General features: G+C 41.4%; 1 protein-coding gene and 2 long non-coding RNA genes across 3 annotated transcripts; 1 reads left to right on the top strand and 2 right to left on the bottom strand.

Moving 5' to 3' along the window:
* Nucleotides 1-333: 333 nt before the first annotated feature.
* LOC124255467 lies at nucleotides 334-3,053 on the bottom strand. Its single transcript, XM_046689387.1, has 4 exons — nucleotides 2,975-3,053; nucleotides 1,471-1,665; nucleotides 1,266-1,358; nucleotides 334-402 (listed from the first exon to the last, which is right to left on the bottom strand). The coding sequence occupies exons 1-4, from the start codon at nucleotides 3,038-3,040 to the stop codon at nucleotides 334-336; spliced, it is 423 nt and encodes a 140-aa protein (XP_046545343.1). The 5' UTR covers nucleotides 3,041-3,053.
* Nucleotides 3,054-4,820: 1,767 nt separating this feature from the next.
* On the bottom strand, nucleotides 4,821-40,264 carry LOC124255413. Its single transcript, XR_006892682.1, has 3 exons — nucleotides 40,139-40,264; nucleotides 6,254-6,329; nucleotides 4,821-4,921 (listed from the first exon to the last, which is right to left on the bottom strand). It is a non-coding gene; the product is annotated as an uncharacterized LOC124255413 (long non-coding RNA).
* On the top strand, nucleotides 18,711-19,528 carry LOC124255419. The gene is made up of 2 exons (XR_006892686.1): nucleotides 18,711-18,963; nucleotides 19,420-19,528. It is a non-coding gene; the product is annotated as an uncharacterized LOC124255419 (long non-coding RNA).
* Nucleotides 40,265-60,948: the final 20,684 nt, after the last annotated feature.

The following is a 60,948-nucleotide window of genomic DNA, read 5'->3' as shown; positions in this document are numbered from 1 at the left end:
AAAACAATGCCCCTGACATAAACAAGAAGAAAATCATTAAACACGATCTGACATTATTCATACACGTACGCATTTAAGTAGTAGTGGAAGTTAATATTATAGGCAAACCGGATTCAGATGATTTACAAATTTAGTAAAATGATGACCTTGAGTGCCTAGTTATAACGCTTGAATTTCAGTGTCTGGTATTTCGAAGTGAATTAATTCACTGAAATTATCTCCAGATCCACATGTCATCCCATTCACATTTGAAGCATCTGCTTAAACTTCAGCTGTATTATGTGATCATGACATGCGACTAGGACGATGACCAGCTTGACCTCGTAGACCAGTTTACACCGGAACTGCTCGTGGATCTCCGATGTATCGGATGAGGCATATGGCGAAGATTATACCAACGAGCTGGAATGTAACAAAATGACGCATATGTAAAACAGTCTACTCTTAACCCTTTTCACGCCTCAATCCTCAAGCATTGTCAGAGAACTGAACACCATTTCCACTGTCTCGAAATGTTCCTTGTCCAGTTTATGCATCGTACGCTATGCCATACGTTAATGTCATATACCCATGCCAATATTGGTTGTCACCCCCCTCCCCCCCCCAACCCCACACACCCTCTCCAATAAAAGAAATTGAAGGGGGTGATAACCATTATTGGCATGAGTTTACTTCCACAAACGGATCTGTTTTTATGAATGTCTCCGAAAGATTCCCCAGATACCAGGAGTAGGTACAACCAGTAGGGCAAACTATACAATTGTGTAATACATGACATACCCTGCCAGTAGGTGTGAAAATATGTATCCTTGACCGCTAACTATTGTGTTTACAACGTAAGAGAAGTTCATGACGATCAGTAATGAACACAATCAGTCAGTTTGAAGGACTATCTTATATCAGTTTCAAAATATATAAGTATATATACTAAATGTGACGGGGAAGGGGTTTTTTTTATATGTGACAGTGGCAGGACAGGGAAAGTTCTGTGTCACAGTGACAGGACAGGGAAAGTTCTGTGTCACAGTGACAGGACGGGGAAAGTTTTGTGTCACAGTGACAGGACAGGGAAAGTTCTGTGTCGCAGTGACAGGACGGGGAAAGTTCTGTGTCACAGTGACAGGACATGGAAAGCTCTACGTGACAGGAGAGGGAAAGTTCTATGTCACAGTGACAGGATAGGGAAAGCTCTATGTGACAGTGACAGGGCAGAGAAAGTTCTAGGGAACAATGATGGGAGTAGGGATATGATAAGTGAAATTTACCTCGACTGCTATCAGTCCAAACACAACTCCCATGATTCCATAGAAGAATACCCGAAGTAAGCCGGTAAATGGACCACCTTGCTCATTACAAGCCTGCAAAAGAAAACGAAAATATGTCCACGATACAAACCAGCAGTAGATATTGATATCGTTATAATTTCATAATGGCACTGAACAGCACAAGTCAGTAAAGGTGAATACGCACTTTGCCTATGTACGAATTCATCCGTGTTGGTCGAGTGGGACACGTGCGTTCAACCAGGTTGCTTTCGATTATTCTTTCACTAGGGTCGTTAAGTTTGCAGCAAGACAAGGGGACTTCGTAGCCTTTATTTTTCCTTTCCCACTCGGTGGCATGTTCTTTGAAATCAGTCCAATGATCACCACCACAACATTCATTCTGCAACATAAAGTACGTTGTTTTATGAATACCATTCATCGCAAAGTAACAACTGTTAATGTCATTGGTGCTTCTACCAGGTCCCTATATACATGTTGCCCCACCAATGTTGCTATTGAAATGATACGATACTCTGCTCTAACAGATCTGATTCTAAATTAGTGCAATCGGGTATCTCAGCTACCGTGGATGCTATTGGAAACGGCGACTTGTACGACTAAAGCTATCTGGCTGACACGAGTGCAGTAATATGTTTCTCAAACACTCTAGAATGACATCGTTGTAGCATCGAAACGACATATATTTGTCACTTCTCATGAGTGAGTGGGTGAGTTTAGTTTTACGCCGCTTTTAGCAATATTCCAACAATATCCGGAGAGGGACAGCAGAAATGGGCTCACTTCTCATAAAAACAATGGAGCGTAAATACAAAATCTACAGAACGGTTATTAGCGACAGCATCCGGTTCACTAGTGATAGTTAGTGAGACCCTTCTACATAACTGATATCCGTCATATCTGTGGATTATCAAAGTGAAGATGACGATGAAACCTAGATAGGATCCCAAAACATTGTAAAACGACACAAACGTAAGTTAGTTACCCATACTAGACGAAGTTATAAATTAATCAGGAATGTGGTTAGTCATAGTTAGAACTTTATCATGACTATGGAGGAACCAATCACGGATCTGGAATTCGATCTAAGCCACTTGTTTGCTATCAGTTATATCACATGGTTTTCTCAGCCACAGGTGTGTTGGAAATAGTATCTCTGATCGCTACAGGTTTGTTTGTCTGTTCAACTCGGCAGTATTCAAGCCATCTGACCGTGGTGTCTAAAACATCGAGCTTGGAGCCTGGAGCCTGGAGCCTGGAGCCTGGAGCCAGTAGTCTGGTGACTTACAGCATGAGTATCGATCTACGCAATTTAGATCAACGAATTGTGAGTGAGTGAGTATCAGTTTTACGCCGCCTTCAGCAATATTCCCGCAATACCATGACGGGGAACACCAGAAATGGGCTTCACACATTGTACCCATGTGGCAAATCGAACCCGGGTCTTCCGCGTGACGAGCGGACGTTTCAACCACTAGGCTATCCCACCATCCCATCGAATTGTGCCAGACTGACCATTCAATCTCGTTAGTCGCCTCTCAGGACACGCATTCTTTCCTCGATATTCATGGGGGTCGCTACATGTGGTACTCTAAATATGTATTTGATTTGATTATTATTTAGCTGATAGATATAAATTACGACAACCAGAAAGTGTAATGGTTCAAAAGTTGAATATCTTTATGCCTTACCGTTTGCAGCATATTGTCCAAGATGTCGTCATTGTCGCTGTCACTGCCGTACTTTCGGACACTCATACGGGTTGCATTTTTACCAGCGTCCAAAAGAGTGTCCAGCTATAAGAAACAGATATGAAGGGACTGTCCATTTGACCATTTGAGAAAATGATAACATGTAGAAAAAATACTGCAAATACATTATTATGCCTGAGGTGGTACAAAATAACATGAACGCTGGAAATGTTCAGAAATGTTGTGAAGGCATCATCCCCAACTAAAATATCAAATGTATAATCACATGTGACAATTTTCACAGAAATGTTTTCATTTATTTTGTTTCATTTTATTTTGTAAAGTCATCAATGGCGTTTGTGTTTCATCCAATTCGTAAATGTTTAACAAGTACAGAAATTGCGGATTTCCTTCCCCATTAAACTGAAAAGCCGTAAAATACATACAAAATGCAGTTCTGAAGAGGAATACCATGCTTACTCTATCACCCACTCATTCAACTTACCGATCCTTTGAACATGAATATCCTGATGGCAACGACCAACTCAGCAATGATGACAATGCCGATGAGAACCGCATACTGGAACATAGTAACGGTGGTAGTGTAAATATACTCTTAAAAAAGTAGGGTAGTTCAGTTTTAATTTACAATGGAAACAGTTGGGAGATATAGCGGAGTCAATCAATGTTGATATGTTAGTAATAAATGTTTAGCCTCACCACTTCCGTATGACCATAGTTGTTTGTACAGTAATCGCTCTTTAAAGATGATTAGTGTATGACGTGTAATTTGCAAGTGTAGGATTTTCATTTTCAAACCAATAAAAAAAAAAAATGGAGAGAAAAAAACACTAACTTCTGTATGATGCAAGATGAATGGTCTACAGTGATTTGTCGACCTTCTTGAAAACCGTCAAAATCAAGAATGACACCCCATGCACGTGCAGAAGGTTACTGCGTTGTGCACGTGCATCCCATGCGTTGTGTTTAGGGGTGGTGATAACGAGAAATGGTTCATAAGATGTCTGTTTTTGAAAGGTTTGTTAACGCTTATACTTCCCATCCAAATTGAAGTTCCCCTACTATTTTGAAGAGTATAGAAGAGGCAAAACCATTTTATGATCATACGAAATCCGATTCCATTGGACGATTGCGATTATAGTATCACCACATGAATCAATTAACGATGACACCAGTGTTTGGAGGTGGTTGCGTATCCTCCACACTGGTAACAACCGTCTCAAACACATGGATAAGTAAGTTCTTTAAGTGGCATTTAGAAGCTGGCATGAAGGAAAGATTCACCTGTTATAGATAAACAACTTCTTTATTGCACCAAATGCGACGTTTCGTTACCCCACCGCCCCTATCGTCCTTCGGTCTCGAAGGCTGGTTTTCAAAGGAATTCTCTCGAAAATACCTCGGATTAGGGAACTTTCCGTTCTTAGTTGTGAAAGTAGTCCTATTTCGGTTAGCGGGGCTTAAATTTCTAGATTCACCGTGAAATGAATCCAATGACTCTTTGCAAATTAGAAAGCAAGTATTACAATGTACACAACAATAATTTAATGTCCCAGTTCAATGTTCAGTGAATTTCACAATCATACTTATTTGTAGCCTTAATATATTGTAACAGAAAAAGTATTTCTCGCCGCGAATAGCTGCAAAATTGCTGATGCGGTGTAATACATTTTTCACTCACTCACTCATTAATGTCTCAGTTTCACTTACCGTTCCCAGCATGCATTTGATTTCTTTAATAGCCCCACAGCAGCCGAAGAAGCAGATGACCACGAGGAGGAGACCTGCGACGATGAACACAATCGATGCCAGTTTGATCAGTTGTCGGGCCGTTTCTGACAAATCGTTCTGGTCCAGGCTTGCTGCCAAGGCATCAGCTGTGAACATCAAGTACCCGCCGACAGCCGCAAGCACCACCCCTGCCAACTGCAAGGAACATTACACTTTATCCACAGTGACAATCAGCAGGTGTACAGACTTATGGTTGATGTCCTTAAGTGGCATTTTAGACGATGTAATCCTCGTGATCCTCAAGATCTTCAGGATCAATCTGGCATCTTCAACGAATACTCACACATGAGGGGACATGGTTATAGAACTAAGAACCCGTGAATATACGGGTTAGAAGTGGTCTTCAGCAACCCATGCTTGTCATAAGAAGCGATTAACGGGATCGGGTGGTCAGGCTCGCTGACTTGGCTGACACATGTCATCGTATCCAAATTGTGTAGATCGATGCTCACGCTGGGGATCACTGGATTGTCTGGTCCAGACCACCGCCATATAGCTGGAATATTGCGGCGTAAATCTATGCAAGTGGTGACAAGTCATGACAAGGGATGTCTATTGGCACGATGTATGTAACAACCATGTGGATCTAGTAGTGTTTTCTTATGTAATGACCAAATCCTCGGCCCTGTCGCACTAACAGTCCTCTTGACGTGATATTAGAAATATCCTCATGCCAATAATGGTTGTCACCCCCCTCCCCACCCCAACCCCCACAAACCTCACACCCCACCCCCCTCGTATTAAAAAAAATGAAGGGGGTGACAACCATTATTGGCTTGAGTATATGTGCATAGTATTCATGATTTACCACAACAAAACCATAACCGCTGTCTTTTGCTTCTTTCCTTTTAAGCAGTAACGAACAGTTACAGAGGTGGATGTAAGCTTCTAAGCTTATGGAAGGCACACTAGAGTCTGGAGACGGGACACCAATTGGCAAGATGGTCCAACAATTGTGCCAGACCAAAAAAAGTAAAAGCAGAACGTTTACTCCAGTGCATTTGATATGCTGGACCGAAAGATCGGCTTACTGGTACCAAGCAGCTGGAAGACTTGAGCAACAAGATGGTGCCAGTTTCGCCCGTGCAAGAGGGAAAAGAGGTCAATACTACACAAGGACGCCCATAAAATACTTGTATTACACTTCGCATTCTTGACCTCTGGTCAGGCAGAAAAAAAATGTCCTCCGCACTCGTGGGATTCACCTTCCACGACCTGCAATCACCCTGTGCTTGCATCTATTCTGTGATTAAAATTTGGTTCAATCAAATTAACACACACCTTAGGGTTCTTCTGGAGTAATGGTATCTTCTTCAGAAGAATGTTACTCGTCGAAGGATGTAATTGAATATCATTGTCCCTTGCTGAACATGTAGAAACAGTGCATCCATCCCCGCGTTTAACTGTTTCCCATAATAAAATAATGCATTACTGTTGTCACTCGTATCTATACTGCTTCATACTTACGAAGAAGAGGATGTTGAAGATGAAGAGCGTATACTTCATGCAGTTGGCACCGCATCCTGCCACCATCTTGAGTTATCTGCAAATGAAAAGGAAGTGCTTGAATGAAAGTCCCACTGAAGCCATTTAAACTCGTCCAATGAAAACAAACATATCCAGGGCTACAGATAAGGGGCGTACAGGCGTAATGTACGCCTCAAAATCAATTGAGTACGACATAATATAAGATTTCAAGCGTATCGTGTACGCACATAAATACCTTTGTACGTCTAACATTTAATTTCCATGCGTATCGTGCAAATGGAAATCTATTTCGGATAAATACTTGTCAATATTCTTTTGCGAAACACGATTTGACACATTAGGAAACCCCGACAGTAGGAATCCCTTGCGTTGCCATGCAACGATATGCGTCACTATTTTTCGATTGGCTAAAACCTACACTGTTCCTATTTATATTCAGTCGGACCTGACATTTCGCGCATCACACGGTCGCTCAGTTATTTCTCACGCGTCTTCAAATACAAATACATGATTGGAAATAGTGATCGATGAATCGTCCAGACAAACCACATCACCAACTCGCTCACACAAAAAACATGTCAGTACTCCTTCAAAATTCTCAGTACACCTCCACTTGCAATATGGTGTGTAAGTACACTCGCACCCCCAAAAGTTATCTGGAGCCCTGATATCGACATCCTGTTGAACAGATAGGATGGCAGAATATTTTAATCGATTGAAACGTCCATAAAAGGTTGATACGTTCTTTAAAGCATTATGGAAAATATCATTCCTTGATACCCAGAAACATTCTAATCGTAGAAATTATACAACAACCACATAACATATATTTAATCATCTTTGTTGTCCAAATGACGTCATAACTATTCCACACTTGAATTAGTTTAAAAACAACAAGTACAGCATATTTTGTGAATGCTGCATCAGGAACTAAACGATTTATTGTACATTGTCAAATTTCGTGATCCACAAAGGCAAAGTATCAAGCTTATCTTAAATTTTAAACAGAGACGAAATCATATTAAAAGGTCCAACTTGCAGTATGAATGCTTCTCACACCGGCATAGATAGGTTGATGTAACTTCTAGCATGCGATCTAGCATATTTTCGTAATTTTGAATATTTTATTTAAATTTTGATTTATCATTATCTTCATCCAGGTCGCAACGAGTATTAAGAAATACATCTTACATAGTTAACCAATTGCGATGAAACCTATTAATTAAAGTTGAGAAAACAGTTAACTCCAATCTTAAACATGGCGCAACATCGGCTTCTGCATTGACAACCTTAACAGGGCCTCTACTAAAATTAAATCCGATTATGTTTGATGATAATGAGCATACAGAATCACCTCGCTGTACAGCGAGATACCAGGGCGTTATAAGGGACGTTCTGAAAAGATGCGTTAGGGCGAAGTAGTTCTCGATTAACCATGGTCACGGCTGCTGAAAGGGGTTTCAGGTTGAACATCCTGCAACGTTTCTTATTACGAGAACACGATGTTGTAGGACTGTAGTGCAACTCTCTGAGAGTCAAATAAATTATCATAATATAATATCCTATGTAAGCATATTTACTTATTTTATATTTATTTATTTAAAAACAACAACGTTAATGCACACTGCGAACACTGTCTTCGTTTAAACCTGGAAACTAATTTGCTAAAGATATCCTGATAAAGACATGTAAGCACATCCAATGCATACCGATGATAAAGTGTCAAGTGAAAGAAAGTACACATTACAATATTCAGTCTTTGATCCATCATTAATTTACTGCTTGCTTGGGCGGTGGGGTAGCCTAGTGGTTAAAGCGTTCGCTCGTCACGCCGAAAACCCCAGTTCGATTCCACATATGGTTACAATGTGTGACGCTTATTTCTGGTGTCCTTTGTCGTGATATTGCTTGAATATTGCCAAACGCGGCGTAAAACTAAACTCACTGTCTACTATTTGCTATGTAAATTGGGAAATCCCGAGTTTCTTGATGCGTCATGTGGACGTCACCCGTTGGGACATACTCACTGACATCATGCATGTACTGCCGCTTATGATAACGGTATCGTAAACCACACAAAAATGCCAGAAACATATATCTAGATGGTGAAAAATACAAAAATGAAAGAATCACATGGATTCATTAAACATTGTTGTTAACTTTCATTTGTCTGTCATGCCAAATTGTTGCTGTCTGACCGTATAGAGATTTTGTAGTGTCAATTAAATAATTTTTGACAAAATTATCTAACAATCTGAGAAGAATCTGAAATGCATATAGTATCTTCTGTACGAAGTGTGATTATTAGAGGATAGTGCATATTTTCTGTATTCTTCGTGTGTGGAAGTGTGACATTCTGTGTGTGTAAATGTGCGACATTTTCACCTATAGATCAATATACACCATAAAACTACGTGTCAAACAAGTGTTATTTTAATGACCTGAATGGCATATAGCCGAGCCGAGTCATTCGGCGTACAGTCCGATATCAGATTAAACCGTTGCTAGGATACAAGACTCCTGCGATTATTGCAGTGTAAGCTTAAATGATTGCAGTTGCCCATTGTGCATGCCGTGTGCATAGGTACACTGCTACAACAACAAATTAAACAAACGGGAAGCTAACACGCATATAGTAGATCGGTTGAGGCTCACGACGCCGACCTTTCGACCCAACTTTACGGTTGGGTGCAATCTGAAGGTCGACGTCCTGAGACTAGTTTCACTTTGCCACTTAATAATGGATTACGAGGACAATGCAGGATCAAAGTGTTGTTAGAGGAGGATAATCCGGATTATGCGGATGAGAGCGCACCTAATGAGAAGATGACAACAGATGACAGATTTTTATTAGTTGACAGATTTTAGCATTTTTAATAAATACATCGTAAATTCATACAGCATACATTTTTTCAAAGATTTTAACCTAAATGCAATAGGTGGGATGCTGAATCAGCAAACTGCCTCACAGACAGTGTTCCTTGTTCAAGCTGGTGACAGATGTTATCCAGTCGTCGCTCCAAATCCCTTTATTTCCTCTTCTTGGAGGGACGCTTCTGGCCAGCAGCATACTGGACTAGCTTGTTTTCGGTGTTTGTCTGTTCTCGTGACAAGAAGGACACAATCTCGAAAATGTTTGGATGAGCCTTTCTTCAGGCGGGAATGCCATCCTTCTCATTCCAACTTCCATCTCTCATGTCGATAAGGCCTTCTTCGTAGAGGGGCTGGAGGGTCGAAGCTGCCTTCACCTTCAGCTTTTCTAGCGTCTCCTTCGCCTACAAAAAGCAAAGAATTATTAACCATTTGATGAACATAGAGATTTTTCTGGGTTACATCTTCTTTGTATTCTCGAGTACAGCGTTTCAGGGCTTGTTCTGGCCCCATCATCAGGTAAACTGAACAGTAACTGTTAACTCTGGCCGTGACGTCACAATGCTTATGACGTCACAATGCTATGACGACGCAATACATGTGGTGGTCAATAGATACAGATGACATGGCTAATAGAATACATGTTATTATGAATATATAAGATGTCATTTACTGCAAAATTAATGGATCAATTTAGAACTGTGCAGATACTTATACAAAATTGTTGATTGAATTAGAAATGTACAGAGACGTATTTATAAATGTATAGAATGTAAAGTAATAGCAGTGTATACATAGAAATTATGCTTTATACATGGGAACAGTGACGAGGTAGGGTATTGTCTTATTGGTTTATGTACCATGCATTTGGGAGGTAGACACCCTGGTCCCTGTTTATTGCTGGTTTTGTGCGTTTGATGAAGATAGCCTCAATCAACTTGCGTTTACGCCAGTCACTGATGTTTTTGAGGGACTTCAGTTTCCCAGTCAATTTCATGATCGGGATTAATCATAATGTGTTCAGAAACTGCAGATTTCAGATCTGATTTGTCCACTGAAGTTTTGTGTTCTTTCACACGTGTAGCTACTGGTCTGCCTGTCTCACCAATGTAGATGTCACCACAGTCACATTTCAGTTTATACACACAGCCTTTAGGGTTGGATATAGCGTGATTGCACCCCTTACCATTTGCACGTAGCAAAGTTTTAAGGGTTTTGCCAGACGAGAAAGTGGTGTCAATGCTGGCCACTTAATTCTAGTTCTTAAGTTCACGATGGAAACAGAACAGCATAACAACCTCCCTTTCTTGGACATCGCCATTGACAACTCAAACAACCAGCTCATCACGTCGGTCTATCGGAAACCTACCCACACAGACCAATATATTCACTATCACTCAAACCACCATCCCCAAATTAAGAGAGCAATTGTTGCCACACTTGCGACCACCTGATGACAACATTCATCACATACAATGGTTATCCAAAGAACCTTGTTGAAACCACCATATAGAAAACACTACAAGATCAAGTTCAGCCTCCTCCGAAACCTGAACCATCTCCCATCCGCATCAACATCCCGTATGTTGGGCCCATCAGCCACCAAGTCAGCAGACTCCTAAAGAAAATGGCCAGCATTGACACCACTTTCTCGTCTGGCAAAACCCTTAAAACTTTGCTACGTGCAAATGGTAAGGGGTGCAATCACGCTATATCCAACCCTAAAGGCTGTGTGTATAAACTGAAATGTGGTGACATCTGTGGTGTGGTGACAAATCAGATCTGAAATCTGCAGTTTCTGAACACATTATGATTAATCCCGATCATGAAATTGACTGGGAAACTGAAGTCCTCTCAAAAAACATCAGTGACTGGCGTAAACGCAAGTTGATTGAGGCTATCTTCATCAAACGCACAAAACCAGCAATAAACAGGGACCAGGGTGTCTACCTCCCAAATGCATGGTACATAAACCAATAAGACAATACCCTACCTCGTCACTGTTCCCATGTATAAAGCATAATTTCTATGTATACACTGCTATTACTTTACATTCTATACATTTATAAATACGTCTCTGTACATTTCTAATTCAATCAACAATTTTGTATAAGTATCTGCACAGTTCTAAATTGATCCATTAATTTTGCAGTAAATGACATCTTATATATTCATAATAACATGTATTCTATTAGCCATGTCATCTGTATCTATTGACCACCACATGTATTGCGTCGTCATAGCATTGTGACGTCATAAGCATTGTGACGTCACGGCCAGAGTTAACAGTTACTGTTCAGTTTACCTGATGATGGGGCCAGAACAAGCCCTCAAAACGTTGTACTCGAGAATACAAAGAAGATGTAACCCAGAAAAATATCTATGTTCATCAAATATCATCTTCTAAAATGCCAATCAAGCATCTATTAACCATTTGGTTCCATTTATTAAGCATCTGTTATAAAATTCCAAACTTTTCCATTTATTAAGCATCTGTTATAAAAATCTGTGGCAATAACAAAATTTATACATATATATGAATTTAAACTCTTACCTTAATATCACGCGTGACAGTTTGATGATTGTGTTCATCGTTCACCATGGTGACGATGTCATTCGTTGTTGATGCTGTGGATTTGCAGCCTTTTGCAGTACATATCCAAGATATCCAGTCTCGTTTTCTCTTGCTGACTCTGTAAATGAACCCGCCAACAACCAAGTAACGACCGCCGCGGGCTGTAGGGATGAATCTCTGATCTAGCTGTGCATTTGCCATTTCGAAATCGAATGTGAATCCTTTGGCCATTCCATAGATATTTATACCAAAGATATGAACAGTGTTCAATATTGGCACTCTGCTAAGTGTTATTGTAAACTTTTCAAGTGACATGAGTTCACCCTCAAGTGACCCGTGCATGTGCGACGAGTTCACCTTATCAAAACATCTAGAGTAGATTACCCTAAGCCAAATCAGAACCTAAACTTCAAAGAAAACCGCAGGTCGGCGTCCTGAGACTAGTGGAAAATCGAAAGGTCGGCGTCGTGAGACGACACCAGTGGATCAACACAACTAAGCTGTCACTCGACTGCCTCAATCATGTGGTAGAAAATGTGTTATATTACTCGACAGATTTGGGCATGAACTCTTTGAGCACAGCTATCACTGTATACGACAAACCCACACAATAAGAAGACTGACTTTGTTTACTGGCGATTAGGTGCCTTACTCTGACGGTGTGGGTTCGCATCCTGGATTGGACCCAACAATAGTACTAGAATCTGTACTTTACAAAGAAAGTGCAATCCCAAATATGAAATATGTTACATTTAACCATTTTCACCAGGCACAGACTATTATGTGATTGTCGCCCTCACTATACTTCTTCGAGATGTCCATTTTGTTGAAATTATAGATATAATATGAGTTATTGCTACACTTCTCGACAGAAAATTTATTTTAATTTAATTTAATTTCAGAAGGATCACATGGGGGTTTAGACTAACAACTAGTCTCTGAAATGAACATATTTTACTGAAAAATGTTCATAGTAAAGAACAATATAATATAATGAAAAGGAGCCCTGAGACTTTCTTCATTTTCAGAAGCCTGAAGCTGTGGAAATCTAGACTTGCCACATTTTCTAGACTTGCGTGGGCTTTCTTGGATATATTTGCTTCAGGGTCTGTACGAGAGACTAATGGGGGTTATGCATAGGAAGGAGTTTGAGTAGCTCCATCCGACGAAAATATCCAAAATACACGCCGAAAAACGCTTATATTTTTACCTTGGGACGTCCTATATTGTAATATTCTGTTCTCCAAAAATGTGTCATGTAACGATCTACCTAGTCTGCTTCACAGTCCCTTGCTTAGTCTGCCTCACAGTCCCTGCTTAGTCTGCCTCACAGTCCCTGCTTTGTCTGCCTCACAGTCCCTGCTTATTCCGCCACACAGTCCCTGCTTAGTCTGCCACACAGTCCCTGCTTTGTCTGCCTCACAATCCCTGCTTAGTCTGCCACACAGTCCCTGCTTAGTCTGCCTCACAGTCCCTGCTTACTCTGCCTCACAGGCCCTGCTTTGTCTGCCTCACAGTCCCTGCTTATTCCGCCACACAGTCCCTGCTTAGTCTGCCACACAGTCCCTGCTGGGTCTGCCTCCCAGTCCCTGCTTAGTGTGCCTCCCCGTCCCTGCTTATTCCGCCTCACAGTCCCTGCTTGGTCTGCCACACAGTCCCTGCTTAGTCAGCCTCACATTCAATGCTTAGTCTGTCTCACAGTCCCTGCTTAGTCTGTCTCACAGTCCCTGCCTAGTCTGCCTAACAGTCCCTGCTTAGGCTGCCTCACAGTCAAAGCTTAGTCTGCCTCACAGTCAATGGCTAGTCTACCTCACAGTCCCTGCTTATTCCGCCACACAGTCCCTGCTTAATCTGTCTCACAGTCCCTGCCTAGTCTGCCTCCCAGTCCCTGCTTAGTCTGCCTCCCAGTCCCTGCTTAGTCTGCCATACAGCCCCTGCTTAGTCAGCCTGACAGTCAATGTTTAGTCTGTATCACAGTCCCTGCTTAGTCTACCGCACAGTCCCTGAGCATATTTGTTTTCCCTCGGCCCGGCACTGCCTATACTACAAACGATCTATATAGATCAAGTCTAGATGTTCTTCTGGTATGATCTCCCATCTTAGTGTGGTTCATTTTCAATTCAAATGGAGTTAAAATGTTTCTCTCAGAGTTGTATATTTTCAGAGACCCTCGTTAGTCTTTGATACACTATACGCAACCCCTACCTTATGCAACTTTGAAAGCATTTCAGTTCGTCACCGTTTTGTGAAGGGAATCTAGAAGCGAGAAAGATCCTATACGTTCACCATGTTGATGAACAATGAAACAACGACTACGTGTATGGCCTTTACAAACAAAGATTCATAATCTTGGTTTCAGGCCTATGATCATTTAATCCCGTCACGTTTACGAGACTTATTTCAGCATAACTAATGGTTTTTCTGGCAAACCATTTACGATGTTATATAAATGTTCCCGCATCCCGGTGTACATGATAACAATCACAGTTACATTCTGCCAGGAACGCTTACGGGGAGTTTGGGGTTTTTGTTTGTTGTTCAACTAAGCACTCCATATTTCATCTATGATGGGGGTCTGGAAATAATCAAGTCCGGACAAGACAAGCCACTCATTGACATTTTGAGCATTATTTGGTTGATGACCAGTTCTGATCCGGATCTTCACGTGTCGGACAGTAATGAGTGAGTGAGTGACTTTAGTTTTACGCTGTACATACTAAGTAATATTCCAGCTATATGGCGGCGGTCTGTAAATAATCGAGTCTCGACCAGACAATTCAGTGATCAACGTCATGACCATCGATCTACGCAATTGGGATACGATGACATGTGTCAACCAAGTCAGCGAGTCTCACCTCTTTCGACAAGCATAGGTTACTGAACACCTATTCTAACCCAGATCTTCACAGGTGTAATGACCTCTTCCCGACGTAAATGGCATTCAGAATGATGAATAATATAATTAGAGGAAAAAAAAAAAAAGTTGATTATATAATTTATGTGAAATTGGTTAAGTGAATCAACCATTAAAGAACGGGAACGTGTGAACTAGGTTTTAAATTGTTCTACAAATGTTTATAGTACAAAATATTGTTTGGATACTCTTTCCGCTCTTGAAACTTGAAAGTTGGATTAATTCGTTTTGTGATTCTATTTTGGATATTAGTTGTCGAAGTAGTATGAGGCTTTGTTTCTTTTTAGAAATCTGTACATATAAAAAAAAAAATATATAAATATATATATAATTAGACGAATTGGACATAGTTTGAATATACCATTTCTGAATGCTGGAAATCATGGAGAAATAAGAACATCTTGGTAGATGTGTTTTAGACATGACCATTTAATGAGGTTCCTTAGAATGTCTAATGGTGGTGAGCTATGCATTGTTCCGAAACAATAATTGTTTACACAAATCACTGGTATTGTCATATCCACTGTATCTTTTAAAACGAAATGTCAGTTTATTTGTGGGCGGTGGGGTAAGCAAATGGTAAAAGCGTTCGCTCGTCAGGCCGAAGGTTCGATTCCCCACATGGGCACAATGTGTGAAGTCCAATTCTGGTGTCCCCCCAGCAGTGATACGGCTGGAATATTTCTAAAAGCAGCGTAAACGTAAACTCACTCACTCCCCAGCATATGTGTCCCATAACCTTATCGAAGTACAAAATCCATTTAAAAGGTAAACTGGAAACGATGAAAACCGATTGAATGTTCATTTCTTTCTTAAACAGAAGAAAATAAAGGGACATAGTCAAATCGTTGTAAAACACGGGACTCTGGGGTACGAACGTCTCAGTTTTCATTTGCATTTTGTCGATGTGTACTGTCTGCTTACGCTCGTATTGATCGGGAATGTGTAAATATCAGCCAAGTTGTATCTCCGGGACATAGAGGTTTCATACGACTGGCGATATCGATCTTCCCTCACAGAGAAGATTAAACCATGCAATCAAATTGGGTCATTCTGCTTGATCGCGGCAGCTCTTTGAACTGGACAAGTAAGTGCATGTTCCCCCCTGCCATCGATAGGATACTCAAGTGCTTCTCCACGGTATGGTGTTATTGTTAGAACTGAATTGTCAAACTGTTTGAGACTCCATACATAACATGTGAACATGTAACCAATGTCCTACATTGTTCGTAAATCATTTAAGACAACAAAGTTTTGTAATGGATACAAGCCAGTTATTAAATGCAATCCTGAAATGCTTCTCCATATATTATAGTGTGTTGTTATTGTTAGAACCGAACTGTAAAACTGTGTGAGACTCAAAACAGAGCATATATAATTTAACCATTCCTACATTATTTGGAAATCATTTAAGACAACATAGTTTCATAATGGACACAAACCAGTTATTAAGTGCGATCCTTCCCATCTTTGACAGGATCTGAGTGAGTGGGTGGGTGGGTAAGTGAGTGAGTGAATGAGTTAAAATTGAAATGTTACGTCGCATCGGCATCATTTCAGCCATACAGCGACGAGCCGAAGGTAATTGACATTCTATACATACTGTCTAATGTCAGGTGACAAATACTCTGGCAACTGCATAAAGACCCTGACGTCGTGTAACACAAAGCACACATTTGGAAACTGGATGTGACGAAAATGAAAAATGGGTCATAGAAGGCTATCAAAACGTTGCTGGGATGGAAGTTGGTGCCGAAATTTCAAACTTGAGGTACAAAACACAACCGTGATACGATCGAATATCTATTTCTTGTCGGTTTTATTTTAGCAGCCATCAAACATGGGCATAGATCGTCTTTTGCCCATCAATTCATTATCTGTGTTGTGAACTCAACCATTGGCTGATGTAAAATGTATCTAATCCAACATTGTGTCCCAGTCCCGAGCAGTATCTGAATACTCAGAATCTACTCTATTATATGATTGAAAATTATCCAGTCCTGTAATGTTTTTAGCAAATACAGTCTTTCAATAGAAATCAATATTAGACTGGCTGTTGATAAATGACCCCAGCAAGATTTAGTCCTATGAATCTCATGGGCTCGTCAACGTAATGTATTTGGCATTCGGTATATATATTCCACATGCAATATTCAGAAGTTGTAATGACACAGACGCCAAGGGAGACGTCCCAGCCCTGGCATCAACAGAGGAGCAAAGGCACGCATGTGACATATACCCATTCGTGTGCTTATACTATCGAGAATGGATTAAGTGCTGGAACTTACTTGAATGGATTGCAACAGTATTATACAATTATAACGGTATTTGCCAGTAATATGACTTTTTAGTGCCAAGAACTGAGTTGTATGGATTGAAACAGAAGTGAACCAATCTAACGGTATTTGCCAACCATATGACTCTGTGGTGCACGGGAAATGAGTGGTATGAATTGCAACAGTATCTGCACCATAATAACGGTATTTGCCAGCCGTATGACTCTTTGATGCACAGGAACTGAGTTGCATGGATTGCATCACTATTGCACCATTACAATGGTATTTGCCAGCAATATGGCTATTTAGTGCTAAGAACTGAGTTGTATGGATTGGAATAATATTATCGCTCCATTCTAACGGTGTTTGCCAGCCAAATGACTCTTTCGTGCGCTGGAACTGAGTGGTATGGATTGCGACAGTAAATGTCCCATAATAACGATATTTGCTGGACTAAAGCTTAGTTCCTGAATATAAATAATTTTAAAAGAAGCAAACAATTCCTTTTAAACTGAAAACGAGCCCGGTGAGAATCAAGAATTGCTTCAATTAGACTTTAGCATTGCAGAAAGAGCTAGGCAGAATGGAAAATAAAGTGGTTATGGGACTGTGAGACAGAATACGGTATTTGACTCTGTAGGGCATAGGATAGTCTGTCTCACAGTCCCTGAACCACATTAATTTCCCTACTGCCAAGCTCTCTCTGCAGTGCTAAAGCCCTAAATAAAGCAAGTCTAGATTTCCTCAGGTTCGAATCTCTTGTCTCCCTTGGGCTCCTTATCAATATAAATGGGCTTGTTTGTTACTATCAAAATTATATATATTCAGAGACTAAGCCTTAGTCTAGGCATAGGACTAGGTCGTATTGATTGCAGCAGTATATGCACCATTATAAGGATATTTGCCAGGATTATGACTCTTTAGCGCCAGAAGCTGACATGGATGGGTTGCTGTAACAGCAGTTGTATTATATCGGAAGATGTTGGGTATCTGCCTTTTCACGATGAACTTTTACAAAACTTACATATGTAATCAAAATATGGTTCAGGTAAGGATCCGGTCATTTTATGATATTTATTCTAATAAGGGCACATTCCACTGGATTGTTACCCTTAGCCTTTATGCTTTATGGTTTGTCTTCTAAAGCAACTATGCTCATATTTGGTTTGGATATTAGTGCACCACGCCCACCGCCGAAGCCATACTACTCACCAGATCACATCTGCTCGTTTTGATAGTTATTACCATTTAGACCAATTAGAATCTTGATGATGGCAACTATGCAGACTCAGGAGTTAATGAGACAGACTATAGCTACCAATACCGCAGACATGATACGATTGACAACCCTGTCAGAGAATAGGAAGGATGCTTGGTTCTTCATGACGAAGTTTCTGACGCATTTAGCAACAATTTGCCTCGCAGTTGGATAAACCAGCTGAGAGAGCGCTCCTAAGACACCTTGGTAATGCATCGTCGAAAACATGACTCGACGGTCTATCCAGGTACACCGCGTGCAGTATTGCTCCATCCAAGCTCCCAGGCAGATGAAGACGGTTAACTTGGGACGAAATGGACCGGATTTCCTCTATAATGAAACCCATGGTTTGGTTGATTTTGTGTATGAGATCACATCTCGCCATGTTGACAATTTGTCCTGTGGAGGTTCCAGAAGGTTTATTTTTCAAATACCAGATCGCGACTGCCAATATCTCCTAAATCACGATCTGTGGATTTGTCAGGTAATATTCAACACTTTCTATCCCTTCAATATCTTCAAAATAATAAATAATGCTGTGCTGTCACAAACGACAGTGAAACCTTTTTTATGTATTTTTCTCTTAGGACCGTAACTGGTTTGTCAAACCAGTGCCGATACCTGGTTTCGGTTTGCGCACGATCAGCACGTGCAAGTTGGTTAAAAGCGAGAGTTTCTGTCCGTCATTTTAAAACAGGGATAGCCGTGAGTCAGTCGGCCAGGCAGCATCACGCTGAAGTCAACATTGAAATGTTGCTCCTTTTCACACACAAACCCACAGTGAATCACCAAAGTGTATGTATTCTTTACTTTTTGTATTTATGGCACATTTCATGCTACAGGTATATTCTAAGCATTGTAATGCTATTACCATATATTTTTCCTATTTCATATGGATAAAACCATTACCTAATGAATTTACTTTCGTTGTGGAATTTCCTAATATTTATGGAGATTGTTGGTATTTCATTTCTGAATGTTCACCATAGTAATTTGGTCGATTTTCATGGGAATTTGATGGTATTTACTTGAAATTTCTTCATGTGTTATTCATATTAACGTGTTCATGAAAGTAGGTTTAAAGGACACTGGCTTATATAATTTTGTTCATTGGTACATTGCTTTACCATAACAGTTCAAGATACATGTATTCATGGATTGACATAAAAGTTAATGGGAGATGTTTGTAAAACATTTTGAGGACTATATTTCATTGTTTATATGGACTTATGATCCCTTTATTTGTTACAGCTTTTTACCCTATTCCACATCCTATTCACCACAAGACAAGTGGACACAAGTCCATAATGTATATATGTATGGTAGCAATGTATACAACGAATAAAGGTGATGAATTTAACTGGATTTCGGGTTCGCTATTCAGCATAGTAAAAAGACTTTGAAAGGACTAAGGCAACTGTGGAATGGATGGTGAGAAGAGGCTGAGGACAATGACTGAGAGGGGTGAGCAGATGTATGAGACAATTAGGGACAGACATTTATCTAAGATAGATGAATCCTGGAATAGTCTTGGATTACAGATTAACTGTGATGTTGATATTCTGTCTCTTCGTCGGGAAGAAAGGGATCTTATGAAGAGAACTGACTATTTTTACACGTTGTGTACTGCTTACCAAATGTTTCTTGAGAGGAACAATACTTCTATGAGTAGGAATGATCTACAGGATTTCTTACTTGACTTTGATGAGCGTCGCGACTTCATCGAAGAGGCCAGGACTACAGTAGATAATGCCATCCAAAAGCAGTTAGAGACAGTATCTGATCAGGTGAAACGGGAACAGATGAGTGTTGCAGGAAGCAAACGATCAGGAGGATCGTCCACTTCTGTACGTTTAAAGGCAGAAGCCGCTAAACTGGAGCTAGAGTTTGCAGTTAAGGAAAGCCTTGTAAAGAAGAAACAAGCTTTATTGGAAGAGGAAGAAAGAATAAGACTTGCAAGAGTTACTCGACAGAAGAAGGATCTTGAGACAGAGCTTGATGTTTTGAGACGGGAAAAGGTAGTGGTGTCAGCTATGGCTAATATGGAGGCTGATGCAGAGCTTGTTGGTTTGCCTCAACAGGATTCAATCGAGAGGACACAGCAGTACGTCGAACGATGTGCTAACCTAGAAGCTACTGACGATGCAAGAGGTCAACAGACACGTCCACCTATTGACCCGACGGCAGGGTTTAGCAAGTACATGTTGAGGAGAGACTTACAGATGTCACGTCTGCGGAGCTACGATGACAGACCAGAGACTTACAACTGCTGGAAATCAAATTTCAAGGATGTGCTGAGGGACCTTGATGTCACTGCTGCAGAGGAGATGGACCTGCTTATTAGGTGGCTCGGTCCCGAGTCAGGGAAGCAGGCACAGGGTATCAGGGTATCTTGTACTGCAGATCCAGTGCTTGGTCTGCAGAAGATTTGGGACAGACTTGATGAACGTTATGGCTCACCAGAGTTGATAGAGATTAACTTGAGAAAGAGACTTGGTAGTTTTCCTAAGTTAACTTTGAGAGACAATGATAAACTGTATGAGCTGGCAGATTTATTGTCTGAAATTGAGTGTTTAAAACTGTGTGATAAGTACAGGTCATTGCTTGCATACTTTGATTCTGCTGTTGGTGTTTTGCCCATTGTATCTAAACTACCATTTAGCTTTCAGGAGAAATGGAGATCCACAGCCTTCAAGTATAAGGAAGATCACAGGGTTCCCTTCCCACCATTCAGCTTTTTTGTGAACTTCATCAAGGAACTAAGCCGTATCCGCAACGATCCAAGTTTCTTCGTGGAACAGGCAAATCTGAAAGAAGAGAAGCCATCCTACGACCAGAACAAATCAAGACCCAGAGTAGCGTCGAAGAAAGTGGAGGTAACATCTCGGTATGACACTATGAAACCAGTTTGTCCTTTTCATAATACAAATCATCCTTTGAATCAATGTAGGGCATTCAGCACTAAAACCTACAAGGAAAGAAAAGACTTTCTCAAGAAACATGGCTATTGCTACAGATGTTGTATGAATAACAAACACTTGGCTAGAAACTGTAGAGAGGAAATTAAATGTGGAATATGTGGCACATCTAAACATCCTACATTCCTGCATTTTGAGTATTCTTCAGCACAATCTGAGGACAGAACTTTACAGGAGAACGGTGGGGAGAAACAGAAGGACCAGGTGATCTCCAAGTGTTCACAGATCTGTGGAAAGACTTTTGGGGGTAAATCTTGCTCTAAGACAGTCTTAGTGAGGGTATATCATAAGGACAAGCCAGAATTATCAGTAAAGGTTTATGCTATTCTGGATGACCAGAGTAATGTCACACTCGCTCGCCCAGAACTATTTGATCTCCTGAAGGTTGACACCGATGACATTCAGTACACAATTTCCTCATGTACAGGAACTTCAGACACCTATGGTAGAAGAGCTTCTAACTTAGTAGTTGAATCATTTGACAGATCACACACTCTTGATGTTCCACATGTCATTGAATGTCCTCAGGTACCAGATATGAGGGAAGAAATTCCAACACCAGAGATAGTTCTCAGTTATCCACATCTACAGGATGTCCAGATTCCCCAACTTGACAATGACGCACAAATATTGTTGTTAATAGGTCGAGACGTCATTGAAGCACACCATGTCTTGGACCAGAAGATTGGACCCAAAGGTTCCCCTTATGCACAGCTGCTTGCTTTAGGGTGGGTCGTGATAGGAGAGACATGCCTCGGGAAGGTTCACCGACCCAACCATGTGACAGTCAACAAGATATACATCTCAAGGACAGGACAGGATCATCGGGGATCTGTTTTTCATCCATGCCCTAATAACCTTTATGTGGAAAAGGTTAGCTCGATTTTTGAGGTCACAAAGGATGACAATAAACAGGGTAAGTCAATGGAAGACATAGATTTCTTACAGATAATGGACAATGAGATGACTATGGGTCCCGAAGGATTCTGGACAGCACCCCTGCCATTCAAGCCAGAGAGACGTCGTCTTCCAGGTAACAAATCACAGGCTTTTCATCGAGCATATTCACTGGACAGGAGTCTTCAGAAAGATCCCATAAAACGCGCCCACTTCGTAGACTTTATGAAGAAAATCTTTGACTCAAACCATGCAGAACTGGCACCACCATTAGAGGATGGTGAGGTCATTGGTATCTACCAATTTTTGGAGTGTATCACCCCAAGAAACCCGATCAGATAAGGGCAGTCTTTGACTCTTCAGCAGTGTGTGATGGTATATCATTGAATAATGTACTTTTGCAGGGCCCAGATCTCATGAACAGTCTTCTTGGTGTGTTGTTGAGGTTCAGGAAAGAGGAAGTGGCAGCAATGGCAGACATTCAAAGTATGTTTCACTGTTTTCAAGTCAAAAAGGAACATAGGAATTTCCTACGTTTTTTCTGGTATGAGGATAATGATCCTTCCAAAAGGCTCACCGAATACAGGATGAGAGTTCACGTGTTTGGCAACAAACCATCCCCATCAATAGCGACATATGGACTGAAGAAAGCAGCCACTCAAGGTCAAGACATTTATGGCCTCTATACTAAGACTTTCATTGAAAATGAATTTTATGTAGACGACGGTTTGACGTCATGTCCAACCCCAGAGGAAACAGTAGATCTCTTAAAGAGAACACAGAAATCCCTACAGGAAAATGGAAATCTCAGGCTTCACAAGGTTGTCTCTAACAGCAGTGTTGTAATGAAAGCTTTTCCTCAAGAGGATCTGGCCAAGAACTTGATGAATTTGGATTTAAGGACAGACAGCTTTCCCCTTCAAAGAAGTTTAGGAATGCTATGGAACATCAACACAGACACTTTCACTTTTCGTTCATCTAGAGAGATGAAACCATGCACTAGAAGAGGCGTGCTGTCAACAGTCCATAGTATTTTTGACCCCCTTGGATTCATCGCACCTATTGTCATTCAAGGGAAGCAAATCCTGCAGGACATAGCGAGAGACAAGTACGATTGGGATGATCAGTTGGATTTAGGTAAGGTATCAGAATTTAAAAAGTGGAGGGATTCTCTTATACTACTGGAGGACGTAAACATCTCTCGTATGTTTGTTCCTTCATCATTCAGACATTCAGTTAAGGGGATTCATATTTTTGCAGATGCCTCTGAGAAAAGCATAGCTGCTTCAGCGTACCTTCGTACTGTAGATAAACATGGCGTATCCCACAATGGGTTCATTTTGGGAAAGGCTAAGGTAGTCCCAAGTCATGCTCATACTATACCCAGGTTAGAGCTCTGCGCTGCTGTATTAGCGGCAGATGTTGCTGACTGTGTGTCCAGGCACCTGAATTTACCACTAGACTCTGTACACTACTATACGGATAGTAAGATTGTGTTGGGTTATATCCGGAACACATCCAAGAGGTTTACCATTTATGTATCCAATCGGATTCAGAAGATCAGGAGAATATCTATGCCAGATCAGTGGATCTATATACCATCTGACATGAACCCTGCAGATGTTGCTACCAGACCTGTGTCGATGACAAACTTTGGAGAAAATAAATGGCTTAAAGGTGTACCACACTTTCTTGACAGAACAGGGAATATGCAGCTTCAAGAGGACCAATCAGAGTTTGAAGAGGTTGTTACAGCTGTAGCAACAAAAGTTCATGTAGGTCAATCTTTAAGATCGGAAAGATTTGAGAGGTTCTCAGATTGGAAATCTCTGGTAAGGGCTATTTCATTCCTGAAGATGTTCATTGCTACCAGGAAACCGGATTCATTTAAATTAACCCCTACAGATGTATTCAGAAATGCAGAGATTTTCATCATACAGGAGGTACAGATGGAACATTTCAGGACGGAAATAGACTGTGTAAGGTCCGGGTCAAGAATTCCATCTAACAGTACAATTCTGTCGCTAAACCCATATCTAAATGAAGACGGACTCTTGTGTGTCGGAGGTCGTTTGCGTTATTCACAGATTGATGTAAAGCAGAAAACACCAGTCATCATTCCTAAAGGACATGTTGCAGTACTGCTAGTCAGACATTACCACGCAGAGGTACGGCATCAGGGACGTCACTTTACAGAGGGAGCAGTCAGAGCAGCTGGATACTGGGTACTAGGGGGCAAGAGACTCATCTCTTCAACCATACACAAGTGTGTCAAGTGTAGGAAGATGAGGAAAAGGCCAGCCACGCAGCTTATGGCTGATCTTCCAAGTGACCGTCTCACACCTTCTCCTCCTTTCACATTTACTGGCGTTGACACATTCGGACCTTGGACTGTGGCATCATGAAGAACCAGAGGTGGTCTAGCACACAGTAAAAGGTGGGCAATCTTGTTTACTTGTTTAGTTTGCAGAGCAATCCACATTGAGTTAATAGAGGAAATGTCGTCATCGTCATTTATTAATGCATTGCGGCGTTTTATTGCTATCAGAGGCAAGGTAAAGGAATTTCGATCTGATAGAGGCACGAACTTTGTTGGGTCAGCAGATATTTTGGGAATGGACTGTCTCAGAGTCTAAGATGGAAAAATTGGGAAATATCTATCGGACAACCGAACTACATGGATTTTCAATCCATCCCATTCATCACATATGGGAGGAGCCTGGGAGAGGATGATAGGTATTGTCAGACGTATCCTCAACAGCATGTTGACAGAGGTTCCCTCCAGGAAATTTACACACGAGGTTTTGAGTACACTAATGCTCGAGGTATGTGCAATTGTCAATAATAGGCCAATTGTACCAGTATCCACTGACCCAGATAACCCGTTCATATTGACCCCTTCTGTCCTACTGACCCAGAAAATGGACACTGGAACAAATTCATTCACAGATTTGGATGATATCACAACTTTGTACACAGTTCAATGGAAACAAGTACAGGCTCTTGCAAACACATTTTGGAAGAGATGGCGCAATGAGTATTTGCATACATTACAGCGAAGAAGAAAATGGCATCATCCTGAGACTAATATAAAAGATGGTGATGTAGTTTTGCTCTGTGACAAGAATGTTCACAGGAACGTGTGGCCAGTCGGAATAGTGGATAAAGCTTTGCCAAGTAGTGATGATAAAGTGCGCAAAGCTGTGGTCAGAGTAACCAGAGATGGAAATTCAACTCTTCTTACCCGCCCACTCTCTGACATTGTTCTCTTAGTTTCAGAAAATTAATTGACATTTTTCATTTCACAGGTTCCATATATTATGTATGAAAAAGTGCATCAAGACTCTGAATTATTTCTTTTCCAGAAAGGATTTGTTGATGTTTAGCAATATGTTTTGTTTTAGCAGCAATGACCTGGTTCCCAGTTTTATTGCGGATTGTGTTATTTCAGTTTGTATTTTGAATTTATAAATAATATCTTTTCCCCAAGATATTAGGTGGGGAGTGTGCTGTCACAAACGACAGTGAAACCTTTTTTATGTATTTTTCTCTTAGGACCGTAACTGGTTTGTCAAACCAGTGCCGATACCTGGTTTCGGTTTGCGCACGATCAGCACGTGCAAGTTGGTTAAAAGCGAGAGTTTCTGTCCGTCATTTTAAAACAGGGATAGCCGGCCAGTCGGCCAGGCAGCATCACGCTGAAGTCAACATTGAAATGTTGCTCCTTTTCACACACAAACCCACAGTGAATCACCAAAGTGTATGTATTCTTTACTTTTTGTATTTATGGCACATTTCATGCTACAGGTATATTCTAAGCATTGTAATGCTATTACCATATATTTTTCCTATTTCATATGGATAAAACCATTACCTAATGAATTTACTTTCGTTGTGGAATTTCCTAATATTTATGGAGATTGTTGGTATTTCATTTCTGAATGTTCACCATAGTAATTTGGTCGATTTTCATGGGAATTTGATGGTATTTACTTGAAATTTCTTCATGTGTTATTCATATTAACGTGTTCATGAAAGTAGGTTTAAAGGACACTGGCTTATATAATTTTGTTCATTGGTACATTGCTTTACCATAACAGTTCAAGATACATGTATTCATGGATTGACATAAAAGTTAATGGGAGATGTTTGTAAAACATTTTGAGGACTATATTTCATTGTTTATATGGACTTATGATCCCTTTATTTGTTACAGCTTTTTACCCTATTCCACATCCTATTCACCACAAGACAAGTGGACACAAGTCCATAATGTATATATGTATGGTAGCAATGTATACAACGAATAAAGGTGATGAATTTAACTGGATTTCGGGTTCGCTATTCAGCATAAATGCACTGGGACAAAATATTCACGGATCACTCAGTAAAATCTCATCTGGACATCGGTCACTAAGCACAGACAGCTTAATTTGATGTCTTCATTGGTATACACTTGAAAGAATCGATTCACAAACATTGTACACACATGATCACAACTGTGATTAGCTGCCACTGTTCCTCTTTAAGGGTGATACGGAACCTATCGACCTTTGCTGATGCATTCAACGATTAAAAGTTCGTGTAGTTCTGCTAAGCATTACAGTGCGCCGCGCTCCTCTTTAACGCGATATGCATACACGGACGCCCGTCCTGTAATACGAGCTTAGCTTGTAATTGCACATGGCTGCCATTCGACCGTACTGCTGAAGTTATCCTGTTTAGTGCGCACCGAGCCCGTCTCGGGATGACCTCCTCTAAAATCCTTTTCAGTTATCATCACCAGAATCACAGGGGCGTGTCGCGCTTAAAAACAGCGTTAAAAAGACATTTAAAGTATATAGACCCTACCCTAGTACAATATAAGAGACCAGAATGATAGTCCAAACTTATTGCATTAGTTTTTTCCGGCGATTATGGTTTGTTGTTCACTGACCTTCGACAACTAAACATAAAGCAGACTGGTGTTTATTTTCCAGATGTTACAACCTGTACGTTGCGAAGGCCTTATTTCCCGACGGAATGACGTCCCGCTCGGAAACACATGACTGACCGGTAGTTCCTATCAATTTGTGGACAGGGAAATTGCACATCTAGAATCGCTACATGCCTTACAGCAAAAATATTATCAGCAGGGACCATATACCAGAATATGGTTTCAGTTATCAGCTGGTAATTTGGATATAGCCTGGGCGTGCACGCTTTGCGTGAAATACGACCTGCTGGGTATAAACTGCGACGTGCGTGAGCTATACATAGGCACCAGAGGAGTTCTGTGACTGCGCTAAGCGAAGCAGGTTATTTACGAGGATACAAGAAGCGGCTTGTTGAGTCCGTTATCGGGAAATTTTGAAGGACGTGAGACAGTACGCTTGGACAGCAAAGGGGTTACCGATGTTACCGATGTGAAACATAACCATGACTTGATGTACAGTGATATTGATGCCCTTGCAGAGAAAGTTGACCATGTGTTTTCTCGGTTTCTAAGTATTGATGATGAACTGGACAAGTTAGAGTCGTTCAGCAGACGTGATAATATTATCCTATACGGCGTGCCGGAATCCGATGATGAGAAATCCATGGCGTGCAAGGAGAAAGTGATTACGATATTTAATGACAATTTGAAATTTAAAACTTGGCAGCCAGGTGACATTCACCTTGCACATCGCCTTGGAATGAAACGTCAAAACGCCGACAAACCTCGCCCTGTCATAGTCAAACTGATGGTATCAGATGACAAAGTCAGAGCCCTTAAGGCTAGACCAGCACTTAAGGAAAGGGGTTTTGGAATATCCAGTGACTTAACGACACGTCAACGACAAAAACTTCAAACGCTAAAGGGTACCAACCAGTTTGGCTTCTTTAAAAATGGCAAGCTGATAACGAAACCTCGTTTAGCTACAGAATCCACGACGTCGACATCACAGAAAACCAGTCAAAAGAGACGGCGCATTGTAACATCAAGTACAGATACCGAACCAACGTCTCCCATCGTGTCGAAATAGGAAGTCGGCCGAAGCCCGGATCATATTTCACACGGTCCCTGTGGCCGTGACACCGGTGTAGATAAACATTGTGGACCCTCTGACGATTCTGAATATCGGTGTTGTGATGGAACTATTAAGTTTCTTTTTTGGAATGTGAATGGTTTAAATTCCAAAATCAATGAAAATGACTTTTTGAATTATTTACGTCTTTTCAAAATTGTATGTCTTGCAGAAACATTTGTTGACAATATTTCCGATGTTGATTGGTTGCATGACTATGATATCTTTTATAGCCCAGCAATCAAACTGTCCGAGTATGGTCGACTCTCTGGTGGTGTCTGCGTAGGTGTTCATCGATCTGTCAGCAAATCGTGTAAGTTGTTGAAATCTGATTTTGACAATTTTATATGTATAAAATTCAGTAAGTCGATATTTGCAACTGATAAAGATATTAGCTTGATATGTACATATATCCCACCAGTGGGTTCATCCTACTATAAGACTCACACAAAATGTGGTCTTGATAATGTTGATCAATTTTTACTTTCTAATTTGTCTGAGTTTAGAGATTCCCATATTGTACTTTGTGGCGACATGAACGCGCGAACAGGAGAGAGTAACAACCCCCAAGTGACATGTGTCGATGATAGAAACGTCACCAACATATTTGATGACGAGGAGGATATCCCTGTTGGGGATCGTAAATCACATGATAAGGTCATAAATAGATTCGGACAAATTTTGATAGACATGTGTTATGCATTTCATTTATTTATTGTCAATGGTAGAGTGTTTGGAGATGAACAAGGTGAATATACTTTTGTCGGAGAGCATGGCTGTAGTGTTAATGATTATTTCATCTGTTCTCCTGATCTCTTTGAATATATAAGTATGTTGAATATAGGTGATCGATTAGATTCCGATCATCTGCCTTTAGAACTCAAATGCCGATTTCCTAAAATGAACATGATTAAAGGTAAATCAACAGCGGATATCTCCTCTAATGAAAAAATTGTGTGGAATGAGTCTTTATGTAAGACTTTTTTAGGAAATCTTCAAGAGAGAACTGCAGCTGGTTTCCAGTCGGTGTTTAATAAACTTGATAGTAATATAGAAGATGCTATTGATGATTTTGTAAGTATGATTTTAGATTCTGCAAGCTGTATGAAGAAACGTGTATCGAGCGCACCGCCGCGAAACAATCCACCCTTGAATGCTGAGTGTAAGGCTGCACGGAGGGTTGCACGAAAATCTCTAAAGACATTTAGACGTAAACGTAACGATATCAATAGAAAATTATATTGTAAAGAACGAAATATATACAGAAACTGCTGTAGAAGATTTAAATCGGACCTGAGTAAACGAAATGTCGACAACTTAACAAAGGCAACAAAAAGCCCGACCTCATTTTGGAAACAAATCAGATATTTAAAAAGTCGACCAACACGAAAAAATGTAGTTCCGAAAGCGGAATGGTTAAATCATTTTAAAAATGTATTTCGTAATGATTTTGTTTTTAATGATTCTTTTGATGATTGTCCTTTGCAGGATGATGCAACACCAGATATTTTAACTGCAGATATGTCAGACGTCGATTCACTTGTATTAGACTCACCCATAACAGATAATGAAATATCAGAAGCGTTATTGCATTTGAAAAATGGAAAATCAGCTGGTCTTGACCTCGTCGTGGCGGAAATGCTTAAAAGTTCAGAGTTTGTTATCATGCCCTTTTTGAATAAGTGCTTTAATAAATTGTTTGAAAATGGTATTTTCCCCCGTTGTTGGGCGCGATCAATTATTGTTCCCTTACATAAGAAAGGTGATGTCACCAATCCAGATAATTATAGAGGAATCTCCCTTATGAGTATTTTAGGTAAAGTCTTTACATCTGTTCTAAATAACAGACTCACTAAATGGGCAAGTATGACAGATAAAATTCCCGAATCACAAGCAGGCTTTAGAAAGAAATATTCAACTTCTGATCATATCTTTACACTATTTGCACTAGCCCAGAAATGTCTATCTCGTCGTAAGCGTAAATTATATGTAGCTTTCGTTGATTTCCGTAAAGCATTTGATTCTGTCAATCGTTCTAAATTGTGGTACTCTTTAAGTAATGCTGGCCTGAAAGGTAGAATGTATTCAATTTTAAAAGCAATGTATACTAATGTGATAGCTTGTGTACGTTGTGGTGATGATAAGACTGATTTTTTCGACTGCCCCGTTGGCTTAAGACAAGGATGTGTTGTGAGTCCAATTCTATTTTCCCTGTTTATCAACGAATTGTACTACGATATCATTGCAAATGGTAAGCATGGCATCCAACTATTTCCAGATCTCTTAGAACTTTTTATTCTTTTATTTGCTGATGACGTAATTCTTTTATCAGAATCTGTAGTTGGACTACAGACCCAGTTAAATATTTTGGAACGGTATACTAAAACATGGGATTTATCCATTAACCTAGATAAAACTAATATTGTTATATTTAGAAAAGGTGGCCGGATATTTTCTAAAGAAAGGTGGTCCTTTAATGACCAACCTGTAATTGTCTCTGATCATTACACTTATCTTGGTATTAAGTTTACATCTGCTATGAACTGGAAAAAATCTGTTACTGAATTATCATTGAAAGCTAAGAAAGCATTGATAAGTCTTTTATCTGCCTTGTGTAAAATTGGTGTGTTGACGCCCAGTATTTAATTTTAACCTATTTGATTGTCAAATTCAGCCTATTCTTTTGTATGGATCCGAGATTTGGGGATTCCAGAGATATGAATGCATAGAAAAAATACATCTGATGGCCTGTAAGAAATTTTTAAATGTAGGACCCTCTACACCGAATTGTATGGTGTACGGTGAATGTGGGAGGTATCCCCTGTATATAAATGCTCATATTCGATGTATAAAATTCTGGTTTAAGATATTGTGTATGCAAGAACATAGATTACCCAAAAAGGCTTATAACATGCTTGTTCATTTGGACAACATTGGTAAAGTGACGTGGGCATCTTATGTAAGAAATCTTCTGTTTTCACATGGTTATGGTTTTGTATGGTTAAGTCAGTCAGTTGGTGATGCAAGTTTGTTTTAACTCAGTTTCGAGTTTCGAGAAAGAAGTCTTAATATGTTTAATCAAGAATGGCATTCAGTAATACATAATAGTTCACGGTACGACTCTTACAGAATATACAAATCACTACTCCAGCCGGAGAAATATCTGTCGTTTTTAACATCAAAGAAATTAAGATATCAATCTATACGTTTTAGGTTAGGTTTGATCAACATAATGGTAAACGAAGGAAGACGTTTTTATATTGAACGATGCAAGAGAATGTGCCCATTGTGTAATATAGATGTGGAAAATGAAATCCATTTTTTGCTTGTATGTCCTTTGTATAAAGATTTACGTACGAAATATATAGCTGAATATTATCTACGTAAGCCACCTACATTAGCATTTAAACTACTTCTTTCATCAACTGACCAGCATGTAATAATAAAGCTGTCGTACTATATCAAATATGCTCTTATTACACGTAACAATCTGATAAAAAGTGTTGTATGTCCATCGTATTTCACTACTTGTACATAATTTACTGCCTGTATCATGATTTGCTGTCTGGATCACTAATTACTACTTATTGCACCATTTGTATAATGTATATGTATAACTCCAATGTATATGGGCCGGAGGCCTTTTGTACAATAAACATCTTTGACTTTGACTTTGACAGCAAAGGGGGCGGTGAATCGCCAGCACCACAGACCAGCACATTCAAAGACAAATACGTTGATTTAAATACCTTTTACAAGACAGGAACTTACAATTGTCTGTTGTAAATATATATCAATGTCGGCCTAATGCCGAGGGATTATTGAGTAGGCACGCAACTGTATATTGCCGACGGTCGTGAGATTTGTTGTGTTGTATGTCCCTGGTCTACCGATTAGAACTATTTTTACAAAAATCTACTCAAGGAGTAACGACCTTCCTGGATGAACAACATAGATCCTTAGATATCCATAAAGTAGAGTAGTCCCCCAGTAGGTCATGGAGGTAGCGAGGGTTGTGTAGTAGCGATAGATTCCTGCCAACATGAGTCGGACATGCACAGATATGGCAGTAGATGATGAGGTCTCAGGCAGTTGCACAGGTGGGCTGCTATTCAATGAACTTTCGAAATTCAAGTGGGTTGGCGTTTTCGGGGCCTTCATACAACGATTATGTAACATTGTTCGCTATGTCCAGTGTCCACTGCTAAGAATGTCCAACATACAGGTTTTAATTGTGTGGTGACACATTCAGTAGTATTCGGAAATGTTGCAGGATGTTTTGATGCCTGCTGTGACATATAATAGACTCTGGATCATCATGAGGAGGAAGGAAGCCCAGATATATAACTGGTGATCGGTTAAATGACACTACGTTAATACTGATGCCAATACTGTGAGGTACCAGCAACAGCTAGAGTATATCTAAATATCTCAAGAGATGATATGACAACAAGAGAGGCATCACTTGCACCAACATTGTTCTATGAAAGTTGGACAACATCACTCGTGCCCAAATGCCTCTCTTCAAAGAGAACAGCAGCCATGTTCCTACTTAACTCTCCAGAAATAGTACAAAACAAACGATTCTAACATGTCCCTCTAGAAATAGGACGGCATCCCCGGTACCAATAAATGAACAGAATGCTTGTACCTACAAGACTCTCCAGGAATTGGACCATTTATAGTACCACGCAACACACATATAAAATCTTAGGGCCATAAAAAATAACATATTCACAGTTTTCTATTCAAAGGATGCATACACCTCATTGATTAGTATTACCTGTCTTGGACACCAGGTTCTTTGTATGTCGTAAATCGTGTTGCAAACATAAGGTATTCCTCTAATACCATATTATTATGTAGTTAGGCCGTTTAAGTTGCAATGTTTATCCCTTACTTTTGTCAAAAGACCTACATCAAATACACGCTTCATCCGAATAAGCGAAATAGATAGACGGTTCAAATTGATGGTAATAGTGCCATCATCCTGGCTGTTACATGGCATTGTGCTCCTTGTAACTATGGTAATTAAAGAACGGAGAGCTGATACCCAGCCAGTCTGCGGCAGTCTAGGCTGTTGTACTGACGTCCATCAACTTGCATCCAATATACTTTAACACATGCATTCTTTTTGTGAATCACCAGCTCGGCCTCCCTTCTTGCGCAATGCGAGCCACAGACATGCAACAGCGCTTATTTTGCTCCCAGCGTGATGCTGACGATGTTGTGTGCCGACAATGATGCTGATTTCACTCCGCCCACATATTTGTATTGCCGGCATAAAAATCATTTCATGAGGTCAAGGGTAACACATTGGGAAACCTTGTGGTTGATACGCTACATCGATCGTTGAACCATCCGTCTCCACCATAGTCTCAAGAAGTACGATGCGCACAGACGCCACAACACAGTCGCACCATAAAATCGATACGTCCCAATAATCGCGCCATCTCAACGACAAGGGAAATGTATGTGTATTGTTAGCGGAGGGAAAACACTTTTATCAGCTCGTGTTTGATTTAGCTTAGGCTGCACCAACTGCAGTACGTCAAATTAAACTCGACTATTTGTCTCAATAAGACATCGATCATCCTGCTATTGACATGTAACCGTGCTCTGTAAAAGAGTGAGACCAGGAAGTGAAATTAGGACGAGGTTCTGTGACCTCGCATCACAACATCTAAGCATATCAGTTTAACTTTTTCATTTTGGTTTTAATTTTTCAATTACATCTTCTATTCCCTAACCGTAGGTTTGGTGCTCAGAATAAAAAGGAAGGAAAGAAACGATCACTTCAAGTGATTTATCTGTATGCTGAATGAACCAATATGACGTGTTTGAGGAGAATCATTTGGCTTCCTCAACTGCCGGGTAAAAAACGTAAACCTAAAAACTTCAAGCTTTATCAAAACGTTACTAAATTGAAAACAGTCACCGGAAATCTCACACTTAAGGTGTAAACGCCACTAGACAGCCGTTTCAAATGAATCACCAAAGAATAACAATGTTTTGTTTGTTATAGTGTTATTCTGTTCACTCTTTTTATCCAGTAGTTCTTATTAACCAGCTTTGTCGCTTTACTTGAATTTAACGGTAAATAAGAACATTCACCTAGAACACTCATTTTTATGCAAGATTATGGAATCCATAAACTATGTTATTACAAAAATACCTCACAGCATTCGTCATCATAAGTAGCCCTCCTGAGGGCTAAAGATAGTTTGGCACTTGCGGGCCTGTTATTAAAGTCGCTATATGTGGTAAAACGTGTCTCTGATTATAGTTTTAAAATGCTCTGACATTATACCGTAAAGGCACATAGTTTGATAATTTGATTAATTCCTTACACCCATTGGGGCACAATTCACTGACTATATATTGTGGAATATTGCGCGCGTAAAACTCAACTCAGCGTCAGTTTCAGTAATTATCATGAGGAGCTGCTGAATGTGTGTGTGAACCATTATAATCCTGGAGGTCTGGGTTTCGATTCCCTATAAGTGCGCGCGCATGGGCATTATTGTCTGTGAAGTCCATATCTAGCGTCCCCAGCCGCGATATCGTTGAACAATATTGCTCAAAGCGGCACACAGCCCTACTCAGTCAGTCATTTGCGTCAGGTTGTATTTCAGATGCATTCCGGTTTTTACGTTTATTACTATCCACACGCGCAAAAACGCGTTCCTGGGAATCCTTATAAATAAATACGTCACAAAAATAACTCCACATACAAACTGCTTATTGATCAGAACACAAAAAAGCACGAAACATCGTTCAGCAAGCACCTACAATTCTGTTTTACCGCTTTCGGTATATAGGAAACAAAACTGTGAAATAAATTGCTTGGTTAGAGACTTCATTGCCTCGGAATCGCATGTAAAATATTAATGTTATGTAAACTACGTTTATAACGAACACGCTTAAAACGAACTGACGGATATTACATTGGCTGGGAGTATCTGACAATATTACAATAGGCTGAGAGTATCTGACAATATTACAATAGGCTGAGAGTATCAGTAAATATTACAATGGCCTGGAGTATCTGACAATATTACAATAGGCTGAGAGTATCTGACAATATTGCAATAGGCTGAGAGTATCAGTAAATATTACAATTGCTGGGAGTATCGGACAATATTACAATAGGCTGAGAGTATCTGACAATATTACAATAGGCTGAGAGTATCAGTAAATATTACAATGGCTTGGAGTATCGGACAATATTACAATAGGCTGAGAGTATCTGACAATATTGCAATAGGCTGAGAGTATCGATAAATATTACAATGGCTGGGAGTATCGGACAATATTACAATAGGCTGAGAGTATCTGACAATATAGACTAACAACTAGTCTCTGAAATGAACATATTTTACTGAAAAAAGTTCATAGTAAAAAAAAATATATAATGAAAAGGAGCCCTGAGACTTTCTTCATTTTCATATTCTGGCTTGTGAATTCAGCAGATTGGTACAGACCCTGAAGCTGAGGAAATCTAGACTTGCCACATTTTCTAGACTTGTGTGGGCTTTCTTGGATATATTTGCTTCAGGGTCTGTACGAGAGACTACTGACAATATTACAATAGGCTGAGAGTATCTGACAGTATTACAATAGGCTGAGAGTATCGTTAAATATCACAATGGCTTAGAGTATCTGACAATATTACAATAGGCTGAGAGTATCGGGAAATATTACAATGGCTGGGAGTATCGGACAATATTACAATAGGTTGAGAGTATCGGACAATATTACAATGGGCTTAGAGTATCGGACAGCAGGCAGAGAGTATCAGACAATATTACAATGGCTGGGAGTATCGGACAATATTACAATAGGCTGAGAGTATCAGACAATATTACAATAGGCTAAGAGTATCGGACAATATTACAATAGGTTGAGAGTATCGGACAATATTACAATAGGCTGAGAGTATCGGACAATATTACAATAGGTTGAGAGTATCGGACAATATTACAATAGGCTGGGATTATCGGACAATATTACAATGGGCTTAGAGTATCGGACAGCAGGCAGATAGTATCGGACAATATTACAATGGCTGGGAGTATCTGACAATATTACAATAGGCTGAGAGTATCAGACAATATTAAAATAGGCTGAGAGTATCTGACAATATGAGTATCTGACAATATTACAATAGGCTGAGAGTCTCTGACAACATTACAATATGACATCAGACAATATTAGAATAGGCAGATATTAAAATAATAGGCTGAGAGTATCTGACAATATGACAGCAAGCGGAGAGTCTCTGACAATATTACAATATGCTGAGAGTATCTGACAATATTAAAATAGGCTGAGAGTATCTGACAATATGACAGCAAGCGGCGAGTTTCTGACAAAATTACAATAGGCTGAGAGTATCTGACAATATGACAGCAAGCGGAGAGTATCTGGCATCATTACAATAGTCTGCATATTACAACAGGCAGAGCGTATCTGACAATATTACAGTAGGCTGAGGGTATCTGAAAATATTACAGTAGGCTGAGCGTACCGGAAATATTACAATAGGCTGGGAGTATCTGACAATATGACAGTAAGAGGAGAGTATATGACAATATTACAATAGGCTGAGAGTATCTGACAAATATTACAATGGGCTGAGAGTATCTGACAATGTTACAATAGGCTTGGAGTATCTGACAATATTTCAGTAAGCGGAGAGTATCTGACAATATTACAATTTGCTGAGAGTAGGCTGAGCGTATCCGATAATATTACAATAGGCTGAGAGTATCTGACAAATATTACAACATGCGGAGCGTATCTGACAATATTACAATAGGCTTGGAGTATCTGACAATATTTCAGTAAGCGGAGAGTATCTGACAATATTACAATTTGCTGAGAGTAGGCTGAGCGTATCCGATAATATTACAATAGGTTGAGAGTATCGGACAATATTACAATGGCTTAGAGTATCTGACAAAATTACAATAGGCTGAGAGTATCTGACAATATGACAGCAAGCGGAGAGTATCTGGCATCATTACAATAGTCTGCATATTACAACAGGCAGAGCGTATCTGACAATATTACAGTAGGCTGAGGGTATCTGAAAATATTACAGTAGGCTGAGCGTACCGGAAATATTACAATAGGCTGGGAGTATCTGACAATATTACAATGGCTGGGAGTATCTGACAATATTACAATGGCTTAGAGTATCTGACTATATTACAATAGGCTGGGAATATCTGACAATATTACAGTAGGCTGGGAGTATCTGACAATATAACAGCAAGCAAGTATCTAACAATATTACAATTATATGAGAGTAGGCGGAGAGTATCTAGCAATATCACAATACGATGAGAGTAGGCTGAGAGTATCTGACAATAATACAATGGCTGGGAGTATCTGAGCTTATTACAGTAGGCTGAGAGTATCTGACAATATTGCAGTAGGCTGAGGGTATCTGACAATATTACAGTAGGCTGGGAGCATCTGACAATATTACAACAGGCGGAGCGTATCTGACAATATTACAGTAGGCTGAGGGTATCTAACAATATTACAGTAGGCTGACAGCATCTGATAATATTACAAAAGGCTGAGAGTATCGGACAGTATTACAATAGGCTGAAAGCATCTGACAATAGTAGAATATGCTGAGAACCTGGCACTATTCCCGGAGTATTGACCACTCTGTACCGTAAAACGAGAGAATAAAGCATACGCGATGATTCATGTGTTTACTGTAATGTCCCCTCTATCGGAATATTGTGTCATTAATAAAGCAGTGTGATTGAATAGGCTGCCTTGCACGTCCCTCCAGTTGCTTGACGATGTTAGCCAGTACACTATATATATATATATATATATATATATATATATATATATCGGATCATCCCAACCGTAACCCGTTCCAATGTTACTGTTAGTAAAACGCAATGAATCCAGTGTATTCACCTATATTGAATGTTATCACCGAAGGTATATTTGCATAATTTCTTTTTTACAAAAGTGAACACCATTCACAATGCCACCCAGTGCCCAGAGATTCCCACACTCCGCTTCATCAATGCCTATCATTAGGCTTTTGTATTTCAAACAATAGTTGCAGCATTGCAAGAAAAACACCTCCACCCTTATTCCTATGCATGCCCCCGGGTACGGAAACAGCATAGTGCCCGGGACCAAGAGACGATCAATAATGCATTGTTTTATTGATTTGTTTGTCGGCAGATGCAGGTGCTTCACCAGACAAAGGTATGGATCCGCGCTAGCTGCTGGTGCTAGTCCGTTATCCTGTAACGTTCATGTGAATCCATTGTACCCTTATGAAAAAATAATCACTATCGATGACTCCACGACTTGACATTTCAGTGCCACCATAGTCTGGTCAAAAATCGATATTATTGAAAAGAAATTATAGCGCTTTGTTCATTTGCAGAGACGGTTTTGTCTGCATTTCATGCAATACAGTCGAACCTCTTTGTCTCGAGCTATTAATATCTTAAAATATGTCTTATGTGTAGTTCGTCACAAGAAGAGTGCCAATGTCATACCAAAGTGCCCACGAGGGTTCTCCAGCTGGGCCTTGCATTTTCCTGTACAATTTCCTAACTTTTCTATCCAGCAATGTATATGTTCTCCTAGTTTCAAATTGTTGTATCACTTGCTTGATAACTGTGTTAGCTAGTACCTACGCCGAAAGGTCCCACTCATTGTAATAAAGAAGTTTACTATCCATAGAAATTTGTTTCCTTCAATTTCTGAACACATTAATATCAAGCAAAAATAATAAGTATTTTCACCTCTTAACACATTGTTATACTTGGGATTACACATTCTCAGTAAAGTACAAATTCTAGTATTTGGGTGGGTTGAGTCCCATCCGGGATTCGAACCCACACGCTCAGAGTCAGTCACCTTATCGCCAGCACTCTATGTTTTACATTGTCCAGAAACGGTTGAATTACGGTTAACGCGCATTAGCCCTAAGTTTACATCCACATAAACCTCCCACACTGTCATACAACCCAAATGCTTTTGGAAGTGGCGTTAAACAAAACTCAGTCAATCGCTCAAACTCACATCACTAAACACAAGGTTCGCTAAACAGCAACACAGAAAAGATCAAGCAGAGTGTTATCAAAGCGGGAAATCAGTTTCATGAGGTCACGTGCTCATGTCGAGGATCGTGATAAATGGTACAGATTTATGTTTTTAAAAGTCCGTGTTTATTGAAAAGAACGCCAAGGGTTGTCAGAAAAGATTTACATTCGATCTGATATAGATCAGAAATAAAATCCAGTGTAACATGTGTGTTTACAGTAACGGCTTTGAGGGATGCCTACCAGTTTCTGTCCGACATGAAACAGCCTTTTGTTTTATATACAATCTGTCACAGACAATCGTAGTGACGAGGCACGCGGTATGCAGAGCCTGAAGCTAAATAAGTTCTGTCGAAATGGCATGAAAGCTTGGCAGTTGTAACATGCTGATAACAGTCTGAAGCATACGCATTTGGGATTTCAAGTAGATGTTGAAGCTGGAAACCTCCTGACTGACAATGTCATAATGTCGTGATATCCTGCGTACATGTTACGTTACACAAACAGGACATTCCCACATGTTACGTTACACAAACAGGACATTCCCAGAAGACATTTACATATCGCCGTGCCTGGATGGAAGAAGACGCTCATAAAGAATGGAGACTGAGATGAAATACCATCGCCCGTCCGAAGTTCACCCCGCACCTTATATAGAGCGTGACCTTGACACACAGCTGTGTAAACGATTGCCATGGAAATGGGGAAGTTTGTTTCTTGGAATACCCTACCGTTGTTCCGAGGCGGCAAGCCACCCCTGAAAGCGATACTTTGTTGTTGAGAGTTGTGAAGAGAGGCCCGTAGCTATAAACGCCCATGCCTCTAATGCTATATATGCATCAAGACTCCACAATATCAGTTATGCTCTTGTTCGCTATTTCCAGGAATACATCTCTTAAAAACACACCAGAAGGAATACTGGCTTTAAGTACATAAAGTGAAAGTAACTGACCTGAACTGTCCTGCTTCTCAAAAAATGCAACTGCCGCTGAATCTAACAGGTTTTCTGCGTCCTGTTGCTTCCGCCCCAGATAAAGCGAATGCTAATGAGACCTGGCACCAAAGATGCTTCTCTTTCGCATCGATTGCTGATGCGGGCGTCACGCTAATGTGACCAGGGGAGGTAACTCGTGACAAGGAGGCCCTCTTAGGGTGAGAAAAATTTAAGGGTGACATTGAAACAAGTTGCGTTTTAAATGGAAGAATTTGGCATTCCTAGAGAAACAGTATTGGCTTCCCCAGTGCCTTCTCGTAATCCAGACTACCGTCATCATAATAATACATCGCCGTAAAGTAATTATAATAACTAGTGTGATAAACTTATAACTGAACCTTTATCTTTGGGATTAGTATTTTTCAACGAATTGCAAAGGACCGGGTAATATATCATTTGGGTTTGATTGAAATTGGTATTAGGACTGTATCATAGTCTGCTGAGCACCTCGATTTTATTGAACACATTCTATGCCCACCGCCGGTGTAACAGACCATGGCCACATCCCGAAGTGCAGGGAGGCTGGCGTTGAGGTGTTAAAGATTTTACGACGCATCGACATCTAATTCTCCAACACATGAAACTGTGATTGTGAATCTTGTTTATTCCATTTCGGGATGTTCCAGAATGAATGTCAAAGACTGGAAGACACTATAAGTTGTATGCTTCTCTCGAGGGTAATACATTGATGTTCCACAAGATCTGTGTAATCACACTTACCCTGCAATCGTTGTTTAGATAGTACACTTTATACTGTTTCATTGCTCACGTTTTGTGTGGAGGAATTTAGTATTATTATCAGTAAATAGTAATATCAGCAACAAAACATTAAGTGATTGTAGATTTTACATATTTCTATTTAATGACATAGCTGCAATTTCATTACTGTGATTACATTACGAGTATGTTTCTTAAGTGAAATTATATTCTCATTCCGTTTTCAACTGAAAGAAATACGCACTGACTTTGTGTATAAAGGGACATAACTCTACAAATACTCCATGCAAACTTCAAGCGAACTCTGGTATGACATTTCCTGCATGAGAACGGCACAAGACCTTTATCGAAACGTCGCTCTCGCAAAATAAAAGCAGTTGTTATCCATAATGTTTGTTCAATATGGCAAGATATGGTTCACCTGTTTATCCCTTTAACTGCAATGTGACCAAATATGGCAAATATGTGGATCTCACATATGAAATGTCACTTCTGCATCAGAGGTATGATGGTGTCCTATTCTCCATTGTTCCCGGTTTCTTATTAGTGGTGCCCGTGTTTTCCAGAGATAGCTCAGCCCTTCTGACAATCTGGGCAATGCGTAAGGCAGCCCTCCTGGGGGAATTCCCTTGCCCTGCCTGGGGTGCGTGTTGAGTGGGCAAGGGCGTGAACTGATGATGACGTGTTGGGGCCAGACTCTGCAAGTAGCACCCTGCTGCATTATATGCATTGTTTAGTGATGATGATGATGATGATGATGATGATGATGATGATGATGATGACGAGTCTGTCCAAATATTTTCTGGTAAATGTGTTAACTGATCACCCTGCTGCATTATATCTTGTTTAGTGATGATGCTGATACTGATGCTGCTGCTGATGATGATACTGTGAAAATATTTTCTGTTAAATGTGTTTACTTATCACTGTATAGGTCCTTTTCATATGGATGGACAATGTATTAGAGACATTCACATGTATTGTAGAAAGGGCGGTTATCCTGTTTAATGATGTGGCAAAGATCTATCATTCCTCAAATACGTCAGACATACAGGTGAGAAAAAAATGCCCTCTTTCCAAACCTTATTATCGGGCCACAAAGATGAAATCTTCCTTGGACCTATGTACAGGCAGTGAAACAATAAAAGACGTATCAAGTATTCAATACGTACACGGGTGATACACTATTCAGTATGCGCCTTATCATCAACATATACATGTGTGGTAACATATTCCCGTTTCCTTCAAAAGTTACGTGTAGTATAAATGTTCACGTTTCCTTCAAAATATACACAGGTTGTAAACTCTTCACGTGTCCTTCAACATGTAAGCAGTTAGTGCATTATACGCCTTTCCTTCAACACATATACAGGCAGAACAATATTCCATATGTCCATTTCCATGAACATATACACAGGTAGTAACATATTCACAGGCAAAACACTGTTCCGGATGCACCTTTCCTTGAACATATACACAGGTAGTAAAATTTTCACGTTTCCTCCAACACATATACAGACAAAACACTATTCCGGATGCACCTTTCCTTGAACATATACACAGGTAGTAAAATATTCACGTTTCCCCAACACATATACAGACAAAACACTATTCCGGATGCACCTTTCCTTGAACATATACACAGGTAGTAAAATATTCACTTTTCCTCCAACACATATACAGACAAAACACTATTCCGGATGCACCTTTCCTTGAACATATACACAGGTAGTAAAATATTCACTTTTCCTCCAACACAAATACAGACAAAACACTATTCCGGATTCACCTTTCCTTGAACATATACACAGGTAGTAAAATATTCACTTTTCCACCAACACATATACAGGCAAAGACTATTCCGGATGCACCTTTCCTTGAACATATACACAGGTAGTAAAATATTCACGTTTCCTCCAACACATATATATATATACAGACAAAACACTATTCCGGATGCACCTTTCCTTGAACATATACACATGCACCTTTCCTTTGAACATATACACAGGTAGTAAAATATTCACCTTTCCTCCAACACATATACAGGCAAAACACTATTCCGGATGCACCTTTCCTTGAACATATACACAGGTAGTAAAATATTCACCTTTCCTCCAAACACATATACAGACAAAACACTATTCCGGATGCACCTTTCCTTGAACATATACACAGGTAGTAAAATATTCACGTTTCCTCCAACATATATATATATATATACAGTCAAAACACTATTCCGGATGCACCTTTCCTTGAACATATACACAGGTAGTAAAATATTCACTTTTCCTCCAACACATATACAGACAAAACACTATTCCGGATGCACCTTTCCTTGAACATATACACAGGTAGTAAAATATTCACTTTTCCTCCAACACATATACAGACAAAACACTATTCCGGATGCACCTTTCCTTGAACATATACACAGGTAGTAAAATATTCACTTTTCCTCCAACACATATACAGACAAAACACTATTCCGGATGCACCTTTCCTTGAACATATACACAGGTAGTAAAATATTCACTTTTCCACCAACACATATACAGGCAAAACACCATTCCGGATGCACCTTTCCTTGAACATATACACAGGTAGTAAAATATTCACCTTTCCTCCAACACATATACAGACAAAACACTATTCCGGATGCACCTTTCCTTGAACATATACACAGGTAGTAAAATATTCTCTTTTCCTCCAACACATATACAGACACAACACTATTCCGGATGCACCTTTCCTTGAACATATACACAGGTAGTAAAATATTCACTTTTCCTCCAACACATAAACAGGCAAAACACTATTCCGGATGCACCTTTCCTTGAACATATACACAGGTAGTAAAATATTCTCTTTTCCTCCAACACATATACAGACAAAACACTATTCCAGATGCACCTTTCCTTGAACATATACACAGGTAGTAAAATATTCACTTTTCCTCCAACACATAAACAGTCAAAACACTATTCCGGATGCACCTTTCCTTGACCATATACACAGGTAGTAAAATATTCACGTATCCTCCAACACATATACAGTCAAAACACTATTCCGGATGCACCTTTCCTTGAACATATACACAGGTAGTAAAATATTCACTTTTCCACCAACACATATGCAGACAAAACACTATTCCGGATGCACCTTTCCTTGACCATATACACAGGTAGGAAAAATATTCACTTTTCCTCCAACACATATACAGGCAAAACACTATTCCGGATGCACCTTTCCTTGAACATATACACAGGTAGTAAAATATTCACGTTTCCTCCAACATATGTACACGTAGTAAACTATTCAGCATTTCTCTTACCTTTAAACGATACACAAATACTGAATATACTACCATACATTTTTTTTCAACCTGCATATGGATAGTAAAGTAGCAACAGTAGTATGGTAGCAGCACATTTCCGAGGTGACGTAACGTGACGCAACCCCGAAAATATGCTGCTACACTGACGCCATACACGTATGACGTCACGACGATAGGTCTCGTGACGTCACGATCTACAAACGAAGGTAGTGACGTCACTTGATGGTGACGCAACCTGGAAAATATACTACCACACTGACGTCATACACGTATGACGTGTCACGACGATAGGTCTCGTGACGTATAGACCTACAAACGAAGGTAGTGACGTCACGTGATGGTGACGCAACCTCGAAAATATACTACCACACTGACGTCACGCCCTACAACGACGGTATTGACGTCACGTGGTCATTGAACTGTCACAAATAAGGGTAATGGTCGTTTAGTACGTGTTCGTACATGTACGTGTGTGTGTGTGTGTGTGTGTGTGCGCGCGCGCATGTGACATCTACTAATGACGTCACACAGACCAAAATGATAACCATAAGAATCCATCCGTCAAGCTAAATTCTCAATTGCTCTCAGACGCGTTTTTACCTCTTAAATGCACCATTAGCGTGCCAATAATATTTGAGTTTTTGAAGGAGGCTAGGGAATCTCGTGCTGTCTATGTAAAGCTCTCTACAATACTAGACCGCAAGAAACACCTAGACACTCTTAATCACACGACCACCCCGTCTGTGTAAAGCTCTCTACAATGCAAGATGGTAAGACGGTGATATTCTACATGAAACAAAATGTGAGGTAGAAAACGGCAAAGCAGCAAGAGTGGTACCGAGTGTTACATTCTTTACCTCGTATCGTAAACCCAAAGCGGGAATGAATAATAATTTTGAAGGAGGTCTGTAAATGTCGTACTGCCAATGTAAAGCTCTCTACAATACTAGGCAGCAAAACAAATGTAACAAGACACTCAAAAATAACACACCCTCCAGTTTATGTAAAGCTCTCTACAATACAACACGGGAAGGCGGTTATATTCTACCAAATACAACAAAGAAGATATTGGGTCGGACAGTCTATGTAAAGCTCTCTACAATACTAGACCGCGCGAACACCGTATCCCTCGTTGTTTAAACCACCCCAAAATATACCCACGAGGTAGACAACGTCAACACTTTTATATAAAACACAACAGAGACTAGTAAAAACAACATTTCACAAATTTTATTCGTAAATATGCACATCTACATTTCTACCCACAAATCAGCTCAGTTTACAAAACAGTTCTCATGTCAGTATCAAACCTCACGGGGCACGTGATTTTGAGAAATGCGCACGACGGGCTGAACCTGTTGTGTTCAAAGTCTATATCGTCTTCTGCACACCATTTCCATAGTCTTAATCCACACCATGCACACACGACCTTGTCCGCCACGCCCGTATAAAAGAATCCTCTCCGGGCTAGCTGTCTTCCCTTTTGAACCATTTGTTCTGGCCAGTCCTGGAAAGAAACCATCCTGGCGTAGCCGCTGAGCATTGCTTCGTAACAGTAATTCTGGCTTAAATCCGTCAGTAGCCTGCTAGGTTCCCCCATGTGTCTCCGCGGGTACCCGCAACAGTCTTTCACCGTTTCTCCTCCATTCTCCCTGTTGCGAAACGGTAATTTTGAATCCACATTATCATCGCTGAAACGTGGGATACCATATTTCCCGTCCACCGACAAGGTGTCTTCGTTTCCAGAGTGCGATGATGGCGATACTTCTCCCCTTCTTATTGAAGAAAAGTTTACATCTTTCTCCATCGCTCTGGTCATTATACGAATCGGGAACGTAGCAGCAGGACATCGTTGTACGGAGCACTCAAAATATACAACCTCGCTCTCGGGCAGACGGCTTCCAACTAGCTACTGCGTGCTGGGGCGCGTGATACTCTCGACACCATCAGCGGTTACGTGCGAAGAGAATAGGGGGGCGTGACCTAAGGGCGCATCGTCCTGCCATTGGACGGTAAGGGGTCAAATACCGGTCCTGGACATAATTATACCTATTACATCAAACACGGTCGTTATCGCTGCGAGTACCTGACAGCATAAGCGCTAAAAGCCGGGCTTAACACCTCTTTGTATGGTTGTCTAGTAAGACCGGTTTTGCGACGAGATGACGGCGTGGGAAAAAAAATTGACAACATTCCTACAGCTCTATCAAAAACCTAATTTTTCCCTCGTCAAAATCCATAGCTCTTAAAGTTCTCGAGTATATTCTTCTTGGCACTATCATACCATCTGAAAACCATGGAATCGTTTGCAAACGTATTACTTTTACTGAAATGACTAACTATATCGTCTTTAGAAATACCTCGAGATCGCCAGCTACCGAAATATAAACAATGGTGACCGCAGGCTACTGACGACAGATTTTGCACACGAACTCTGTTGTAGGAATAATGCAAACGACCGTATTTTGTCACAAAATCGTGAAATTCGGGCCATATTCGCGTGTAATCTATACCGTACGAGTCGTGCATGTGTAATCTACCGGGTGCCTCTACGCTTAAAGCGAGCCAGTGACTTCCCGGTTCGCTTTTTCTGTCCGTGTTGCAAATAAACAGTATAGGATATTTCAGTCTCTTCATCCCGACTATTTTATTACCACACACCTCTTCCAAAGTATCTCTGCTACTTATACCGCCATAGTTGTTTTTAAGGAAAGGTTCATTACGGCCAAACCATTCCAAATCTCGACCGTACAACATTTTAGAAGCATATGTAACTCGTCCCTCGTCTACGTCAGTGTATAGCGGCATTTCTAAAGTGGTCAAATTCTATTACGCTGTCCAGCTCTCTATAACACACTAACGTCAGAGCTCGGGGCGTTGGCTGCGAAAATTTCAATTCTATGCCGACCTTACCAGAGCTCTTCGGATACATGTGTGACATGTCAGCACCTAAATCGTGCGTTAAATCGAACACAAACAATGTAGTGCCGTCTAAAAACTCTTTGAGAGTCACTGTGTGCGTGGAATTTCTCCCCAAACCCCCTGTATTTCTAAACAGCTCTAGGTATGTCTGATACATCCGTGTAGAGTCGGGTTCGAAATTGACGGTATGACATCTTTTGCCTACCTCCTGACCGTTTACTTTAACGGCTATTTCCGTCAATCCAAAAGGCTGGAAATTAAAAGGATTTTTGTTCGAAACCCCCGCAAAGGATTCGTTGTCAACGAGACCGAGTACTATTCTTTTAGGAATGTGACCCATTATTAAATGTTCGGAATTATATTCTCTCAGGCCTTGGGAATGTCGTGGTGTGCCGTAGTTTTCACCTGGGCTATGGGATATTTCGCGGTACTTCCACGCATCAAACCTCTAATATGGCTATCTCTAATAGCTGGTGCTACGTTTACTTGTCTGACATGAAATTCGGCTGAGAGTATATGGCAAGCATAACCGGGTATGCGAGTACCGGCCTCGTCCGTAGTGGAGTGTAACATATAGAAGTTATTTGGGCTACGTATCAATTCGATTTTTAAAGGTACCCCATCTATGAGGTATCTATGCTGCATGAACAAATCAGAGTGTAATTTTCCAACGAGTTCTAAGGGCCTACTGGGCACACATTTTTGCCGTCGTTTCGCGAATGCGGGGTTGGAATCTTCATTGCCTAGAGAAAAGTTATTAAAACACCCCGCCTTATCTTTACTGAAATTCTGTGCTACCAAATTGTTGTCTATTTGCGATTTATCGCAGCTCAGTAGTGTTTCTATGTACGCTCTGTACGGGTATGTACCCAAACTGTCTGTTAATTCTAGTTGATTAGAGCCCGCTATTACTCTCACCTCCCGAAATAGAGAATGTAGAGTATTTGTCACGGGGGCGCACACGTCTCTACGTCTAGTCACCGTCTCCCCATCAGCGCTCATCACATTGTCAGCGACTGTAGCACGACCATCCGTCGTCTTAAATTCGCATACAATTCTCAGGTAACATTCGGCCAAGTCTACGTAACTGTTTATAGGGTTATTGATATCAAACCTTATGGTGCCGTCCAACTGCCCGAGGCCTGTAACGGGGCTATATTTGGTCCAGTGTGAATCCGTCATCGTGGAAACCATACCCGGTAATGAAAATAAATCCAGTTCGCTTTTACCGCATTGCGCGTGTTCCATATCCCTCGACATCGTGATGGATGCTATGATATCTCTACTAAAATACCAAACGCCTCTTAGAATTTCTCCTACGCTTCTTTCTGCTCGGGTGGGACCCAACAGCCGGAATTCTCTCTTTTAGACAGCGTATTTTTTTACGAGGTGTCTGAGTACCCGTACTAACGAGTCTACGCTTATGGCTCGACGTCCCCGATGGAAATGATCCCAAAACACCTTTCATCGTGCTTTTAAGCCTCCCTGCTACTACGTCGTTTTATACTTTCTGACGGCTTTTGCACTACCCGTCACCACGTCGCCCACAACACCCGCAGCAGCCTTGGCTCCCTCCTCAATAGTATTTTACCCGTTGACTTTAGCAGGGGCATCGCTATTCTACCTATAGCGCCTAAAATATTCCCGAGTCCAGCACCACCTTGACCATAATGCCTGCCCACGTACACCGGTATGTGATTCCCGTACATCCCTTACAGACGTCTTACGCGTTTATCCCTCGCTTTTAAAATGGAGTATCACCACCGACCGACCGCTAGCAAATGATACGGGTCGTCCGCGATCGTCTCTTATAAGAATAGTCACAGAACGTATCTCGTCAAATTTTAAAGACAGATATTGAATAGGGTTCTTTTCACTCACGTATACTACATCTTTTAACATTTTCCTTTTGACGGGTATCAATGTCAACAGAGGCGCCATTGCGTGACCAACTATCTGGTCGTCTATAATGTCGGCATAGACGTACATATTGTGGAAAAGTTGTTCTTTGGAGAAATTGGAACACGTATCGGCTACGGGGGGTCGTTCTGGGGTCGAGCACGCATACACGGGGTGTCGCCCCTTGCCTCGGGCACTACGGTTGTGAAACCCAGCATGGAAGCCAAGTAAGGAGACACGTCGAATCTAGGACCACAATTGCCTAAAACATGTCTCACCTCTTCAGCATCGGACCCCTCGAAATCGCTTTCCACAAAGCCCGAGGCCATGTAGACTAAATCGTCCTGGGAGTACACATATTTACTAGTCTCTTTAGGCGTTATCAATTCTATATCGATTTCCACACCACCCCCTGCATCGCTATGTTTATGATATTCTTCACGCCACGCTTGCAACCGCGCGTTGATGGAACTATTCATGGTATCTAAGAGTCTCTCGATCGTATAATTCCTTTGCGGCAACATTATCTGCCCCAGAAATTTAGTTTCTAAACCGAATCTATCCTTTCTCACCATGCCCTTCTTATACACTCTCTCACGGACGGGGACAGTCATATACGCGCTGAAAGCGTTATGAGGAACGGGTAAATTGTGCCATGTCACGGGTATCTGCACAGTACTAACGCCAACCCTCCAATTATCCTTTCTGTTTACCTTCAGGGGGTATGGTAAATCTACGGTGTAAGTGTGTTGTACATTATCCGGTCGAGTTTCGGGACTGGCATCGCTTGGTAGGGTAATGTAAAAATCTGTCGCTTTCGTACCATTATTCATAATGAGCGGTGCTGTTCTCCCATACGCTGACGTTCGGTGACAGACGGGGGTTGTTGCTGTTACGACTTCTTTAAAAAGGGCCGGGAGGGGTATGAACCGAGCGCGTAGACAGCGATACTTTCAGTAATTCAAACAACGGTTCTTCAACCTTCTTTATATCCTCGGCTAGATCGGACAATGTGGTACCTTTCAGCGACAGGTAGCATACGATCAGCACGCATAGCAGGATGGTGTGTAGTGGTAGCTTCCTCATGCATGTCAGCCCCTTTTTGAGGAAATCCCTACCATGTGACTTTCTGGTAGCCATTGGTCGAATTCTTTGCTCGGGTATCCCTTCCATCGAACCAGTATTTCTCTTTTACCCGTAGTCTTATTGACCCTTCTCTTTAACACTTTTTCTACTTCGTACGCCTCTGGCTCCGACACGACTTGTAACTCATCCCGTAAAATGTTCCTTTATAGCGTTTCTATTGTAGTCGCGTATTTTATAGACAGTCGGTTTCCTATATCTAACTTTGTTGACCACGTAAAATATTTCCCTGGTCCAATTGGCCTCGTAACCTTTAACAAAATTCCCTTTACTCGTCGAAATTCTGACTGGTGTTTGCGGCAATAAGTATTTCTCACGTTTTGGGGAATCTTTTGACTGCGTTTGCTGCCTGCGCGTGTGGTTCCATACCGCTATCTCGTCGAGAATAGTTATCACGTCGCTAGGCTTACGTCCTATGGATGTGTGGTATGCGTTATTGTAGGCTTTCAATATTTTAGCCAATACCCCGACATACCGAGGTTGCGACACAGTGTTGAAGTATCTCCACATGCGGGTCTTTAGAGTTCTCTGAAATCTTTCCACGACGGAACATTTCACGTCATCGTTCTGACTAGTATAAAAAACATTTCTCCAGAACGTTCCTAATATGATGCTTAAAACAACTGTTGACAAATTCGCTACCTTTATCGGTCATTAAGCTATGGAAAATACGAGGCTTAGCACGGTTCAGAATTCTTTTGAAACCGTCGGTCACCGTTTTAGCCTTTTTATCCTTGAGCGGTTCGGCAAACGCGTATCTACTGAACACGTCTATAACGCATAATATAAATTTGTAACCATCGTTGACTTTGCTAATACGCGACACGTCCGACAAATCAGCCTGCCACAACTGATCCTTTCTACATATGGTAGTGGAATAGGGTGTTCTAGGAAAGCGCTTGGCGGGGCGAGGCCTATGTAGACTGTAAGCGGGCTGTCTCTTTAACCAAACCGTCACCTGAGCAGGAGTAGGTTTGACAGAACCCTTTCATTGCCTAGCCTCCGATAATTTTCTTAAGAGGCCAACCCGTGAATCAAAACCCCCTCGATACATCATAATACGTGCGTTTCAACCATTTCAGCCAGTAAGGCTTAATAGCTTTTCCAGCTATTGTCGATAATTGTCGACCCACCGTGTCGCCCTTTCTTTTCCCTCCCTCCGGCATTGTCCGAGCTCCAGACTTCCTCATTACTTCGTTTCTTCTTCCTTCACGACCTCCTAGGAGTGTCGCCCCCCTCGGTGTATAACCTGTTTTTAATAGCGCCAGTGCTCGCACCAGTGTCTGCCATTCTCAACGACAGGAAAGCAGCTACCTCGTTGTATTTACTACCCCTCTTTTTCGTCAGCTCGTGTAATACGTCCCGCAAGGTCTCCGGTCCCAGAGACGAACCCTTATAGCTCAAAGTTCCTTCGTCCGACACTCCCAAGTCTGGATCGTTTTTTAATAAAGTCCGTAATATCTTTAGCATCTCGTCTGTACGTTTTAGGTAAATCGGTCAAAACCTTAGAAAGCGTGGCATCTAAACCCGATGTTGTTACTCCCGGCTTAACCACGGGAGCTACAGTCGTTGCTACGCTAGTGTCGTTTAATGGCTTCCGGGGAAAATGTGTATCATCTTGACTCCCGTTTACCCCTTCCACACGCCGGGCTCTCGACTGTAAATCTAAGGCGTCTTCCAATAGGGCGTTATAGCGCAACATTTTCTCATGTAGTTTAACCGGCACGGATGACGTCCTATTTGCAACATCCCCTACTCGCCGCTCGTCGTCATACACAACATTTCTCATTTCATCTAAATTGTCTCTCCTTTCTTTCGTTAAAAGAGCATTTCCTTGGAGAGGAGAGTATCTTGCCCGAGACCCTGACCATTCGTCGCGAGAGGAATGTACGAGTCAGGAATACGCTGCCTGAGGTAGCACGACCATCTTAGTAAAGGAGGACATCGCGTGGTTATTTGGAGCCTGTAATAGACCCTACCACACTCGATATGAGGTTTGTTACGACTGGAGCTAAAAGAGGCAACAACAATGGAAATATACCACCCCTTTGCGCCAATATTTTCCTCTTGCCAGCGTGCGAAACTCTGTGTCTCTGGCATAGGGTATGAAGAGCTCTTTTCTTGCGATTTAACCCGAGTCTCTGATCATCTGTCATAGGTAAATTGCCGGAATACACATTAACGGCTGTCTCGCTAAAAGCGTCTATGACTTCTTTGGGTAAACAATTAACGAGTCGGCGTCTGACAGCGGATGGGGCCCTACATAGGTAGTGTATAATGTCCGCGTTGGCTCTAACCCTGTTGACCGAATCGCCTTTGGCGACACCTTTTCTCTTACCGCACGGTGTTCTCTTCCGCGCGCCACAGCGCGAGGTCGAGTGTAATTTACCGTTAGAGCGACGCATATTTTCGATGAATTTACTCGTGTCAGGGGTAGGGTGTCGCTCTACTCCGAGGGTGTACAATAAAATGACGACTAAAACTCACGATCTTCGTATTTATGGTTATTTATTTCCTTTTCAGAACAATCTTGGGTATTGGTATAGGAGGTATTATCTGACCTCTGCTGTTGTTACGGCGTCGCACACCACCCTCGTCGCCCGGGGCGAATGTGACACGTTCTCCACTGTATACGTCCTCCTCGGTATCGTCGCTGCTATCGCCGTCGTCGTTATACAAAGCTACATCGTCCCGACAATGTAGCAACGCGTCGCTGTCACCAAACGAAGAAGAAGAACTCGTGGTGGTAGACGTCGTCGTATCGTCTATACTAGTACTAGAGTCATCGCTGTAGTCGTCGTATGACGTCGAAGAATAGTCGTCGTCATAGGTGCTGCTGCTACTATTGCTATCCTGGTCTTCGTCCGTCGTGGTCCGAGTCGCAGCTTCCCCCCACGACCGTCGTCTGCTCAGTATTTCATTCCCCGATGAGCATTATGGCAATCCATTCTATTCACTTTTGCTTAGGTCGGTATACGTCTATTTCTCCGTGTTCTCTGTTAAACTGGTTTCCACGCACTCTAAATTCGTCGGGCGTATTCGGTGTTAAATCCAGCAGTATGTAAGTGTGCGGTTGTGACGTAGCTTGGGCGTAAGCCTCTCTTATAAAGCCCGACTGACCCGGAAATATTTGTCTAGCTAAATGCTCTATCTGGCTTCTATCCCGGGGATTCTTGTACACAACAATGTGCGTACAATTTTAACTGATCGTTCTATGGAACGGTGTTCGCGCAAAAATATTCTGTTGTAAGTATAGTATGCTGGTCTGTCTGTGATGCGATCTCTTAACGAACCATCTAAGTAACTCTTGCTCGTCCTCCTTTGTCAAATCGCCTGCCGCGTCGTCGACGACTAGCCAGTTATACTTGGAAGCGTCAACGTAACCTTCTACGTCGTCACTAATCTTTTGCACGAAATGAATGTCGATACCTCCCCTGACGCAGATGGCTTTTATAGCGTCGTATACGGGTTGCGTTTCACTGTAGACCCATACTCTAACGTCTGGTAATTTTTGTAGTAAAGGCCACGGACCATCTATATCGTTTTCTAGCATGTGCTTCACGAAAGTGGTTTTACCCGCACCGCTAGGACCTCCTATTAAGAGTCTGAATATCTTGGGGAATTGGAAATGAATTCTGTCGACTAGACGTTTCTGCCCGTCAGCGCGATAGTCGTCCATGTTTACTCGGGAGGTGGTGACAACGCTATGGGTTTCTCTCTCTCTCAACACGACGGTATATAAAGGGGGGTCTCTCTCTCTCTCTCTCTCTCAACACGACAGTATATAAAGGGGGTAAGAGTGTACGAGTAGAGGAGGGAATACGCTTATGCCGTATTTGTGTTGCGTGCGCGTGTATGCGTTGAAAATGTCGAATACCCCCGAAGAGGATTGTCTTTATTTGAAAATGGAAACCACGGCAAGAGAGGGAGAAAGAGACTCGTGTGTATCAAAGCATGCGTGTCTGACGGCCCTAGGGCTATTGGTAGCTATCGCGTGCTGCACGCTGATCGTCATAGCTTTGCCGCTCCACTCATACGGAACAACAACCCCCGGGCCATTTGGCGCGGGAACAGGTGTGAATCTAACGGATAACGAGTGTATGCGAATCAGCTACGCCTTTCGACAACAAAACGTGTTTCCGTTTGTTTGAAAGAAAATTTACCCATCGTAGATATCAGGCAATTTATAGCTGGTAAAGAGACAATTTTAGGTATATCTATCTCCACGGAGGAATGGCGTAAATTAACCGCTAACATTGCGCGTATAAATAATCTTATCAAAGCGTTACCGTGACGTCTTTGTTAAAACGCGTATTACTGTCTCGGGTTTTCTAGTGTCCGTAGATTTTACTACTGAAATAAATGTGGGAGAATGTATAACCACACCCGAAGGCATGACACACTGTTCCCAAAAAATTACGACACGCTATTCTAAAAGTGTCACACGTCCTTCCCAATGTACGACTAACTGCTCCAAATGTATGACGCGTCGTTTCAAAAGTATGACGCGTTGTTCTAATAATTACACACACGCTGTTCCAAAAGTATGACAGACCCCTTCCAAAATCGTGTCATTAGCCGTGAACCCGTTCCATAGATTTTACTGCTAAAAAGTATGGGTAGAACGAATAATCACGCCAAAAGGTATGACATACCGTTCCAAAAGTATGACATGCTATTCCTAAAAGTATCCATCGTCGCACACAATGTACGACTAACTGATCTAAAAGTATGACGGGGGATAGTTCTAAAATAAACTGTGACAACCATGCACCCCTTTTTTTTCCAATCCAGACCTCGACATACCCTGTTGGGGGGTGCGAGAATAACGACAGAAATAGCGGAATATACATTTCCAACGGAACACGCGATCCGTTCGTTTATTTTTAAAAAAAATATATTATTATCATCATCGTTGTTATAATCGACACGCTGAGAAGGGAGGGCGTGCGCTTGTTCAGACACTAGTATCGGAGCCTACTGTACTGCCTATCAGCTCGGCCATGAGCTTCTGCAACTCGATGTCTACGTTGGTTTCTCCTTCCCTCGGGTGCTGTTCGCCGTCCTCGGTGTCGCGCATAGGCGACGGTAATGCTGTAGGGTTCTTCTTCTTCTTCTTCTGCTTCTTCTTGTTCTGCGTCGTTGCGTCGTCGCCGAGTTTTCTCTTTTGGTGCGTGGTTGGCGTGGTCGGCTTCTTCGGCGGGTGGTTCGTGGTTGTCGTCGCCGCGAGTGTGTTTTTTTCGTGGTGGTGGTCGGTGGTGCTGCTGCCGTTGTTGGTCGTGGTCGGGTGGTCTGCCTCGTCGTTGTTGTTGTTGGTGGTGTGGTCTCTTTTGGTCCCCTGAAGTGACAGGCTGGAGGATTGTATACTGAGACGCAGAGCCACCATGACGTGTGACAGGGCGTTCGTCAGGGCGTAGCTGATTTGGAACACGTCGTCGTTCTTACACATATGATCGTTTGACTGTAGAGACATGACCGTAGGTAATGGTGAATGGAGCGAGGTGAGGAAAAGATTATTATACAGCTGGAGGCGAACTAAGGCTTTTATAGTAGAGAGCGACTGTCTAGCGAGCTATTACCGGTGGGACGCGGATCGTCGAATCACGAGGCATTGGTTTCGTAACCGTAAGGCACGGTATAGGTCAACCTAGAGGTTACGGGGTCGCGAATAATGCGAATAATACGTTGGTCGTGCTACCGCCGCTGGAGAAAACAAGCTATATGCTATCGTTGTTTGCAATGTACAAAGCATTCTTTTAGGAGAGATGGGTGGTCCTGAAAAGGACCGTTGGGTGGTGTGAGGTGGACTCACAGCTGTAGAGTGCACTGACACTGATGAATTGTCATCCTTCACCTGATATGACACTTACTACCGTGCGTCAAACGTCTCATGTATGTGTCCTTCAGGATGGTACTACAATATACACACTGAAATGTACCATTATAGTCTATAGTCCCGTTTGCATAGACTGGTAGACACCCCCGGCATTGACGACACTGCCATGCAGGACACGCTGATGATGATTGGTATGGTGATGGTGGCGATGGTGCTGATGCTTCCACCGACATCAGCTCTAAATCCCAATTCTCTTCCGCGTTGGCAGCAGTGACTCCACTCTTGCCCCCTTCTGATGCCATTGAGAATAATTCTGCCTCCCAGTCTTCCATCCTATCAGTTGTAACACAGCCCCTGTCCCCTCCCCGTCATATAGCAGGGCTCAGCCATTCAAAGGACACAACGTCATCACCTCGTGATCGAGCATGACGTTGTTGAAGTATGACGAGAGTTAATACAAATTCACCAACGTGTCCTTGTTTGTGACGTCATAAAAAGGAGAGAGGTCCTCTCAGAGGAGTCATGGCCGTTGCGAGGTCATGAATTGCATACCGATGTTACAGCTGTCTCTCACACCTCTAGGTTGTGTTTCAATACGTACTTTCTTAATCAGTAGCATTCAATCCTTATCTAATCTAAACACATTTCGAAACGTTCGACATTCATGTTGTACGTTTTCTGCAGATGTATCTACAGTAAAGGACGGGAGAAAGTATAACTCCTACCAAAGGTATGACACAGTGTCCCAAACGTGGAACAATTCGTTCCAGAAGTATGACAAATCCTCCCAAAAGTGTAACTTAGCCTCGTACAATTCTCACAGATTTTACTACTAAAATGACGGGAGAATGTATAACCGCGCCCAAAGTATGACACACTGTTCCAAAAGTATGACACCCCCTTATAAAAATATGATAAGCTGTTTTCAAAGTATGACACACTGTTCCAAAAGTATGACACACCCTTATAAAAATATGATAAGCTGTTTTCAAAGTATGACGCTCTGTTCCAAAAGTATGACACACCCTTATAAAAATATTATAAGCTGTTTTCAAAGTATGACCAACCGTATCAGAAGTAGGGTAGACCATTTCAAAAGTATCACCGACCCTTATAAAAATACGATACAGTGTTTTCAAACTATGACACACTACACCTAAGCCGTGTTTACCTGCCTATCTTAGCGTGTCTGATTGCTAGACATGAGGTCAAGATGTTCCACTCCCGATGGTTACACAGCAGTAAAAAGTGGTTTATTAAAGTGTCGCATGTTGTGGTTGACACTAGTCAGTAGAGTTGGACAGTATATAATACAATGTGATCATTTTAGCAGTACTGCTATACACTAATGCAGATGACGGGCAGTTTACCTCTCCATCTAAAATACTGTACGGGGCGAGATTTGCAATGGTTTGGCAATACTACCCCTTTTCTTAAAACCGTCTGTGGTGGCATTGCTTTATGACCGCAGTTGAAAGGATTATCGCGTCAACGCACACCATGGAAGACATCGACAGAGAGAAATGGTGTATAAGATAGTAGATGTAATTTTCGCGACTTCATGTGAGTTTATTGGGGAAAACTGGTGAGACGACGGCGACGACACGCACGACTGTGTATTAGAGACGATTAGGGCAATTAACCCTGTTGACGATGTTTCGAGACGGTAGGTAAGTCTATGTGAAGGGAAAAATGTGTAGAGACGACGTGGTGGACACTCACGACTGTGCATAATAAGGGTCGATTAGAGCAGTTAGGCCAATTAACGATGTACGTAAGGGGTTATTTTCGAAGGAGAGGGTGTAGAGACGACGGGGGGTGGACACTAGCAGTCATGTATAATAGGGGACGATTAGAGCAGCTAGGCCAATTAACGATGTCCGTAGGGGTTATTTTCGAAGGAGAGGGTGTAGAGACGAAGGGGTGGACACTAGCGGTCATGTATAATAGGGGACGATTGGAGCAGTTAGGCCGATTAACGATGTATGTAGGGGTTATTTTCGAAGGCTTCGGCACACGCGGTGGTCGAAACGATTGCGTAATAAGGGGTGGTTAGACCCATCAGCAGGAATATACGATAAACCGAGGACATATGGTGCGTAAGATAATAGAGACGATTTTCGTCTTCCTGCTGCGCGTGTCGGACGTGTATGGTCATGTCTACAACGCGGACACGCTCAATTACCCTTCGGGACCTTTGGGGTGCATATCACTCTCAAACCATACCGTCAACAGCTATCCGTACAGTTTGGACGTAATGAGCCTTTTCTTAAAAAACAACTATGGCGGTATAAGTAGCAGAGCTACTTTGGTAAAGGTGTGTGGTAATCAAATAGACTGTAGTGGGGTGAAGAGATTGGAATATCCTATACTGTTTATTTGCAACACGGACAGGAAAAGCGAACCGGGTAGATTACACATGCACGACTCGTACGGTATAGATTACACACGAATATGGCCCGAATTTCACGATTTTGTGGCAAAATACGGTCGTTTGCATTATTCCTACAAAAGAGTTCGTGTACAAAGCCTGTCGTCGGTAGCTTGCGATCACCATTTCAGTAAAAGTAATACGCTTCCATGGTTTTCAGATGGCATGATAATACCAAGAAGAGTATACTCAGGAACTTTAAGAGCCATGGATTTTGACGAGGGAAAAATTAGGTTATTGATAGAGCTGTAGGAATGTTCTCGATTTTTTTCCCACGCCGCCGTCTCGAAGCAAACCGATTTTACCAGCCAACCATACAAAGAGGTGTTAAGCCCGGCTTTTAGCACTTACGCAGCTAGGTACCCACGGCGATAACGCCCGTGTTTGATGTAATAGGTATAATTATGTCCAGGACCGGGATTTGACCCCTTACCGTCCAATGGCAGGACGAGGCGCCCTTAGGTCACGCCCCCTATTCTTTTCGCATGTAACCGCTGATGGTGACAAGAGTATCACGAGCACCGACACGCAGTAGCTAGTTAGAAGCCGTCTGCCCGAGAGTGAGGTTGTATATTTTGAGTGTTCCGTACCATGATGTCCTGCTGCTACGTTCCCGAATCGTATAATGAGCAGAGGGATGGAGAAAGATGTAAACTTTTCTTCAATAAGAAGGGAAAAGTATCGCCATCATTGCACTCTGGAAACGAAGACACCTTGTCGGTGGACGGGAAATATGGTCTCCCAACTGTTTTGTGAGTAGAAATGTAGTTGTGCATATTTACGAATAAAATTTGTGAAATGTTGTTTTTACTAGTCTCTGTTGTGTTTTATATAAAAGTGTTGACGTTGTCTACCTCGTGGGTATATTTTGGGGTGGTTTAAACAACGAGGGATACGGTGCTCGCGCGGTCTAGTATTGTAGAGAGCTTTACATAGACTGACCGACTCAATATCTTCTTTGTTGTATTTGGTAGAATATAACCGCCTTCCCGTGTTGTATTGTAGAGAGCTTTACATAAACTGGAGGGTGTGTTATTTTTTGAGTGTCTTGTTACATTTGTTTTGCTGCCTAGTATTGTAGAGAGCTTTACATTGGCAGTACGACATTTACAGACCTCCTTCAAAATTATTATTCATTCCCGCTTTGGGTTTACGATACGAGGTAAAGAACGTAACACTCGGTACCACTCTTGCTGCTTTGCCGTTTTCTACCTCACATTTTGTTTCATGTAGAATATCACCGTCTTACCGTCTTGCATTGTAGAGAGCTTTACACAGACGGGGTGGTCGTGTGATTAAGAGTGTCTAGGTGTTTCTTGCGGTCTAGTATTGTAGAGAGCTTTACATAGACAGCACGAATTTCCCTAGCCTCCTTCAAAAACTCAAATATTATTGGCACGCTAATGGTGCATTTAAGAGGTAAAAACGCGTCTGAGAGCAATTGAGAATTTAGCTTGACGGATGGATTCTTATGGTTATCATTTTGGTCTGTGTGACGTCATTAGTAGATGTCACATGCGCGCGCACACACACACACACACACACACGTACATGTACGAACACGTACTAAACGACCATTACCCTTATTTGTGACAGTTCAATGACCACGTGACGTCAATACCGTCGTTGTAGGGCGTGACGTCAGTGTGGTAGTATATTTTCGAGGTTGCGTCACCATCACGTGACGTCACGACCTTCGTTTGTAGGTCGTGACGTCACGGGACCTATCGTCGTGACGTCATACGTGTATGACGTCAGTGTAGCAGCATATTTTCGAGGTTGCGTCACGTTACGTCACCTCGGAAATGTGCTGCTACCATACTACTGCAACGATACCCCTAATTCAACCGGGCAAGTGGACACCTGTCATTCCGTGTCGCCTAAACGAACGCACCTCTGCGTATCCTTCAGTGGATTCACCCGTAAGAATGAGTCTACGTTTCCACTGCGTTCACTGAACACACCCGGGGCAGTTGGTACTGGATACTCGCTCAGGTAGGGTGAAACATTCGACATTCTACACAGTTAATTGCTACTCCAAAGGTATGAAATAATGTCAGCACATGTATGTATCTCACACAGATTCTATTGTCTTTACACGGATTTAGTTTCTGTATGAGTGAACTTGGCATGTGAGTATTGTTAAGTCAGTTAAGTCTGACTTTGTCAGTATTTATGTCTACTGTCGCAACGCAAAAACAGTTGGGAAACTAAACTCGTACGTTCTTTAAAACATGAAAGATATTTCGGAAAAAGAAAATAAGGTAATTAATGAATGTTGGACTTAAATAATTCGTGGCAATGGGGAAATTCGTCTCAATCGTTGTAATGAGGAAATGCTATATTCAAGTAATTCATCTCAATCGTAGTAGAAAGGAACAGTGTATTTGTACAATTCGTCTCAACCGTTGTAATGAGGAAATGTTTACGTAATTCATTTCAAGCGTGGCAGTGAGGGCATGTTGTCTATTTAATTCGGTTGT

This window comes from Haliotis rubra, unplaced genomic scaffold (genome assembly GCF_003918875.1).
Source record: "Haliotis rubra isolate DU_JTF1 unplaced genomic scaffold, ASM391887v1 Scf1154, whole genome shotgun sequence".
Taxonomy (NCBI): Eukaryota; Metazoa; Mollusca; class Gastropoda; order Lepetellida; family Haliotidae; genus Haliotis; species Haliotis rubra.
This window is presented reverse-complemented; position numbering and strand designations above follow the sequence as displayed.

What these genes read in the sequence shown, in the direction of transcription:
- LOC124255467 (XM_046689387.1), bottom strand. Translation starts at nt 3,040, where the DNA reads ATGAGTGTCCGAAAGTACGGCAGTGACAGCGACAATGACGACATCTTG. An exon ending in TGAATTCGTACATAGGCAAA is followed by an intron (nt 1,359 to 1,470) that starts GTGCGTATTCAC and finishes TTTCTTTTGCAG; the next exon opens with GCTTGTAATGAGCAAGGTGG. An exon ending in TTGGACTGATAGCAGTCGAG is followed by an intron (nt 403 to 1,265) that starts GTAAATTTCACT and finishes GTTACATTCCAG; the next exon opens with CTCGTTGGTATAATCTTCGC.